General features: G+C 43.4%; 2 protein-coding genes across 2 annotated transcripts; one reads left to right on the top strand and one right to left on the bottom strand.

Annotated features, from left to right (window-relative positions):
• Window positions 1-32,946: 32,946 nt before the first annotated feature.
• LOC146822252 (olfactory receptor 2G3-like) lies at window positions 32,947-33,873 on the bottom strand. The gene has a single exon (XM_085609445.1). The coding sequence runs from the start codon at window positions 33,871-33,873 to the stop codon at window positions 32,947-32,949; it is 927 nt and encodes a 308-aa protein (XP_085465571.1).
• Window positions 33,874-55,419: 21,546 nt separating this feature from the next.
• Window positions 55,420-57,619, top strand: LOC146822251 (zinc finger BED domain-containing protein 5-like). Its single transcript, XM_085609991.1, has 2 exons — window positions 55,420-56,377; window positions 57,438-57,619. Exons 1-2 carry the CDS (start codon window positions 55,420-55,422, stop codon window positions 57,617-57,619), a joined length of 1,140 nt encoding a protein of 379 aa, XP_085466117.1.
• The last annotated feature ends 14,470 nt before the right edge of the window (window positions 57,620-72,089 follow it).

Genomic DNA, 72,089 nt, shown 5'->3' with positions numbered 1-72,089 from the left:
AACCAGGAACATAATCTGCCCTATAAAATAAGTATGAAAAGCAAAATAGGTCATTTAAATAGCACAATAGATTTGAGTTTCATTTTAAGTTTGACATTTAGACCTTTGAGTAGACAGTGTGGGAGAAATACCTTTTCCATACCGGAAGCAGAACACCCACTGTCTCTTCAGTTTCTCTCTGTCGAAGCAGGAGTTGTTCCTTGAGGCAGCTCCGGTGAGTGCAGCAGACACTGTCTTGGTGGAAGAAATCAAAGACTGTCAACTTCCCCATTTATAGCTCTGGTTCCCATGTCCCCGGCTCAGCTCCAGTATTTTGTAAGCAGTGGAGCCACACATGTAATTAAAGGGGTATAGGTGAACAAGGGTCTAAGAGGGTGATAAAAGCTACCAATAGGTACATACAGTGGGAAACATGCACTCATGAGTTACACCCAGGCTGCGATGTGCCCCGAGGCCCAACCAACCGCTTCTCTCGTATCATGCTATATACAGCGGGATGCGCTGTTCCCTCACCTGCAGGGTGGTGGCTGTGCTGGCAGACCATCCTAGCCACTATAGTTCTCCTTCTCAATATTCCTTGGAAGATGTTTTCTGGTAACCAATCCATCATGACGGCCTTCTCATTTTTCAAAGTCTTACTTTCCCAGTCCAATATGGCAGCCTTGTTTTCTGATGTAATTTCCTTTCCTGGGATTATTTAGGGAGTAGGATTTTTATCTTCCTTCTGTTTCCCCTGAAGATGTGTTTCCATGCTTCTGACAATCTTTTATCCTGTTGACATTTTAGTTTGCTGCTCCTGTTGTCCTTTGACTTTACCATTTATCTATTGGTGCTGTCTCTCTCATGTATCCGGATCCTTTTCCTGCTTGTGCCTCTGGTGGCCCAGTGTCCAGTTCCACTCTGTTGGATCCTTTGGTCCTTGCCTTTGCCATCAGGTAGCCACTCCATTAACTGAGGCGTTTTCCCTACCGTATGCCATTTGCAGCCTGTATGCATTTTTAAACTGCCATTTTGACCTGGAAAAATAAAAAAATTTCTAGGCCTAAACTTGCCTTTTAAATAAATATGATTTGCCTCTAACATAAGGTCTAAACAGGGCAAGGAAAGGGTGCAGTGTATTTCAAAATGTTGGATATGTACATGTCCTTGTAATGAAAAACTCCTACATTCATTTTTCACTACTGAAATCCCTACCGCTCCCATTGAATAACAGTGGGTTACTGTTGGACTTGGCCCTTTTTGCAGGGAAATCCGCAAACTTTTTGCCTTCCCCCTGTATTTTTCTGACCTGTTGTTGGCTGTTTTATGACTCTGGGCACTTTACCACTGCTGATCAGTGCTAAAGTGCATATGCTCTCTATTGTAAATTGATGTATGGATTATTGACTCCATGATTGGCTTAATTGATTTACTTGTCAGACCCTAGTACAGTGTACCATGTGTGCCCAGGGCTTGTAAATCAAATGCTGCTAGTGGGTTTGCAGCACTGGTTGTGCCACCCACAGAAGAAGCTTGTAAAGTGTGTCTCAGGCCTGTCATTGCAGAGCCTATGTGCAGTCCAGTACTGCCATGTCGACTTGGTAAATGCACCCACTTGCCAGTCCCCAAACCTTCCCTTTTAATCATATCAGGCACCCCTAAGGTAGGCCCAGGGGCAGGGTGCACTGTAAGTATAAGGTAGGACATGCCCTGGTGTGTGTGGTATGTCCTAATAGTGAATTACAGCCATTTTCGTTTTTCACTATTGCAAGGCTACCAGTCCCCATAGGCCAGAATGGGCAGTTTGATTATAACATCTTATAATCCTAACTGACCCAGGGAACATGGTAGAAATTCGAGTTTAGTATGCCTGAACTCAGAATGATAAATTACATTGTTTCGTAAAGTTGGTTTTAACATTCTGTGTTTGAAAATACCACTTTTAGAACATAGGTATTTTCTTACCTAACCATCTAGCCTGCCTCTGCTAGCTTGTGTATTGTGTGTCTGGTTTTGTGAGTGACAGGAGCTGGGAGATTCCAGGAGACAGGATGAGTCAGCACAGGGCTGAATAGACCTATCTGCATGTAGAGTGGTGGGAGGAGTAGCACCTGTGTCTGAATAGGGCTGTGTCTGCCTTCCACAATGCTGGTTCCACCTCCTGTGGTGAGTCTGATGTCCCTGGCCCACACTGTCAAAGGAAAGAAGGAGTCCTGTAAACAAAGGGCTCCAGGACTGCACAGAACTGGTTTGGACTAGGTACAGGCCCCACTGCCATCAGAGGCCAAAGGGTTTAGTAGTATAGATATGGGGACACAGACATTAGAACACTTCAGGAACAACAAGACAAACCTCTGCCAAGAGGAAGAAACAAGAAAGCTGTAGGAGTTGGACTGCCCCCCCTGCCAGTGTGCAGTGTTCCTGGGTTGGCCTACAGTGGTGTCTTCAGTGCCAAGGAGAGGAGAAGGAACTTTCAAAGAACTTTCATCATCTTGTAGAATATTACTCCAAGGGCTTGAACTTGTGCTTGCCTCCTGCTGAAGTCTCAGGGACAAAAGACTTCACCACCAGCTCCCCTCGGAATATCCTTGCTGGGAATTCTGTCTGCAGAACTCTGTGTGGCTGGGAGCTGGAAGCGCGACTCAACGAAGAAGAAGCGCGTCGCAGCTGTTGCCATCGCATCGCCAGAGAAGCGTGTTGCCGCCGCAGAGGTCGCCGCTGCATCACCAGAGAAGCGTGCCTTTGTCAAAGCTGTTACCTGACGCATCACTGGAGAAGCGTGTAGCTGCCGCATAGGTTGCCGTCGCATCACCGGAGACGCGTATCGCAGGGCCTGTAGCGGCTCCAAAGTTACAGACTTCGCCGCACGGCCACCAGGTGTGCATGCATCGTCTTCACGTTGTCGCATCAAGGGCGCCATCTTATTGCATCGCACCGGATTGTTGCATTGCATCGAGGCACCATCTTGTCGCATCGTAACCGGAACACAGTACGAGAATCAACGCATCACATCCTCTGTGGTAAGGACCAAGACGCATCCCCTATCCTGCGCAAACATTGAGGCGCGTCTCATCGTCTCCCCCGAAGTAAGGAACAGACGCATCTCCATCCCTCCGAACCTTTTGTTTGTTTATTGCCATTATAGAAGCACTGCTTTGAATCATACATTAAAAGTGCTGCAACACTATCACAGCTGCTAAAACAATTTAACAGAATTTTAATGCAAACTGAAAACCATATTGCATAACAACACAAACTCAAAAAGTGATCAAAAGTCTACCAGAGTGCAGATTGTGCAAGCAACCCTGCAGATGTGAGTGGGGCCAAGCATGCCACAGTCTTAGAAGCAGGAGCCAGAAGTAGTGATCACAGGAAGCAAAAACTTTACTTCACTGAAGAGCAGGTGAAAATCCTCATTGCTGAACTCAAAAAAATAAAGTACAAATTGAGTTCCAAAACTGCACAAGTAAAGGCTGTGTTTGGAATGACATCCTTTTGAAAATAAAGGCAGTGTTGCCTACCTAAAGATTTGTGAGTGAAATAGAAAATATTGACACAACATGAAGCACAGAACAAAATGGTAGCAAAGAAACAGCTGGCAACATATATAGGAACAGACATTCAAGAAGGGCGCCTAGCAACCTTGGAACTGCACACAAATTGCTGACATGAATGGAGGTCAGAGACAGTGCTGACATGGAGGGTGTACCCATACCAGGTAAGAAAAATTCGGTAAGTACACATAGATCTTAGCTACCTGGTTTCACACATATGAGGCCTGTCCAGTCTATTTTTGCATTCTGGTTCTTGTCTGCCAGTGCCTTTGTATTGCAATTGTAGGATGATAGCTCTGCTGGATAGTGAGGCAAAGGCATGTGCAAGCCTCCTTTTACAGGAATTACAAAACTATGTCAGCAAATAAAATATACTCTTGGTGTACTCATCGGGTTTTAGGGTCAGAGCCTCGACACTGGATATTGTTTGAGCTCTGACACACCTAGTTTACTGGGCTGCCCGCGTAAGACAGCGTCCTCTTTTTGCATGTTTCGTGGACTACACAGCAGCGTTTGACTGTGCCAACAGAAACTTATTTCGGTCAAAACTACAAAACTGGGGGATTCCAGGCACGGTGCTGAACCCCATTATCGCACTTTGCTCGACAACCCGGGTACATGTCAAACTCATGCAGAGCACTGCGACAAAAAAGGTATATATGGACCAAGAGCTCAAACAAAACTGTTTGTTGGCACCCTTGCTTTTTAATTTGCACATTGCAGATCTGGGAAACTTGCTCATCCCCAAAACTCGGGAAGACTAGATTTTGTTTTGAATGCAGTAAGCAAACGACATGGTCCTAATGGACCACAAAAGGATGGGACTGCAAAAAGCACTCGGTGCATTAGGAATTTACAATAATGCCAACGTGTTAGAGCCCAATAGAACAAATATTGACATTATTGGGAGCTTTGCCAATAAACTTGGAGATTGGGCAATTTGAAGATCAGCACCACCTCCAAGTAGAATTATCTGGGGGTTTGGTTTATGAGCAACAGTAAGCCCAACCAACATATCGCTTCCATAGAAGCAAACGCCAAGGATGTGACATGCACCATCTGCAAACTTAATGGAACAATAAGCAGTCCATCCACTGAGGAAATTTGAAAAGTAATAAAAGCCAAGCTACTCCCCTCAATTTACTACGAGCGACTAGTTCTTCCCGGAGCATTGGTAGATACCATGGAGAGTGCCCATTGCTGTGCTTTTAAGCAGATTTTTCAATTTCCTGCCCATACTCAGAATGCCTTGGTAAGCTGGAGTTCGGTTTAAATAAAAAATTGTATGAAAACTGAGCTTCTATCATCAGATACTTGCGCGGCTCCTCCTAATACAATGAAAGAAATCTGGAAAGAATCTTTCACAAAAGGCAAATATCCCTGGTTGGATTTCTTGTTGACTGCCTGCACCAAATGAAACCTCAATATGGCAAACTAGGGTATTTCTATCCATAAGACGGGAATACTAAAAACTGTGCGAAGTAAACAAGGAAGACTTTTATCTGGGCTAGAAGATTGGGGATTATTTGAAACCTCCGAAAGTAACATCCAGGTTATAATCAGCACCAACAGTTACAAATAATGCCAGTCTTATTTAACTTGTGCACTGAATAAATCAGTTTTAAAACAGATCCTGTTCATCAGACTTAGGGCTTTGCAAACAAAAAGCATAAATTTCCACTGGAAATCTGTTGCGACAGTTACCTCCTGCACACTGTGCCATTGACACAAGGAATCTCTGGCCCACCAAATCTGAGGTACGCATGCTGCACTTTATTAAAACCACTTTCTTAAAAGTATGGCACTCACACTTGTACAGAAGCAATGGAACTCCTTTTAATCTGGAAATCCCAATGGAACTGGCAAGGCGAGCACAACAACTCCAAAGGTTGCTAAGTAAAAGACAGCCCTTGGTTAATGCACTATAGACGAAGCCTAACTACAGTGATAAGGTAGAATATATACCCACGCTCTTAATGGTTCTATCTTTTCATTTTAAACTGTGTTATTATGAAACTAATAAAATGAAATGATACTTTGATGTTTTTAGTAATGCCAAGCAAGGTTCTGAAAGGATAAATGTGCGTGGCTTTTGTAACTATTTATATTAATTGAAACAAATACAATGTATTCATTTAGCATTTGTATTGCAATTGTTTCAATATTAATTAGTACAATTATGAGGGCGGAAACACATCACAGATTAAGATAGCTGCCTCTCTTTGAGTCTCCTGCCAGCCACAGTACAAACACGTCCAATCCCATTTGGTGACATCAGACGACAGAAGCAAGAACCGTGAGCCTTGATGCACACTAGTAGCCACTTTTGAAAACCCAAAGTCATCTTGCTACAGATATTTCGGGCCAGCAATTTGCACACTGGGATTACTACCCCTTTCATACTGGACTTCTCAATGGCACTGCGGTAAGGTACCTGATGGCCTGAATGATCTGCGGCAGCACATCCTTTCTGAATTCACATGCTGCTTGCTGCAATACAGCTCTGTTTCGCTGGTGCTCCTTAACTGAGGGGATTTGTCGTAGACAATTTGCAATGCTAGGAGTGCTGTCCCACCCAGATTTCTGATGACACCAACGGACACCACTGGCACAACCTCAGCAGCTCACAAAAGCACTAATTTCTCCTCAGACCTACAGTTCAACCCAGCTCTGCTGGCCACCTAGACCTCTCAGCCCTATACTCCCTGAATTTGCACCCTTGGATGCCATTCTACATTCCCAGCAGAAGAAAGTTTACCACACACCCATGGGAGCCGGGGCTTGGAGGCCACATAAGCAAGGAGACCCCTGCTCCTGTGGGGCACTCTATTCCTAGTGTATTGGTGCCTACCGGAGCATCTTTATGCCACAGGCATCCCAGATACTTATGCCCTATATGCTTCAACCCAGTCAACCGGGTGTCCATTGGCCTCGCCCTCTCATGGGGCCTATATCACTCAGTTTTTCTGTGCATTGAGGACCGTGCTTACCGATTGCCCTGGCCTGCCCCCAACTTACCCACGGCTCTTGTCTTCTAGGCCTCTAACAAAACACTCTCTAGGACCAGTAAAACTCAGCTTTTGCTTTGGTGCACCCCAGTTGCAGCAGAATCACAACCTAACTCCTTGGCTGGCATTGGGCTGGTTTGCCCTACATCATTCCCCAACGCGCTAGTACCTGGACTGGCATCTCATCTGCAGCCTTGTCCTTGCATCATCCATCCTTGGCGATGGTATATGGGGCAAAGGACCCATGTGCTCTCTGTGTGATATTGCGGGGTGAGTGGGACCCCTGTCCCTCTGGGATTCACTGGGTCATTGCACTTAATTCTTCCTGACACTCTGCCTGATGGGGGTGTTTCCTAGGACATCCCACTGTCCTGTGCTGTTACAGGTCAGTGGAGCCCACAACTGTGCTTATTCTCAATTCCTTGATGTCATCTTGATTGTTTACACCTCCCTCCCATGACTGCCACTGTTTCTGAGAAGCTATGGTGTTGGGCAAGTCCATCCGACAGTTGTTTTTCACCATGGTGATGGGGAGTGGCGAGAAATTTGCTGCCTCACAAGGTGGCCCCCTGGATGCCATCCTCACGGAGCTCACTTCTATTGGTACAAAAGGGGGTGGTGATGGACGGAGCATCAGAACCAATCAAACACTCACACCCAGTCAACAGATCTGGGTTTGATCCATCACCGTTCTTTAGCCCACTCTGCCACCCCAGTTCAGACATGGCCATATGCAAATCAGTCTGACCCTGTGCCTCATGGGAACAGTCCAGTCCGAACTGCCAAGCCATGCCTTCCCTGGACTGGAAACAAGCTTCCTAGGACCGGTTTCTGGCATTTCAGCCGTCTTCAGCCAGGCTTGCTTGAATCCAGTGACAAAGTGAGCAAGGGACTCAACGTCTGAGCATACCCTGCCAATTAATGGCGAACAAAGCGGTACAAAAGGGGGTGGTGATGGACGGAGCATCAGAACCAATCAAACACTCACACCCAGTCAACAAATCTGGGTTTGATCCATCACCGTTCTTTAGCCCACTCTGCCACCCCAGTTCAGACATGGCCATATGCAAATCAGTCTGACCCTGTGCCTCATGGGAACAGTCCAGCCCGAACTGCCAAGCCATGCCTTCCCTGGACCGGAAACAAGCTTCCTAGGACCGGTTTCTGGCAATGGTGATGGATCAAACCCAGATCTGTTGACTGGGTGTGAGTGTTTGATTGGTTCTGATGCTCCGTCCATCACCACCCCCTTTTGTACCACCTCTATTGGGGCAGGCCTGACTTCTATGGACTTGAAGATTACCAACCTCACCCAGGATATGAAGACTATCAAAGCAGACATTGGATTATTTTAGGTCCTTGTAGATGCCATTGATCAGGGCCTGACTTCTACTGAGGATAGACTGGATAATATGGACCAAAATAAGTTGACCTGGAAGACTGGTTGCATAGGGATCACATGCAATTCTGCGGTGTGTCATAGAAAATGGTAGGCGCTGATACTGCAACGCTCTGCCTCAAATTCATTTCTTGGATCACAAGCCTTTCTTTCACTAACCCACTTAAAATACAAAGGGCACATGGAATACGGGTTTGCTTGCCTCATGCTACCCCTTCTGACACCAACAGACCATGACCTGATAGTCTGTTTCCTACAACCACACTGGCCAGATACTATTGGAGGAATGCAAACATGGCCTTTATAAGCTGGATAGATGTAAGATCAGGAATGCTGCAGATATGTCTATCTGAAACTAATACCAAAAGAATGCATTTTTGTCTCCATTCCCACAACTAAAAAAATAGGACATTAAATATGGGATGTGGATTTCAAAGGAAGGGTGAGACCTTTTTGACCCTGCAGAACTGGATCTCTTCTTGAACTCTCTAACAACTTTCGATAAGGACATCTCTGACCCCTAGATGCAGCTGGATCCCAGACTGGCTAATGGCAACTGGGTTTCCACCAGATGGGGTCGCTCATTTGACCATCCACCATGGAATCATTCTGAAAGGTAAAGAGTGCTCTGCTCAGTAGAGAGAAACAGGCAGGTTGATCTAGGAGATAAACCACATTTAACTTTAAAGCCTAAAACTACCTCCGACATGGGTACAGGTGCACACCCTAGACCTGACTTCTCCTGTCTAGTCCTGGACAGTACCTTTGGGACAAATGAGTATTGATTTGTCTTAGGCAGTCTACCTTTCCCTTTTCATCATCTGCTGTCCTCTTCCTGACTTATTGTTGCACTGTTTAATGCTTCTTGTGTTCTCACGGTTCTCCATTGTTTTATTTTGACACAATTGCTTAATGCAGGATTGATACCAAAGTGTTCAGTGTGGGCTCGGTCTATGGCTCTACTGGCACAAAGGTATCAGTTTCTCCCCCCTCAATATACCCATTTCAAAACTCTACACCTCTCATATAATTGTGGGTTGTGTGAGAAAGTCATCCTCTTTGCCCAGATCACCCATTGTATTTTTTGGTAACGGGTAGTAACTGACTTTGACTGTGCCCTGGGCTCTGTTTACCAGAAAACACATGCGCTGACTGACAACAGTCAGCGTCCCTCTGGGCGCGCCGTAAGTGCTTCGCTAGGAGCGAATAAGGAAGTTGTTCGGAAAGAGTAAAGCCAAAAGGTTTATCTTCAATTCCACATTTTAATTCATGGATGTTCAGATCAGTTCATGTGATCGAGTGATGAAAACATTGCATTCATGAAATAACATCACTGTGTTAAATCTTCACTCAGGTGTTAAACTCTATCCCAATGCATTTCGGGCCCCTCTGGCCCTTCATCAGGGGAATCTATATTACAAAGAAAACAAGTTCAAATCAGTCATTTGCGGAAAAAATGAGGAATTAACCAAAAATCACAAAAGAAGAAAGGACTACGCCTATCAACAGGTAAGTTTACGCTCAACGAAACAAATATCTCAATGTTGGCTGAATGAAACAATGTCAATATACCCCTAAGGACAAAAAAGACTAAAGTAGTTACGGATAGACCCACTCACTAATGAAAAGTGAGAAGAAACAGATCACCCTCGTGCGTTTGCTATGGTGTAAAAAAAGTGGTGAAAACAAAGACAGCGCTAAAAGTGCCTAAACTCAGTTAAAAGACCCGTGAGGCGTGTGAAAACGCTTAATGCAAAATTCAGGGAGGTGCGCTAAACTGATGGGAAGAGAGTTGGTCAGCGAGTTAAAACATGGGGTTCTAATTAGTCAAGGTCAATACGATACGCTAAGGCGAACGTGCAGATTACTGTGAAAGCAAACGCTCTCTACCCGATATGTTCTGATGTTGCCGGTCAGTCTTGCATCGGGGTTTACAAAAGTGTGGTTGGGCGTGCTCTTAAAAAGCGAAACACCGGAAGTGACGTGAGCGGTAATGGGACGGCAAGTGTGTGTTGAAAGACATTGGTTGAACATGGGCGCCATCTTAAAAGGGAGGGAAAGATGACTAACAAATACGTGTATCAACTTTAAAAAAAGGTGCTCAGGATGAAACAAGGAAAAAACAAAAACAATAACAGCAGGTATTCACACAACAATGAGCAGACATTGATAACAGCAAGATAGTTCATAGTTTAAAGGTAGCAAGCGAATTCCAAGCGGTCATTAAGACCCTTCGGCTTCATGGATTCCAGTTTGTAAATCCAGTGTATCTCGCGTTGCAACAAGAAGGAGTTGTTGTCTCTACCTTCTTTTTTCAATACAGTTTCTAGGACCAAAAATTGAAGTTGAGCAATGCTGTGTTGATTTTCAAGAAAATGCATCGCTATGGTGGATTTGGGGTTGCTGGTGCGAATGTTACTCTTGTGTTCATGGATGCGGGTTTTTATCTTTCTTTCGGTTTTTCCCACATAAACAAGCCCGCACGGGCATTTCAGTAAGTATATTAGATTGGTGGTGTCACAGGTAGCATTGACTCGAAGCTTGATCGGCGTACCTCTCATGGGGTGCGAAATTTTTTGGCCCTTAATGATATTGTTACAATTACTGCAATTCATGCAGGGAACTGTACCTCGAAATGTTGTAATAGGAATTTCAGTTTTGGGTCGGATCAGTTCCTGTATGTTTTTATTCCTGGTATGTGCAAACATCGGTGGATTGCTGAAGATGCCATTGAAATCGGTTTCTAGGGCCAAGACTGGCCAGTGTCTCTTAATGGTTTGCTTGAATTTATGACTCATGGTTGAGAAGCGGGAAACCACTACCATGCGGTGATGCTCACTACGTGTGGTGGGTTGCAGCAAAGTTTCACGGGATGCACTAGCCACTTTGGTAACAGCATTTTGTAAAATGGCTTGAGGATAACCACGGGTGGCAAAACGTTGTATCATTGACTGAGTTTGTGTGTGAGACTCAAAAGGATCAGAAACAATTCTCTTCACTCTGAGCAGTTGGGAAAATGGTAGATGAACTTTTAAAGATGGTTGGTGAAAGCTTGTGTAGTGTAAAAGGTTATTGCGATCGGTTGATTTCCTGAAAACAGATGTGGTGATCTTTTCGTTCTGGATTCTCAACAGAACGTCCAGGTACGTGATGGAAGTTTTATCGACATTGAAGGTGAATTGAATACGATCATTGATCAGGTTCAAATTATCCAAAGCAGCCCCGAGAGATTCTCGGGGACCAAGCCATAAAACAAAAATGTCATCTATGTAACGCAAGAAAATGCGTGCATGTTTCTTCCATGTGTCTAAGCTCAAAATGAATTTGTTTTCAAATGCGTGCATAAAAAGGTTGGCATAGGTCGGCGCGGCGCAATTGCCCATCGATGTGCCAGATAGCTGCAAATAATAGGTGTCATTCCATCTAAAATAACTCTGATACAAGGTGAAAGAAAGGAGTTCCATCAAAAAAAGTTGAAAATCATGATCTAAATCAGATTGCACTAATGTTCCTTCAATGGCTTCAAGGCCCAAATTGTGGGGGATCGAGGTGTAAAGGGACTTCACATCGATCGTGCACAACCAGACTTCCTCTTCCTTGGGTAGTACAATTTGATTGATTTTGATCAAGAAGTCAGTTGTATCTTTGACATATGACTCCATCTGTTGAACGAAAGGTTGTAGATGAATGTCCAAAAATTTACCCACCGATTCATGTATACTGCCTCTTGTGGATACTATTGGTCGCATAGGTGGATGTCTAAGATCCTTATGAATTTTAGGTAGCATGTATAGCGTGGGCGTTCTGGGGTGTGAAGAGATCAGGAACTTTTTAGTTTTTTCATCAATGATGCCGTTCGTCACAGCTTTGTTTATTAACTCTTGTAGGAACGTTTGAAAAGTGGCAGTGGGATCCTGCTGCAAAACCATGTAAGTATCTTTGTCATTTACATGTGAGTTGACTTGAGCTTGATAGAAAGACATATCCATTATGACCAGGGCTCCGCCCTTGTCTGCTTTTTGACAAATGATGTCACGGTTGCCAGCCAGTTTGTCTAGTGTCGCTCTCTCCTTGTTGGTTAAATTTTGGAGTTTGGATCGTTTCTTAAAATTGAAAGATTGTATGTCCTTTTTAACCAAGTTCTCGAAGGAATCAAGTGTTTTATGTGAGATGGGTGCCTGGTAAGTACTCTTGATGCGGAGATGTTTCAAAAGGTGAGTTTCGTTGGACTTGGGAGTCTGTATCACGTTCTCAAAAAAGTGTCTCAATCGAAGGTTGCGCATAAGCTTAAATAGACTGATGTCCAATTCCAATCTATTAGTATGGAACGTAGGAACAAAAGAAGTCCCCTTTTGTAGTATGCGCGTTTCCATTTCTGTCATTCGATAATTGGAAATGTTAATAACAAGTCGCTCAGAATCTACGGTTTCTTCCCTTTGTTCCGTCGACTCGTCGAGGGTTGCGCCTTGGGACTGGGCATGGGTGGTACGTCTTTTGCCCCTCCTGGGTCTAGTTGGTCTTTTTGACCCACCTCTAAAAAAGGCACATTGGTGTCAGATTGAGTTGAGATGGTGCTTGCAGGTTGTATGGTACTCGCTGATTGCATGGTCGTAGTGGGTTGACCAATAGGACGTCGTTCACCATCTGAAGACGAGGTATCAGTCTCCGTGTTGGGGTTGAATGGTCTATTTTGGCGTCGTCTAGCGTAGACCTCGGCCCATGAGTACACTTCACCCATCTTGTAGTCCACGGTGTCACGTTTATATTTTCGAATTTTTCTTTCACTGATTTCCTCTGTATATTTGTCTAATTGTGTTTTGAGGTCCTCCAAGGTTTTACCCCAGTCTTCTGATGCAATCAGTTCCTGGAGTTCAGTCTTGGTTTGGGCGATGTCCTTGTTAAGCTCTTCCAGAACCCTTGACAGTTCCTCTATAATTAATAAGATGAGATCTAAAGAACACTTATTTAAAATGGCATACCAGCGTTCCACAAACTTTGGGCTGTTTCTACATAGGAGAGGTTTTAATGGTACTCGGAGACCCCTTGGGATCCGCTGTGCTCGATGATATTTAATCAATGTACTGGCATGGAGTCGTTGGTTGATCTCACGTTTGCTGAGATATAACAATTGGCGTAAGTTGTTTTCTTTGTTTCTTTTGTTGATCAATGGTGTACTGTCCTCATTGATGAGTGCATAAATCTTGGAGGCGTCGTCATCTGCGAAGGCAAATGTGTCGGCCCGTAGATCAGTTAGGCGTGCTATGTCATCATAAGCCATGTTGGGCGGATTGGTTGGGGAGGTCGTGCTACGAGCCGGTGGGTTGAAAAGGATGAATCATACAGTTTTTTTGGGATCGTGCACAGAGCGAAGGTTGAGCAGTTTGCAATGTTGTCAGGTGCCACAGAGGTATCACTCTCAAAACCCAAAGAGTGTAAGAAATCAGAAAACACATGCGCTGACTGACAACAGTCAGCGTCCCTCTGGGCGCGCCGTAAGTGCTTCGCTAGGAGCGAATAAGGAAGTTGTTCGGAAAGAGTAAAGCCAAAAGGTTTATCTTCAATTCCACATTTTAATTCATGGATGTTCAGATCAGTTCATGTGATCGAGTGATGAAAACATTGCATTCATGAAATAACATCACTGTGTTAAATCTTCACTCAGGTGTTAAACTCTCTTCACACCCCAGAACGCCCACGCTATACATGCTACCTAAAATTCATAAGGATCTTAGACATCCACCTATGCGACCAATAGTATCCACAAGAGGCAGTATACATGAATCGGTGGGTAAATTTTTGGACATTCATCTACAACCTTTCGTTCAACAGATGGAGTCATATGTCAAAGATACAACTGACTTCTTGATCAAAATCAATCAAATTGTACTACCCAAGGAAGAGGAAGTCTGGTTGTGCACGATCGATGTGAAGTCCCTTTACACCTCGATCCCCCACAATTTGGGCCTTGAAGCCATTGAAGGAACATTAGTGCAATCTGATTTAGATCATGATTTTCAACTTTTTTTGATGGAACTCCTTTCTTTCACCTTGTATCAGAGTTATTTTAGATGGAATGACACCTATTATTTGCAGCTATCTGGCACATCGATGGGCAATTGCGCCGCGCCGACCTATGCCAACCTTTTTATGCACGCATTTGAAAACAAATTCATTTTGAGCTTAGACACATGGAAGAAACATGCACGCATTTTCTTGCGTTACATAGATGACATTTTTGTTTTATGGCTTGGTCCCCGAGAATCTCTCGGGGCTGCTTTGGATAATTTGAACCTGATCAATGATCGTATTCAATTCACCTTCAATGTCGATAAAACTTCCATCACGTACCTGGACGTTCTGTTGAGAATCCAGAACGAAAAGATCACCACATCTGTTTTCAGGAAATCAACCGATCGCAATAACCTTTTACACTACACAAGCTTTCACCAACCATCTTTAAAAGTTCATCTACCATTTTCCCAACTGCTCAGAGTGAAGAGAATTGTTTCTGATCCTTTTGAGTCTCACACACAAACTCAGTCAATGATACAACGTTTTGCCACCCGTGGTTATCCTCAAGCCATTTTACAAAATGCTGTTACCAAAGTGGCTAGTGCATCCCGTGAAACTTTGCTGCAACCCACCACACGTAGTGAGCATCACCGCATGGTAGTGGTTTCCCGCTTCTCAACCATGAGTCATAAATTCAAGCAAACCATTAAGAGACACTGGCCAGTCTTGGCCCTAGAAACCGATTTCAATGGCATCTTCAGCAATCCACCGATGTTTGCACATACCAGGAATAAAAACATACAGGAACTGATCCGACCCAAAACTGAAATTCCTATTACAACATTTCGAGGTACAGTTCCCTGCATGAATTGCAGTAATTGTAACAATATCATTAAGGGCCAAAAAATTTCGCACCCCATGAGAGGTACGCCGATCAAGCTTCGAGTCAATGCTACCTGTGACACCACCAATCTAATATACTTACTGAAATGCCCGTGCGGGCTTGTTTATGTGGGAAAAACCGAAAGAAAGATAAAAACCCGCATCCATGAACACAAGAGTAACATTCGCACCAGCAACCCCAAATCCACCATAGCGATGCATTTTCTTGAAAATCAACACAGCATTGCTCAACTTCAATTTTTGGTCCTAGAAACTGTATTGAAAAAAGAAGGTAGAGACAACAACTCCTTCTTGTTGCAACGCGAGATACACTGGATTTACAAACTGGAATCCATGAAGCCGAAGGGTCTTAATGACCGCTTGGAATTCGCTTGCTACCTTTAAACTATGAACTATCTTGCTGTTATCAATGTCTGCTCATTGTTGTGTGAATACCTGCTGTTATTGTTTTTGTTTTTTCCTTGTTTCATCCTGAGCACCTTTTTTTAAAGTTGATACACGTATTTGTTAGTCATCTTTCCCTCCCTTTTAAGATGGCGCCCATGTTCAACCAATGTCTTTCAACACACACTTGCCGTCCCATTACCGCTCACTTCACTTCCGGTGTTTCGCTTTTTAAGAGCACGCCCAACCACACTTTTGTAAACCCCGATGCAAGACTGACCGGCAACATCAGAACATATCGGGTAGAGAGCGTTTGCTTTCACAGTAAGCTGCACGTTCGCCTTAGCGTATCGTATTGACCTTGACTAATTAGAACCCCATGTTTTAACTCGCTGACCAACTCTCTTCCCATCAGTTTAGCGCACCTCCCTGAATTTTGCATTAAGCGTTTTCACACGCCTCACGGGTCTTTTAACTGAGTTTAGGCACTTTTAGCGCTGTCTTTGTTTTCACCACTTTTTTTACACCATAGCAAACGCACGAGGGTGATCTGTTTCTTCTCACTTTTCATTAGTGAGTGGGTCTATCCGTAACTACTTTAGTCTTTTTTGTCCTTAGGGGTATATTGACATTGTTTCATTCAGCCAACATTGAGATATTTGTTTCGTTGAGCGTAAACTTACCTGTTGATAGGCGTAGTCCTTTCTTCTTTTGTGATTTTTGGTTAATTCCTCATTTTTTCCGCAAATGACTGATTTGAACTTGTTTTCTTTGTAATATAGATTCCCCTGATGAAGGGCCAGAGGGGCCCGAAATGCATTGGGATAGAGTTTAACACCTGAGTGAAGATTTAACACAGTGATGTTATTTCATGAATGCAATGTTTTCATCACTCGATCACATGAACTGATCTGAACATCCATGAATTAAAATGTGGAATTGAAGATAAACCTTTTGGCTTTACTCTTTCCGAACAACTTCCTTATTCGCTCCTAGCGAAGCACTTACGGCGCGCCCAGAGGGACGCTGACTGTTGTCAGTCAGCGCATGTGTTTTCTGATTTCTTACACTCTTTGGGTTTTGAGAGTGATACCTCTGTGGCACCTGACAACATTGCAAACTGCTCAACCTTCGGTCTGTGCACGATCCCAAAAAAACTGTATGATTCATCCTTTTCAACCCACCGGCTCGTAGCACGACCTCCCCAACCAATCCGCCCAACATGGCTTATGATGACATAGCACGCCTAACTGATCTACGGGCCGACACATTTGCCTTCGCAGATGACGACGCCTCCAAGATTTATGCACTCATCAATGAGGACAGTACACCATTGATCAACAAAAGAAACAAAGAAAACAACTTACGCCAATTGTTATATCTCAGCAAACGTGAGATCAACCAACGACTCCATGCCAGTACATTGATTAAATATCATCGAGCACAGCGGATCCCAAGGGGTCTCCGAGTACCATTAAAACCTCTCCTATGTAGAAACAGCCCAAAGTTTGTGGAACGCTGGTATGCCATTTTAAATAAGTGTTCTTTAGATCTCATCTTATTAATTATAGAGGAACTGTCAAGGGTTCTGGAAGAGCTTAACAAGGACATCGCCCAAACCAAGACTGAACTCCAGGAACTGATTGCATCAGAAGACTGGGGTAAAACCTTGGAGGACCTCAAAACACAATTAGACAAATATACAGAGGAAATCAGTGAAAGAAAAATTCGAAAATATAAACGTGACACCGTGGACTACAAGATGGGTGAAGTGTACTCATGGGCCGAGGTCTACGCTAGACGACGCCAAAATAGACCATTCAACCCCAACACGGAGACTGATACCTCGTCTTCAGATGGTGAACGACGTCCTATTGGTCAACCCACTACGACCATGCAATCAGCGAGTACCATACAACCTGCAAGCACCATCTCAACTCAATCTGACACCAATGTGCCTTTTTTAGAGGTGGGTCAAAAAGACCAACTAGACCCAGGAGGGGCAAAAGACGTACCACCCATGCCCAGTCCCAAGGCGCAACCCTCGACGAGTCGACGGAACAAAGGGAAGAAACCGTAGATTCTGAGCGACTTGTTATTAACATTTCCAATTATCGAATGACAGAAATGGAAACGCGCATACTACAAAAGGGGACTTCTTTTGTTCCTACGTTCCATACTAATAGATTGGAATTGGACATCAGTCTATTTAAGCTTATGCGCAACCTTCGATTGAGACACTTTTTTGAGAACGTGATACAGACTCCCAAGTCCAACGAAACTCACCTTTTGAAACATCTCCGCATCAAGAGTACTTACCAGGCACCCATCTCACATAAAACACTTGATTCCTTCGAGAACTTGGTTAAAAAGGACATACAATCTTTCAATTTTAAGAAACGATCCAAACTCCAAAATTTAACCAACAAGGAGAGAGCGACACTAGACAAACTGGCTGGCAACCGTGACATCATTTGTCAAAAAGCAGACAAGGGCGGAGCCCTGGTCATAATGGATATGTCTTTCTATCAAGCTCAAGTCAACTCACATGTAAATGACAAAGATACTTACATGGTTTTGCAGCAGGATCCCACTGCCACTTTTCAAACGTTCCTACAAGAGTTAATAAACAAAGCTGTGACGAACGGCATCATTGATGAAAAAACTAAAAAGTTCCTGATCTCTTCACACCCCAGAACGCCCACGCTATACATGCTACCTAAAATTCATAAGGATCTTAGACATCCACCTATGCGACCAATAGTATCCACAAGAGGCAGTATACATGAATCGGTGGGTAAATTTTTGGACATTCATCTACAACCTTTCGTTCAACAGATGGAGTCATATGTCAAAGATACAACTGACTTCTTGATCAAAATCAATCAAATTGTACTACCCAAGGAAGAGGAAGTCTGGTTGTGCACGATCGATGTGAAGTCCCTTTACACCTCGATCCCCCACAATTTGGGCCTTGAAGCCATTGAAGGAACATTAGTGCAATCTGATTTAGATCATGATTTTCAACTTTTTTTGATGGAACTCCTTTCTTTCACCTTGTATCAGAGTTATTTTAGATGGAATGACACCTATTATTTGCAGCTATCTGGCACATCGATGGGCAATTGCGCCGCGCCGACCTATGCCAACCTTTTTATGCACGCATTTGAAAACAAATTCATTTTGAGCTTAGACACATGGAAGAAACATGCACGCATTTTCTTGCGTTACATAGATGACATTTTTGTTTTATGGCTTGGTCCCCGAGAATCTCTCGGGGCTGCTTTGGATAATTTGAACCTGATCAATGATCGTATTCAATTCACCTTCAATGTCGATAAAACTTCCATCACGTACCTGGACGTTCTGTTGAGAATCCAGAACGAAAAGATCACCACATCTGTTTTCAGGAAATCAACCGATCGCAATAACCTTTTACACTACACAAGCTTTCACCAACCATCTTTAAAAGTTCATCTACCATTTTCCCAACTGCTCAGAGTGAAGAGAATTGTTTCTGATCCTTTTGAGTCTCACACACAAACTCAGTCAATGATACAACGTTTTGCCACCCGTGGTTATCCTCAAGCCATTTTACAAAATGCTGTTACCAAAGTGGCTAGTGCATCCCGTGAAACTTTGCTGCAACCCACCACACGTAGTGAGCATCACCGCATGGTAGTGGTTTCCCGCTTCTCAACCATGAGTCATAAATTCAAGCAAACCATTAAGAGACACTGGCCAGTCTTGGCCCTAGAAACCGATTTCAATGGCATCTTCAGCAATCCACCGATGTTTGCACATACCAGGAATAAAAACATACAGGAACTGATCCGACCCAAAACTGAAATTCCTATTACAACATTTCGAGGTACAGTTCCCTGCATGAATTGCAGTAATTGTAACAATATCATTAAGGGCCAAAAAATTTCGCACCCCATGAGAGGTACGCCGATCAAGCTTCGAGTCAATGCTACCTGTGACACCACCAATCTAATATACTTACTGAAATGCCCGTGCGGGCTTGTTTATGTGGGAAAAACCGAAAGAAAGATAAAAACCCGCATCCATGAACACAAGAGTAACATTCGCACCAGCAACCCCAAATCCACCATAGCGATGCATTTTCTTGAAAATCAACACAGCATTGCTCAACTTCAATTTTTGGTCCTAGAAACTGTATTGAAAAAAGAAGGTAGAGACAACAACTCCTTCTTGTTGCAACGCGAGATACACTGGATTTACAAACTGGAATCCATGAAGCCGAAGGGTCTTAATGACCGCTTGGAATTCGCTTGCTACCTTTAAACTATGAACTATCTTGCTGTTATCAATGTCTGCTCATTGTTGTGTGAATACCTGCTGTTATTGTTTTTGTTTTTTCCTTGTTTCATCCTGAGCACCTTTTTTTAAAGTTGATACACGTATTTGTTAGTCATCTTTCCCTCCCTTTTAAGATGGCGCCCATGTTCAACCAATGTCTTTCAACACACACTTGCCGTCCCATTACCGCTCACGTCACTTCCGGTGTTTCGCTTTTTAAGAGCACGCCCAACCACACTTTTGTAAACCCCGATGCAAGACTGACCGGCAACATCAGAACATATCGGGTAGAGAGCGTTTGCTTTCACAGTAAGCTGCACGTTCGCCTTAGCGTATCGTATTGACCTTGACTAATTAGAACCCCATGTTTTAACTCGCTGACCAACTCTCTTCCCATCAGTTTAGCGCACCTCCCTGAATTTTGCATTAAGCGTTTTCACACGCCTCACGGGTCTTTTAACTGAGTTTAGGCACTTTTAGCGCTGTCTTTGTTTTCACCACTTTTTTTACACCATAGCAAACGCACGAGGGTGATCTGTTTCTTCTCACTTTTCATTAGTGAGTGGGTCTATCCGTAACTACTTTAGTCTTTTTTGTCCTTAGGGGTATATTGACATTGTTTCATTCAGCCAACATTGAGATATTTGTTTCGTTGAGCGTAAACTTACCTGTTGATAGGCGTAGTCCTTTCTTCTTTTGTGATTTTTGGTTAATTCCTCATTTTTTCCGCAAATGACTGATTTGAACTTGTTTTCTTTGTAATATAGATTCCCCTGATGAAGGGCCAGAGGGGCCCGAAATGCATTGGGATAGAGTTTAACACCTGAGTGAAGATTTAACACAGTGATGTTATTTCATGAATGCAATGTTTTCATCACTCGATCACATGAACTGATCTGAACATCCATGAATTAAAATGTGGAATTGAAGATAAACCTTTTGGCTTTACTCTTTCCGAACAACTTCCTTATTCGCTCCTAGCGAAGCACTTACGGCGCGCCCAGAGGGACGCTGACTGTTGTCAGTCAGCGCATGTGTTTTCTGATTTCTTACACTCTTTGGGTTTTGAGAGTGATACCTCTGTGGCACCTGACAACATTGCAAACTGCTCAACCTTCGGTCTGTGCACGATCCCAAAAAAACTGTATGATTCATCCTCTGTTTACCAGACCCAGGACCAGTGCTCTGTGTATAAGAATAATATAAGTGGTACTGGCAGCCTTGCTGTTAGTCCCTAGTATTTAATAGGGCACATATTGCAGGTGGGTGAACCTTAAGTATATCAGCGATGGAGCCTACTCCGTCTCTGTTGCTTATATGCCCTTCCAACAGCCCGAAGGAGTACAGACTATTGAAGGTTCACATATAACACCAGCGGCAAGGTGGTATAAATATATATTGTTGTTCATCACTACCAGTTAAAACCTGACAGTAAGGGACATTTTTTAAAAATAATCCCCACACGAGACATTTTGCTTTTAAAAAACAAAGTCCCACTTTAGGACTTCAAACTCTGTAAGCCATTCAACACGTTAACAGGAACCACAATGGCAGCGATTTCTGTCAATATTAAGAGATTTCCATAGGGCTGGTGGACATGTATAAATAAGAGTATGAACACTCTGTTAGTTAACCTCTGTTACCCTACAGGGTTAAATACCATACTCTGCACTTTAAACCAAGCCCTAATGTGTGCTACATGGTAGGACATTCAGGACACTTTTATTTGTAAAAACTGCACCTTTCATCAATGCCACTGAGTTACAGGCTCTTTGCATGAATACATCAGATTTGAAAGCATATAATATTGATATGTCATGCAAGGCACAGCGGCGTTTAAACACTGATGGGCTTTTCGGTACCATAGCTGGTTGAGTCTAGTTAGTGCATTTAATTGCATTGGTATATCTCTTGGTGTTCCTGGGTGCATTGACTATAATGGTGACCACAAAATATAGCTGTGACTCTTAAATGTTATGTAACAATGGACATCCAAAGCCTGGACAAAGTGAATGTTTCTCTGGAAGAGTAGTGGATCAAACTATTGTTGTCTAGTTTCTAGTACCCCTCAGGACCTTAGCGTTTTGGATGACCTAAACTGAGGGCTTGGTGTGCAGACGGACTCTGGACACTCCAACAAGATGAGTCAGACATTAGACCAGCTATCTCTGGTGCCACTACCACCTCCCTGTATTCTACAGCGGTGTAGGTATTTTCTGGCAAGCCCTGAACATGAAAACCCTGATTCCTCAGGTATCGTGGAAAACAATACAGTATCTTTCGCTCAGTCACTCGTGCTTACTTTTCTAAGAATACACATTGAATAACAATGGTTTCAATAATTATTTATTGGTCAAGCATCAGTCTAATATGAAACATATTCACTGCGACTATCAAAAGACAGGAGGAGACAAATGTAATCGCTAGCACCACTATCATAAATAGCAGATACATTTCTACCATAGTGCAAATAAGATTAATAAAAACAGATTATATAAAACAATAGCATTGGCGTACTCCTACGATGCGTAGCCTACCTAAATGTACCTAGCCTAGATATCTAGGTGATGCATGTGTACCTAAGTGCTAGGATATATCCTAATGGAGCCAAGAAACCCCCGGGGAAGTGCTAACACTTCACCAGATGGTTTTGAATGAATGACCCCGCCTCTGCATCGAGGATGGCACCCCGCAAGGGATGTCACGTCTCTGCCTGTTGAAGGATCAGCCTGAGGAGTCTCGGTCCAGCCTGGAAGGAATTCTCCTCTGCTTTTTGTGGGGGAGTGAGGGTCTTTTATGCTAAAGTGGTCACTCCAGGGTTTATTCTAGAATCAATATGTTTTGAAAACATTCGCTAATCGTTTTCTAAACAAACATGATCATGCAGAGCTGGCTGTTGGCCATGGATGAAAACGGTGGTGACCCTTATGCAGAATAAATCTGCCGTGCCTGGGGACATGTTTATGTACATCAGGTACAGGGATTAAGATAGGGTACAGAGAGTCTGGTGTCGGAAAAACAGTAGTAAGCTGCTAGGTAAAAAAAGGTCACCTGTGTAAGATCATTATGTCGTGTGGATGGAACAAAATGTATGTAATTGGTATGTACATGATGGGGCTATCCTAAAGGACATGACACCCACTCCTCATCAAAAGGTCAACAAGGTCAGCTAGGTAATGATAGACATTGCTAAAAAAGGTATAAAATCATTTATATTAAAACATACTATAAAGTACTAAAAAAAGCCTCAAAAATGTCCATAAAAGCAAGGTCTATATAAAAGGCACTCTTCCCTAAAAAGCATTCATAAAAGGTCCTCTATTTGTTTGAATATATTGTCATTGTTTTTCTGAGCACCTTGAAAGCCACTATGTTCAGATAGAGCAGAGAAGAAAAAACAAAGTCTGTTCGACCTTCAATTTGGTACATGTTTAAAAATTGCCCAAACGGTTCCCAGCACACGAGAGGCCAGAATGTTTAAGAATCCTGCACTGAAGACTCAACATCACTTAACATGTCATCCACAGGAGGCAGTCCTTTTAGCATCTCCAGTATGATATCAAATGAGCAGAGGTGGTCATCACTGGTTTCTACGGCATCGGTTGGGGAAGAAGTAGATGCTTGTGTGCCTAAGACTGATGCATGCACATCCGTGGTGGAGCCGATCTCCATTCCAACAAGAGCTGAAGCATCCCATGAAGGCTCTCGGTATGCCATAATCAACATGGGAATACAACTGTGCACATGGGCCCTTAAAGGCAACAGGAGCATGTCTACGTTTGGCAGCGCAACCAATGGAAGCGCCAGACAGAGGTCCAACACGCGTCGTAATCCGTAAAAAAGGCAGTGGAATACTGGCAGAATGCAATCAAGCTAGGCCAGTCTGAAAGACAGGAACCAATGTTCACTCAGCTCCCGAAGCTGAGGTATACCCAGGAAGAACACCAATCGCTCACGACAACGTCGCTCCAGTAGTGTTCTCTTCATGCTTTGAGTGATGTTAGCATCCATTACAAAGCAATAGAATTAAAATCAGGATGCTTGCCACTGAAAGCAGGACCAAAGGAAGCCCTCCAAAAACGCTTCCAAGTACGGAGTGTGTGAATGATGGAATCACTCCGGAAATGGTTTTAAAGGTGGTTAACACACCTGATCCAATGCTCTTAAATAAGTGTACTATCCCCGTGTATCAGACATTTTAAAGATATGATGGACCATTTCTCTGAATGGAGCGGGAAGTTCTTACAGACCAAAGCCTGTATCTCTGCCGAGGACCTAGCAACCTGGAGATCAAAGATCTCTCGGGCTGAAGTTAAGGCCACATTTTGCTGAAACAGCATGGCTTTCAGTCTGCAGAGAGAATCAAACCCTATGTTGGAGACATTCAGTGAAAGCCACAGTGGTGCCCCCCTAACTGTGCAAGCCAGAGGAAACCATACTTGCCTACAACAAATAACCCTGAATTTTACAGTCACTAGATAATCTATTCCTGGCATCATTCCACAACAGCCATGGTCAATCAGCATTATGTAACTCCCATTGGAAAGTAACACAAAAACTGGATGAATTACAGCAGCTGGGAAACCCTTAATGTAACAGGACAAGTTCACTATTGACGCTTCACCCACTCTGTGATGAGACACTTCCTTACACACTAAAGACCCACTCAAGGCCTTTCGTAGTTCGAACCACTCAAGAATACTTCCTTGTCTTTGCTCCTGCACCTATATGTGTATGGCAACTCCCTGGTTTTTCATATGTACTCTTCGCCCAACGCTTCATACCTGTCTACTGGGTAATACTTCAGGCAGAACTGGATTAGTATGTTGTGATTGGCAGTGTGATATAGCCATGTATTAACCATTCCGTAGATGGTGACTCTGCTACAGTAAAAGGTAACTTCTCTAGTTTTTCAATGAGCAGCATGGTGTACTTCGTATCTATGCGTGCCAAGGTCAATTGTCTATCGGTCAGATTAGAAGCCAAAAACAAATTTGTGTCTGTAATGTATCGCCATGAAGCGTGGCCAGAACACAATGATTAAAGCATCCAGCTCAGAAGCATAATAACGCGTACCTGAGATTGCTCATATTGTAGAATAGACAAATCCTGTTCCATTATGTCGATAGCTGAGCACACAATGTTACCCAGTGAATAAATATGAGATGAGAGTGTGGTCATGCCGTTGTCTACTACAGCTAAGGCCTTTTCTAGGTTAATTCTATCGATTTCCTGAAGTCTCTCAGCAGATTCCTGTTGGGAGGCTTTCCAGACATCATTGTAGATGGTATATGGGAAGCATTTACTACGCGGTTTCTTGGGACCTAACAAGAAGTCCCTAAGATCCATGTTGTCTGACAGAAGGGACAAGTGTTGTTTCACCTGTGATAGTGTTGAGGTCCTTAGCCAATCCAGGCCCAACTTCCCAATACTATAATTCGTCACTACCCCTGGGTCATCTGTGTGTACATAGAGTGGGTTGGGCCTATGGATACTAAACCCTTCGGTGGTACCCTTGAATCTTGAATTACACATATTCGTGTCTACAGGCCAAACCAACAAACCCTTCCAATCAGTAGATGATGAATTGTACGCATTTGTACCATGCGTCTCTTTACTTGTTAGTGCGTTATTTTAGATACCCTTAATAGGTGTGAGGGAAGGGATGCTTGGTGTTTTCAGGTCTTTTAATTTCTGCAAACCGGTAACAGGTAGTCTGGTGCATTGTTCTGTTCAGGAAAATCATCTGTAACGGTAATGGGAAAGCTCTGAGTAAAGCCTCAGTTCCCTGAACCTGCCACTCTTTTGTCCCCAGATAGTTTTTATATCTATTGTGTCTCTCCAATAGTCGAAACCCTGTATAGACAGTTGGGAGATAAAAGGTGCTTTATCAGCTTGGTATAAGTCTGCACAATCTTCTTCATTGTTGCATTAGTCTGTGCAAGTTTGTAATAAAACTATTTTGGGTCTAATGTATTGAACCCTGAAAAGTATGCACATTTCTTTGTGAATGTGGTAGAACTACCCTTTGGTGGTGTCAGGCAATGTACTCATTGATGGTAAATGTTAGCAGTGCATGGTATACTTACTCTATGCAAAACATAATGGCTATAATGCTGGTAACAAAACATGGTATTGTAGTTAGTTGTATATAATTCATTGTAAGAAAATGCAGCACACTGTTCTTAATCTGAAAGAATGGTATTTACAGTTTCAATGACCCAATCATCAGAGAGTGTACTGGGGGTAATGAAATAATTTAAAGATTTTTTTTATTAACAAAGCTCAAGAGAATTGTAGACACAGTATGCATAGTCAAGGTTACACAATCAAGCAGACAACATTTTGCAAGAATGATACATTTACCGAAAGATAGGCGGTATACAACACCTTCTGCGTGGGTCAGTTCACATGTGGAATTTGTAAATGTTCAGTGGGACCATATACATCATATGAAACCATATCCCAATATATACCATCAGGAATTGGAATTGCTGTAATGTTCACCAAAGAAAAGTCCCTTTGTTCACGGTGTGATGACGTATGTGGCATCAGGAGCAAGTTTACAGATTGTACTGTAGAGCATTCTGGGAGATAATGTCAGCTCAGACACAGAAAAAGACAGTTACTGTGCCGATCCAAATTTACAGGTATACTACCCCTATTGCAAACCAAATATGTAACCGAGGTGACACTAAGTCAGTCTTTTTGAGCAAAAGATAGAATTGTAGAAGTTTCTCTTCCTTCGAAATGGGTGGCGTTTGATTAGGTTCACTTGGATCTGAAGAGAAATCATCAAAGTTGATGAAGTAGCCAGACACAGTTTGATCTATCTTTTGTAGCTACACAGGTTTTGTAGAACTGGCAGAACTGTTGTTTGAAGGCACAATAATATAGACATCTTTTTGGGCCGAATTGCAACTTGCATTGTTGTTTCTTCTTGATGTTTTTCAATTTCAACTGGAATGAGTTGTGCTCCATTATTCAATGCTCCTTCATTTTGTGTAGTGGAGTCTTGAAAGGTTATTAGTCTTTCCATCTGAACTTCCCGTATAGTAGCATGAGGAGATCTACGGCTACTCAGGACCCCATGCGACCTACTGTTGAGAATCGTCCACATGATGCGGTTTGATTAGATCAATGGAGACAAATCTTTTCTCTTTTTGCAGGCAAGAGGCGGAACACGTACTGTTTTTGTTCCCACAACTGCCAGGACAGGTACAGGTACAGGTGCTCTGTAAGCTGGCCCAAACCCTCTTCCATCCACGATCTTTTCCCTGACCAGGTCCCCAATCTGCGGGAACCAGGCAGGTCTTGCCAGAACTTGTTTCACTTCCCCTGTGGTGGTGCACTTGACTTGCAAGTTGCTTTGTGATGCCCAGAATTCATTGAGTTCCTGTAAAACAGCCAAACTGTCATTCAGTTCTAATGTTTTTGCATCCGCCACTGTTTTGGCATAATTGAGATCAGGGACCCATATTCTTGTCCATAACAGGATCTCATAAGAGGTACGACCTCCCAAGGATATTCTTTGCATATTATTGAGTGCCCTCTGGACTCCATATAGGTGACTGACCCAACTACCACCTGGACCTAATACAGTAGCAGTTAAGGATTGCTTTCGGTCCCGGTTTTTCCTATCACCGAATTTCCCTTGGGATGGTGGGGGGAGGAGTACCACAAGGCCATGTCCATACTTTCCATGGCTTCCTTGTAAGCCAGAGAGCTAAACACAGGGCCACAGTCAGAATGTAACATGGCAATTGTGTATGTCCCGATGAAGACTCGCAAATCCTTTATAACAGTTCGATCATCAGCCGACTGCTGGTTCCAAACCCATAGGAATCTATAGCATGAATCCACTGCCACCAAGATGTACTTGTAAGCCACGTCTGAATTTAAGGGGCCGCAGTGGTCTAAGTAGACAAATGCAAAAGGTCTGTCTGTAATCAGTAATGGTATTTGTGGTGGCCTGTGAATGGTGGAACCCTTCATCTGCTGGCCAATATCGCACTTCAGGACATAGTTCTTTGTTTGTTTTGTCAGCCCAGACCACCAGTAACACTGCTTCAATAATGAAATTGTTGCAGTGACTCCTGTGTGGGCTAAGCCCAGACTATTGTGTGCAGGTAGAATTAAACTTAATCTGCAATCTTTGTTTGGTATTACTCTATCCCCCACTCCTGGAATTTGAGCTTACGGTGTGTTGTGCACATCTAACTTGTAGGATTACTTGAGTGGAAAGCCTTTTGGCAGTACGGCAGAGCCGTTCTTTGTGGCATTAATAGCTACTAGTATATCTCTGTCTACTCTTGTGTGTGAACGAGTGCTTGAGGCAACAGCAGCAGTCTGCACTGTCGCCTTGGTGACTTCATCAGCCAGTGAATTCTCTTCAATGTGTATGCCAACAAGCTGATGACTCAAGATGTGAATTACTTGAGCCCGTGGCAGGCATTCTTTCAGCTTTGCCACTTGTTCCCATAACAATGTGTGTTTTATCGTACCGCCCTAGGTGTCTTTAAACCCATTCTGGCCCCAGTATTGAAGATATTCATTGTAATATTGCACACAGTAAAATGTATCGCACTCAATCAGTGTGGGGAATTCCCGATCCGTATACTGTAGTGCTAGTATCAGGGCTTTCAGTTCTGCCAGCTGGCATAGAAATATCATCTACATAGGTGTGAGAGGGATGGGCGGAAAAAGAATCTAGGTGGTCTTAGGCGTGGATCAATGATGGCGTAATTTATTAAGGTTCAACAAAAGGTAGGTAAATGATTATCAGGGTTGGTTGGTGGTCTTCTTTCTTCAGTCTTCCAGTTGGGTCTTTTCCCTCCAGGTGAGTAGTGGTAACGTCCCCCCGGTACCGTGAAAAAGAAGAGAGGGTATGCGGTAAGAATTCAGGTTCTTCAAAGGTCTTAACTAATGAAAGAGGGTAGACCGTCACCAAGGGAAAAAATAGAGAGTGGGACACCCTAGTGCACACACTGGATGGAAGTGCAAGGGTAAATCAGTATGAAGAAATCCTCTAATTAAATGATATACATGAGTCTTGGCTACCTTAATCTCGGGTATCCGCTTATATAATGGCTACTTCCGTAGAGCAGGGTCTCTTAACTCAAGAAAAAAAAACCCTCCCTCGGTATGCCTGGACCTGCCTTGCCCTGAGTCGGATGGAGGTGTGTCTCCTATGCTTTACACGCACTCCAGCATGTACTCTTGCCCGGGATTTAGCTTACCTTCAAGCCCCCCCCACTCCCGCATGCAATAGAGGCCAAACTTCCCCCCCTTCTCGTGCGGTATTTTAACAAATGAAAAAAAAACAACAATCCCTTCCTCCGCCGCCCTTCCTGCCCCTTTCCCCGGTTCACATACCGCGGAAGCCATAACTCTCCAGAGTTACGGCGGTGTGAAGTCGTCCTCTGGGAGTGTCCACCAGTCCTCCTTCCAGGTCTCTGGTTCCACGTCTTCTTCTTCCGCGCTGCTGGGGTTTTGTCCGCTGGTCCTCTGCTCCACTCCGTAACGCTCCTCTTCTCCGTCCACGGTCCTCTTCTCTTCCTCCTGCTTCCTGATCTCTCCTTCCTCGTCGTGTTCTGGCGTCTTCCTTTTAGGGGCTCGTCCCGCCTCTCGGGCCTCTCCCGATTGGTACTTCTGCTCTTCCCCCGCGGGCCATTCCTCTTCCTGTGTGTAAGAGGAGTCGGGGTTAGTTAACCCTTGAATACCTGAAGAAGTCAGATCGGCACGCTTTCGGTACTCTGGGATACCGAGGTCAGTGACCCCGATAGGGACGAAGGCGGGCTCCTCCTCACAATAGGACAATGCTTCTTCATTGCAAGTTTGTAATATCTCTGACACTCTTGCCGAGAGTAGCCCAGGGTTGTTCTTATAGCCTTGGGGCAAATGACAACATTGACGCTAAGGGCCGAGGGCAGAAAATCATGTCAAATATCTGCTTTCAGGAGCTATATTTTGGCAGAAGAATCCATTCGAGATATCTAGTGCTGTTTTGTATTTCTTCCGCACAATGTTATTCATTAATGTGGCACTATGTGTATTCTGAACTGCAAATGTTTTTGTACATGTGATTAAATGTCTTTAATATAAAACCAAACGATATGTGTTGTCAGGTTTCATGACAGGAAACAAAGGGTTGTTCATTGGCGAGGTGCAAGTTTCAATAACACCTCGGTATTCTAGTTGGTCTAAGTTTTCTTTGACCTGTTTCTTAGCCTCATTTTTAATAGGGTACTATATTTAATGGGATTTCATGGTGTTTTGACTCCACGTCCTACCCTACTTGGTTGCAGTATAATGCCAGAGCTAGCACTTGTGCCCAATCCTGCATGTATGAGTGTATTAAGGAAACAGGTATGAGGTCGGAAAAAGCAGGCAAAATGATGCTTTCCTCTTTTGGCAATCCTTTACAAATTCAGGCGACTAACATCTTTTCCTGCTAGCAGGATATCATATCCATATGCAAACGCAAGGACATAATGGACAGAGCGCTGAAACTTTTTAGACACTCACCCCCCAGTCACAGATCTGGGTTGAATCCAACATCGTTCTTTAGCTCACTTCACAACCTCAATTCAGACCCAGCTATAAGTAAATCAGTCTTTACCCTGTACCTCATGGGAACAGTTCAGCCCAAACTGCCAAGCCAGGTCTTCCCTGAAACTGAAACAAACATCCTATGGCCGGTTTCAAGGTATCTGGCTGCATCTGCCAGGCTAGCTTGAATCTAGTGGCTAAGTGAGCAAGAGACCCACATTTGGGCATACCCTGCCAACTTAGGGCGAACAAAGCAAACACAAGGAGATGATGGACGGAGCGCTGAAACTTTTCAGACACTGACCCCCAGTCACAGATCTGGGTTGAATCGAAAGAATTCAAAGAACAATGATGGATTCAACCCAGATCTGTAACTGGGGGTGAGTGCGTCAAAGGTTTGAATTGAGTCTTTGCTATAGGTTGCTCTGTTTGATAATATAATCTGAATTGCGATGTGTTTCCCTTTTTCCCTGTGGTCGATCTTCAGTCTTTTGTTCTGACCATCCTTCTCTCACCGGGTTTTTTGATGAACCCTGAAAGGAACGTGTATCAGTATCCTGATACCTGTCAAGTTCCCAATGTTATCACAATTCCTAAGGTTAAACCTCTTTTCAGAGGACTCCCATTTGGGAGACCCATCCCTTGATTGTGATGTGTTTCCTTTATTGGTATTTTTGGTTTGATTATTATCCCATTTCTGTTTAGAAGAAGTGGGTGCTTGATTTGAGTTCCCCTTTTCAGAACTACTCACCATCTGTGGTTTCCCTGGTTTGGCTCCCAAACTATCTCTACCTAGTGAAGCATAGGTTTCCTTGATAATTTTTGGGAATGCACGCTCCTGATTTGTAGGAGCTGTATCCCTTAGACTTTGGCGTATCGCCACAGCTGCTGATTCCCTTTTGATGTTGCTCAGCATAATTGCTAAGACTTGGTTGAAATTTCCCATCAGTTTCATCCCCCAGTCCAGGCCAGATCCTTCCCTGTACTCATTTTGTATCTGTTTAAATAATTCAGCAATAACTGATATGGTCGGGGTATTGTGTATTCTAGTGTAGACTGCAGCAAAGATTGTTCCCCATGTGGTACAATCCTCAAGTGAGGGAACCATTCCCATTGGCAAGCAAATTGTTAACATTCTGTGTTTTTCCTGTGGATCCATATGGGGAAATAGTGCTTTCAACTGTGTGATTTTTTTTAGCAATCCAGAATGGCACTTGATCCCTCTTTGATGGGAATGCACACATTATTGGTTTTAGTGTCTGTGAACTAATTATTGGTGTGTGTTGAGTCTGAACTGTACCATGTGGAGCACCTCTTGCAGGTTGTAATGTGAGTGTTCGCATGACAAACTGGACAAAGTGTCTGTATAGCCTGACTACTTCTCTGTAAAGTGCACTCACTTCTCCTAATGGGAGAGTGTCTATCTCAGGATGTGGAGTGTATGCTGCTAAGACCTGCCTTGTCGATCCTCTTATGCTGAGCGGACCGACTCTTACAACCGAAGTTGTGCGTTTGAGGGTGCCTTTAAACCAGGTTTTATGTTGCTGGTAAGTTAGCAGGACTTCAATGTCCTCGCATGGGATGTATTCTTCTGGTGGATCCTCATCAATGTATTTGTGGAATAAATGTGTCTGTGTATCTGCAGTAGAAATTCACCCAGGAATAGAATACTTCTGAATCGAACGCCATGTGCGCCTCAATCAAGAAAGTAACATGGCCACCTGTTGCAGGTATGCCATGTTATAACAATTTCAGAATTACTGCCTATCTGCAGTTTTCCATAATGTTAAGAGCATTAACAAATTTGTCCTTCCATGCTTCAACTGCTACTCGCAGTTTCAGTCATTTTGAAAGGAGAAGAAACTAAAGGTTTTAGAAGTAGGGTTTGCACAATATGGGAACCTTTAGTCCCTACAAGCTACCCCGTAATGTTTAGCTAATGCACAGGGTGTACCTGATCAGCTGAGGTGGATAATCCTTCCCACTTCAGACATCTCGGAAAAGTGTGAGTAGGGCTGTCTGAGAAAGCACGACAGAACAACTCTAATTTTACTGTTAATATAAGAACCAAACCAAAGTTGGCGGCGCCAGGAGGTGTAGTTCCTAGGACCCCCCAGGACCTGCGCATTTTGGATGACCTAAACTGAGAGCTTGGTGTGCAGATAGACTCTGGACACCCCCACAGGATGAGTCAGCCGTTAGACCAGCTAGCTCTACGGTGCTACTACCACACCCCTGTATTCTACAGCAGTGTAGGTATTTTCTGGCAACCCCTGAACATGAAAGCCCTGATTCCTCAGGTATCGTGGAAAACAATAGGGTATCTTTCGCTCAGTCACTCATGCTTACTTTTCTCAGAATACACATTGAATGACAATTGGAATGGTTTCAATAATCATTTATTGGTCAGGCGTCAGTCTAGTATGAAACCTACTCGCTGCGACAAACAAAATACAGGAGCAGACAAATGTAATCGCTAGCACCAATATCGTAAATAGTAGATACATTTCTACCATAGTGCAAATAAGATGAATAATATTGTGCACAAACTTACAAATGCACCAACCAAAAGGCATTTTCAGTAATGCTATTATTAAAATGATTTTCTTCAATAATTGCCACTATATACACTTATGTTCCATTCCAATTTTCAGATTCCTGGACAATACATGGTTGTCAGTGACTAACATTAACATTGACAAACATGACGCACCCTTGGCTATGATTCCACACTGGACTGACTTTATTTAAGGCTAGGCTTCAACATATTATACATGCGCCAATGTTGATTAACATTTTGTTTAAAACGTATGCTGCTTAAGACTTCACATATTTAGTGAAAACTGTGTCTGCTTGTAAGTTTCTGCAAAGCTATCTTCACATCTTTGTTTCTCAGACTGTAGATCATTGGGTTCAGCATTGGTGGTGTCACAGTATAAAACACAGCAATCATTTTACTCTGATTTTCAGGGTTTTTAGACACTCTTTTCATGTACATGGAGATGGCAGTGCTGTAGAATATGGTGACAACGATCAGATGAGAGGCGCATGTGGAGAAGGCTTTTAATCTGGCTTCGGAGGAGCGGATTCTCACAATTGTGATAATGATTCGGGTGTAGGAGATGGCAGTGAAGAGGCTCGGTATCAAAAGTACTAAGATTGCAGCAGCGAAAATGACCATCTCTGAGGCAAAGATGTCCACACACGCCATCTTCAGAAGAGTTGGAATCTCACAAAGAAAATGGTTGATAATTTTAGCCCCACATAACGGTAACTTTAGTGTAAAAACTGTTTCCAAGAGTGACATCACACTGCCGCCTAACCAGCAGCAGGATGCCAGTGTGATGCAAACAGGCCTGCTCATGATGAGTAAGTAACGCAAGGGAAACACTATGGCTACATAACGATCAAATGCCATGACTGCTAGAAGGAAGCACTCTGTAATCCCCAGGAGCAGTGATATGTACAGCTGAGCAGCACAACCGCTGAAGCTGATAGTCCTCCTAGCAAGGAGCTGGGCCAACAGGTAAGGAACAATTGATGATGAGAAGCAAACGTCCAACATGGAAAGATTCCCCAGGAAGAAGTACATGGGAGTATGAAGATGAGGACTACGTGTCCAGACTGTAATCAGGGCGGCGTTTCCAATGAGTGTGAGCATATACATCACTAAAAATAACACAAAGAGAATAATCTTCACACCAGGATTCTCAGTGAGGCCCAGCAGCAAGAACTCTGCATTCAAACTTCCATTTTTCATCTTTATTATATTGACTTTGATCTAAGCTGAAAGAAAGAAGCATGGTAAATACATTTTGAATAAAGCTAGCATGCTAGTAGTCGACACAATGCACACTTCCACCTCAATTGCTTAAACAAAGACTGTTATGTCATCACCACCAATCAATCTGAAATTGCGATCCATGCTCTTGTCTTAAACAGACTTGATTTCTTAATGTAATTTTGGTGGATGAATGTGCCTCTCTTTCATCTGGGCAAAAACATTTAATCTCATTACTCCTATGCTCTGGCTACTTATCCCAACAAAAATTCAGTTCCAGTTATGCATCGCTCCATGGCTCCTGAAATTGCTCGCCATCTCTGGAGGCTTCCAAGGCTTGAGAAGAAAAGACACCTTTCTGTTCAAAGTTCTAAAGAATAAGAAGGGCAAATCCAGCAAGCAATCTTTCTTTGGAGCACATATTTTGGCATGTAACTCCTCCCCAGTGTCATTGAAGACACTGACACTTCTCTTAACTTGAGACTTGCCTATTTAAAATGTCCCGGATGCTCTGATTCTTGCTAGTATCTATTAGTTTGTACCCTAATCAATCAGATGTTTTGGTCCACCTGCCTCTTGTCTAACCTTCTCTGTTGAATACTAGTATGCTCACTTTAAATGTTCCTCATCCAAGTCCTTCCCTATGAAGAAACCCTTACTTCCATTGGTAATGAGGACCTTATAGATGTTAGTCTTGGTTGTACTTCTTAAATAAATAGCCTGAAATAAAACGTGTTAATCAGTAATGCAGGGGTTGTCCAGTAACCTGCGAACATGTACTGCACAAAATGAGAGTATTTGAAAGGCATATCCATTTCCACTTCCACACTTCTCTGCCACTCCCTTACTGAAAAGACTGTTGATGGATCGCTGGCAACATAGAGAATCTTTTTAGTCAAAGAGTATAATATAGACTTTTTTTAAGTTGTTTTGAGATGTACCTTATGCTTGTAAAAACATTTAATTTATGCATGCATTAGTTACTAGTGATACCAAAAGCCTGCATTCTCCAAATATCTCATGCAGAAGTATAAACTTGATGTGAAGAACTTACACAAAATATTATTTTTCAGCAGTGTGCAGTCATGTAGAAAAATTAGTGAGGTTAAGTTATTAGTCCAGATGATTGCATCAGTGCTTGTGAGGGCTTTGAAAGAGTCTAATCCCATCGCTAATCCCATCGCTGTTTGACAATCTTCATGAAATCACCTAGAATCTTAGGGGCACATGCATCAAAAAATGATTTTGCGATTCCTTAATAGCGATTATTAAGAAATCGCTATTACAGAATCGTAAACGTGAATGCATCAAAAAATGTGCTATAATTTAGCAAATCTGTAAAAATTGCTATTTTCAATAGCGAGTTCGCTTTTACCGAATAGGTAGTAGCGAATTCGCTATTACATATTCGCTAATAGTGATTTACCCATATTGCTGCATTGGGATGATATCACAACCAGGAAGTGAATCAGTGAATACACACACCTGTTCACAGAGAAAGTCAGACGAGGAGGCAGACTGGTGGAGCTCAGCAGGAAGAAGCTGTCTTTGGAGCAAAGCAGTGAGAAAACAACAGCATGGCCACAGAAAATGGGAAAAAGAAAGGAGAAGGCAGGAAGAGAAAGCTCAAATTTAGTGAGAAAGGACTTGGAATCCTCATTAACGAAGTGGTGTTGAACCATGAAAAGCTTTTTTCTAAACTCTTCCTGCAGGTTGCAGAGTCAGTCAAAAGAAAAATTTGGCTGGCAATCCATGCTTAGGTTAATGCTGTGGGGTTAACACAGCGTGCAATCTCAGACCTGCGGAAAAGATGGTATGGCCTGCACAGCCGAGCTAAAGAGATGGTGGCTGAAAGGCTAGCAGCTGGAGGGGGACCATCTTCCAAACATGCAAACACACCACTGGAGGACATGTTGGAATTCACACTGCAGCCAGAGGCAGTCGTCAGGATAACACAGATTGACACCTCTGAACAGGCGGGTACCTCCCAAGGTAAGACCACTGCTAAAAATATTTCAATGTTAAATGTAACTAAAATAGCCCCAAATGCATACCCTGCATAGTGTAGCACATCTGACTCCAGTCCACTTTTTACTTGCAACACCCAAATGCATTGTGAGGGTAGTATACAGACAAATGTAAGGGCAAGGCAAGGAGGGACCAAAACAGCTTTAGTGCCGCAGAGTACAGCAAGGAAGTGACTAAAATAGACTTTGTCCATAACAGAAGTACATTTATTGGACATTTGCATGTACTATGTCACAAACATGTGCAAAAGAAATATCTGAACTTGCACTGTTTAAAATCACAGATGCAGCAGCGCAGGAGAGTGACGTGGCTGACGTCCACGAGTCAGAGGGACCAGTGGAACAGTCTGAGGAGAGACCAGAAGTGCCAGCATCCTCACCCATACCTGTTCCCATTTGACGCGGGCAAATAGTCCCACCACTGCCTGCTTTGTACAGTGATAAAGAGAGTCACACAGGAACTCCCACACAGCAGGTTGGCAACACACCACCAACACCAACAGAGGTACCAATGCAGCTCAGGTCCATCCATTTCCGCAGGCGAAGGCCCAGGGCAATCCTGACATCTGCAGATGGCAATGGGGCAGCTGCCTGGAGTGGGCTGGAGGGCAAGATGCTGAGGGTCCAGCGCCTGCAATGAAGGAACATGAGGATTATGCAGGGCCAACTGGGGACAATGGCAACACACATGGAGGACATACATGACTGCCTGAGAGAGCTCACCATTGCTGTAGTTGAAGGGCACAGTGCAAACACGGAAAACCTAGCCAGTGTTGCAACAGCTATGCACGAGTTGCGCAGGGTCATCCAGGGTGAGCATGCCTCTCATGGTAGGAGCATCACAATTTGATAGGTTGCCTGAACAGTTACACCAGGGCAATCAATAGGCTGAGAACAATTACAGCTCAGCTTTCCAGGTGTGCTGTCAGAATGCAGGTCGAGATGAGCCACTGCTGCGGTGATGTGGCCAGGGGCCACATCCAGGTAACTAATGCAGTGAAACAACTCCAGACTGCTGCAGCTGGTGGCAGCAACGTACTTGCAAGGGGGGATATAGTGAGGAGGCCTCCAGCCTCAGTGTCCTACTGTCACCTGTCACAAATCCCAGGAGGCGCAGTACCAGGAGCAACACTGGCACGGAAGGCTCAAATAGGGATGTGGCTGAGCCCACTAAGAGGAATGTAAGGCCGGAAAAGTAGTGACCTGGACAGGTATTTAATCTGGTGGGGTAACCAGCAGATTGTGCATTGTTCATACTGACGTGTAAGTGCCAAGGCAAAGTCATTTAATTGTCTGTTTTCACACTACACTTTTCTGCAACTGGTATGTGTGTTTTAACACAACCACGAAATTGGTACAATAAACCGTTGAGCACCTACTGTGTTGTCTCATGATTACCCACCTTAGAAATAATGTGTGATTTCTGCACTTCTCCGCCTCCCCTCTGCTGCATTTGGACCGCATTCCACTTGTGGTTGTTGTCTTGGCTGGATGTCTACCTCTGGCTCACTTTCAGAGTCTTCTAGGGGAATGCCTCTATTAGTTGCAATGTTGTGTACCATGACACATGTGGAGACTATTTTGCAGCAAGTCTCCGGTCTATACTGTAATGCACCCCCAGTTTTGTGGAGGCAGCGAAACCGAGATTTCAGTAACCCAAATGTCCTCTCAATCACGTAGTGTGTAGAGATGTGTGCCTCATTGTATCGCAGCTCACTTGGTGTAGTAGGATTTAAATATGGAGTATTGACGAATAAGCGTACTGCGTATGTGCTATCACCTACAGGATGTAAAACAGCAAATACATTAGTCACCGCAATGTGTCACCATGGTAGACAGGTGTGCAAGTCAGTATTACATCTGTTTACCAAGCAAATACCCTCCTCAGAATTCACCCGCAAGTAGACGTCTGTGTATGCCACTATGTCTGAAGATATATGAGTCATCTGCACTGCCAGGGTAACTAGCCACAATGTCAGTGATTATGTTTTTAGAATAGCAGATAACTTGAATGTTCAATGAATGGTAAGATTTCCGGTTTCGGTAAATATACTCATTCCCTGAGGGGGGACAAATGGCTACATGCATCCCATCAATGCAACCTATGACATGTGGAAAATGGGCAACATGATAAAAATCTAATTTAGTTTGCAGCAATTCCTGTGGTGTTGTGGGGGGTGTATCCTCTGCCACATGGCATCAAGTAATGCATTAGAAAATCTGCAAAGGGCACTTTGGGAGACACCTCCGGCAGCGGCAATTACTCCCTGGAATCTCCCTGAAGCTAGGAGGTGCAGAGAACAGAGGACCTGCACATGACTGGGGATGGCATGTGTCCTGCGAGTCAGACGCTGCAGTATTGGATCCAATTCAGCTATGAGCTCATATATTGTGTCAGCATTCAGCCTATATTTATCATAAATCTCTTCCTCCGTCTGCCCTAGCAAAGTAACTCACAGTCTGAATATGCGCTCCTGTATCCTCCCTCTTCTCCATGCTGCTACTCTTAGCCTCAACCTTCTCGCCATGATATAGAGCGCTGCCATTGGGAAACATTCTGATGCCTTCTGGGACTGTTTAAGTCGTTTGCTGATGATTTGCACCTGATTTTTTCAATTCGAAATTGTTACCACCTGATGTAATTTCTTCTTATTTAAGAAAAGCAATATGTGATTTTTTGTGAATTTGCAATTAACGATTTTTTAATGCATAGGTTTTGTGATTCTCTAATTACCTGTTACAGAATTGCTAATACAGATTCAGTATTTTGGTAGTCGCATTTTTTTGCGATTTATTTTTTGTGATTCAGCTATTTGGTTAATGCATTGCAGCGTTGTTTATTGGTTGCTCCTTATTTTTAAAACTACTTTCACTGCTGCTATTTGCACAACGAACATTACTGATATTATCTGTCACAGTTATTACCTGTTTTCACGCGGCGCTCCTCTATCCGGTAAGAGCTGTGTTCAATGCTCTGGGGGTTGGAGGGTCCTGTGCACCACTTCCGCTCCCTGCACTTTAGACGTACGGGGCAGCGTTCTAGTTGCTGTTTCCGTCACCGGATAAAGTTGCATAAAAGCGCCTGATAACATGACCGCGCAGCAGGCTGACTAGTAACCCACAACACTTATGAGAGGCAGAGTTGTTTATTGATTGCTCCTTATTTTTAAAACTACTTTCACTGCTGCTATTTGCACAACGAACATTACTGCTTTTATCTGTCACCGTTTTTACCTGTTTTCACCCAGAGCTCCTCTACCCGGTAAGAGCTGTGTTCAATGCTCTGGGGGTTGGAGGGTCCCTTCCGCTTCCTGCACTTTAGACGCACGGGGCAATGGTCTAGTTGCTGTTCCCGGCAACGGATAAAGTTGCATAAAATGCCTGATGACATGACCGTGCAGCGGACGCACCTCACGGGCGTGCCGCTGGTGCGCAATGGCGTGCCTAAGGCAAGCCCGTCTGCACCCATCCACGCCCGAACAGACCCAGGAGCCAGGACCCATGCATTTTTCCCGCCAGGTCACTATTGCTACTCAAGTGCGCAGCTCCATAAGTATCGCAGCTCACTGTGAAAAATCAACAAAAAAGTGCCCACGTTGCCCATTCACACTCTCCCCCCGAACCATTACCCCCTCTTTATCTATTGGCTCCTATAAAATCTTTCTACTAAACTGCAGATCCCTGCCCAAACATACTACCGAAATCTCGATGCTGCTACAAGACTATGCCCCAGAGGTCTTATTCCTAATACAAACCTGGCTCAACTCCAGTTCTGAGTCTGACATTGTGCAAACACTCCCCAGGGGTACCTGATACAGAGGGTGTGCAGAACAATAGGCAAGGGCAGGGGGATTGCAAACCTCTATGAAGACTACCTCACCTGTCGCCTACTTGGGAATCCACTCCTAGACTGTGAGAACATGCATTTCTTGATAGAATTCACCCCACTCCTCTCGATCACATGTATCCTGATCTATCGGCCCCCAGGAGCGGCAGGTACCTTCTGCAAAGCTCTGCTAGAAACAGCCATACACCTAGCAAGTACGGCAGCAAATTTTACTCTCCTTGGGGATTGTAACTTGCACTTTGATGATTTGGGAACAGCCACAGCACACAAATTTGCGCGAGACCTCGCGACTTTTCAACTGTCTCAAAATGTTTCACGAGCTACCCATGTCCAAGGACACTGCCTCGATCCTGTGTTTTCCAATTTGGAGAACCTTACAGGAAATGACCCCATCCCCATTTCATGGTCCGACCACTTCCTCATCCCCCTTTCATGGTGCCCTCGGGTCTCCACTCCCCATGCCTAACCTTCACTGACGCTTAACCGGCCCTGGTCCAAGCTCCCTCTTGACAAGTGGGCCCAAGAGCTGTAAAAGACCAGGCTTAAGCCAGATCCCAGTCCAGTTGCAGCTAACAATGACTTTTGCAGCTGGATAGAGAACTCTCTGAATGTGGTCCTCCCTAAAACTATGATACAAAAAAAAGAAAGGCCCTTATAAATCACCCTGCTACTCCTCGGAATTACGTACTTTAAAACAGTGTTTCAAGGCACAAGAAAGAAGCTGGAGGAAAGACTACTCACCTAGCAAGAAGCTTGAATATAGAAGAGCTGTTGGCAAGAATGGAGCAGAAATTAAAAAGGCACAGGCTTCCTTCTTCGAGGAAAAAATCCTGCTGGCCGCCAACTCCCCCAGAGAGATCATCCTTATCATAAAAAAACTCCTCAAAAGCCGGTTCCACCTGTTGCCCTAGATACTTCCGGTCAACGATGCAATAAACAGGCAGAGTTTTTTCACAATAAAATCAAAAATATCCTCAAATTGCTGCCCCAGATTGACGACGAATATGAACTCGCAATTGAGCACGTAGGTCAAGGTCCTCCTCTTTCCAGACACTCGTTTTAGTCTATTCCTCCTCTCCCCCAGGAAACTCTTCTGACCTTGATTTCCTCGGTGAAAAGTGGCTCGCCTAGGGATCCCGCACCTATGAAAGTCCTAAAAAAGGTAGCACCCACAATTGCCCGTACCATCGTGGACTTAATTAATGCCTCACTAACCACAGGAGTAGTCCCACCAAACTGGAAAGGGGCAATGGTAAAGACACTTCTGAAGAAACCTAATCAGCGGATCTAGGCAATACCGCCCCATCTCCCTTCTTCCTGGGATTGCCAAAATCACGGAAAAATATGTCAACCATACTCTCTCAAACTTTCTGGAGTCCCGTAGTTTGCTACACCCCTCAAGACAGGATTTCGCCCACGACAAAGTGTGGAAACTGCTCTGCTAGCGGTGGTAGAAGAAAGCAGAAAGATCCTGGACTCGGGAGGGTCAGCAGCCATCATACTCCTTGACCTGAGTGCAGCATTTGATACGGTGAACCATCACGTCCTGATTCACCGCCTTAGTAACATAGGAGTAGCCGCAACTGCACTGCAATGGCTGCGCTCTTTCCTGGAGGGACGTTTTTTCCAGATATTTGAAGGAGACATGAGTTCCAAACCCTTGCCTCTGTTGTGTGGTGTCCCACAGGGCTCATCGCTTAGCCCAACCCTTTTTAATGTATATATGGCCCCTCTGGTGGCAATCGTGGCATCCATATGGTGGCTTACGCCAATGACACACAACTGGTCATGGCGCTCAACCAAACAACGCAGCAGCCGAAGGCCCTTAACGCATGCCTAACTGAAGTCTCTAAGTGGATGGGGGTGTCTCACCTTATGCTTAATGGGGAAAAGACCGAGATCATGATCCTGGGGAACCCCTCAAATGTGACACTAGGGACCATGTGGCCAGCATGCATGGGCCCAGTCCCCAAGACAGAAATAAAGAGTCTAGGCATCTGGCTAGACCAGAACCTGACATTTAAGGCGCAAGCAAGGAAGACGGTCGCCACCTGCTTTGGTCTGCTTAGGATTGCTAGAAAAGTGCTTTCTCTCCTTCCTCCCCAATCCAAGAACATCCTAGTCCAATCGCTGATACTCTCAATGATAGACTATGGAAATGCACTATACTTGGGAGCCCCGATCGCAGTAATCACTAAACTGCAAACGGTCCAAAACTGCGCGACCAGACTACTGTTGGGAATGCCAAAGCGCCTTTCAGCTAAACCCACTCTTCGCTCCCTTCACAGGCTGCCAGTGAAAAACAGAGTCAGCTTTAAGGCCCCCTGTATCGCCCACAAGTCCCTGCAGGGGAACGGGCCACCATTAATCTCGACCATGATCTGCCCCTACAAAACGAGTAGGAAACTCAGCTCCGACGAACTTCACTTAATTGAAGCCCCACGAATTAAGAGGGCCAGAAGCAGTGGCCAACTTTTTTCCCTCAATGCAGCCAAACTTTGGAACGAACTGCCGCTTCATCTCCGCAGGGAACCCAGCCACATTTTTGTCCGAAAACAACTGAAAACACTTCTGTTCCCCTAAGTCTCTTCGTCTCTGATCACTAGTCATGCCCGGCGCTGGGAGGCCTCCGCGTAGCCAAGTGCTATTCAAGTGTCCTTTTCATTTCATTTCAATAGGCTATTTTGCAAACACAAACAACCTTTTTTTGCGATTCGCATCATTTGCGATCCCAAAATAGCTTGATGCATGTGACCCTAAGCCCTTATACAAAATTTCCACAACTCAATTTCAAGAGATAACAATTGTTCAACAAACATAGAAGCCAAACCACCCACTGTCTCTATAGCTCTCTCACTCTCGCAGCCACACGCTCAGACACACACACATGCACAGACACACACATGAGACACACATATATGTACATATGTGTTGTAGACTATTCTCTGATATACTGATGGCCTATAGCATCAATTTGATTCCAAGTGTACAACTAACAACATGTTTTCAACGAAATCTCACTCACAAGGTTAAGATGAGAGCAAACATACTTATGCAGACATACTTCACCATTCACTACCACTGTCCTCTTGTGTAACCTCAGGTCTAACTGAAGGTTGTAAGAAACCCCCACCCTGATGGCCCCTCCTATGGATCACCCAAAACATACATACAAACACACCAACATTTTGGTAATTATTTTACTATATAACATTTTTCACTAATCTATATACCATATAATTACCTATCTTTATTTTGATCTAACTGACTGTGGATCACTGCCAGAACCCACTCAACAACTGTGGCATGAGGCCAGATAGTTGTTGGATGTTTTGGTATGTGTAACATGATTGCATGTCAAAATATAATCTACAGAAATTTTGTACAACAAGAATATTGTTGCAAAAATATTCACAACCAAAATATTTTGGAGGCTAGTTTAATTGGTAAGTATAGATTTTCTATACTCCTAAAAATATATAAATGTGTTGTCAGAGTACATATATGTAAATATTAGTATATTATGCTAAAACATACTTATGTATAGTTGCCTTTTTGATATTTTGGTGGTTGACACTTTTGATACGATATTTTTATGGCAACATATTTAAAACTCAGTATTGTGTACTTTACAAAGTAACACCATCTGACATATCCCATATAGTCAGATTATTCATTGACTTTAATAAGTGGGTTATCTGGGGAGGCATCACTGTGTTGCAAATAAATTAAAAGTCGTAAATTCAAAAGTTAGACTGCACCAATATGTTTTATAAGAGTCAATATGCAGGATCGGGCTGTTTGAGTACCAAGGGCAAATAAAGTAAACCTGAGCAAGGCAAAACTATAAGGGTTTACTCAGAATTATGAACCATTGCAGACCATACAGAAAGCAAAAAGGTAGTTAATTAGTCAGTTAAAATCAGCTTCAACATAATTCACAAAAGGCAAGTAAAATGTCCACCTATAAGGTCAATATAGGGCCTTGTTTAAAAGAAGCAAGCATCCACAAACTATCTAAATACAAAGTCAGTAAAAAGTTCAACATGAAGTCTACCTCTGGAGAATAGGCAAAAATCAAATCCCAAATAACACACTTTTTATAGGATCTGAAAAGCAGCAATCCACCTTCTCAGTATTGTGGCACCATAAGGGTTACATTGATAACGTTACATGACATAAAGCAATCACCATTGCAGAAATTATTTCACATAAACAGGCTACCCTGGAGACCACTCACATTTATAATAACTAATAATGCCCTTCACCCTGCTTACAAGTTAAATGACATTGCATGCTTGAATAAATAAGCAAACGGTTGAGGTTGCAGGCAGCAACAGCCTTGATGTTAAGACCCTGGTCTCTAATATTCTTGACAACACAGGAGCAGAACGGTGCCTATTTCCCAATGCCCTTCTCAGAACTCCCCTGCTAGGTGTTGTAATCCTTTGCAGGTAAGTACTAAGGGGGGAAAGGGGATTAGGACAGAGAAGAGACAGCTCCGAGGTATTCTGCCTGTTCTGCCTCGTCTTTTTCTTTCTTCTTTCAGCGCTGTAAAGAAATATACCTCCCCAAAAACACTTCTCAATTTAAATTGACTGTATCTTTTAAATAAGAATTTCTTGTCTTACCAGAATAACCTTGGAGCTAAGCTTCTCTTCTATTCTTCTTTACTTATGTTGAATACTTTAGTGAGAAGATATTTACTCGACTCTCTTTCTTGCAGGATAAGACTGGACGTCTTATATGCGTGGCTTTTGACACAGAGAAACATGAGGTAAGTTAACATTATACCTTGGGAATTGGGTTAAGGGAATTTTACTTGTGTACTATTATTCACTGAGCGTTCGAGTTTTTGTCAAATCTTGAGTAATTGTGGACTCTTATATTTTGACTTGAAGCCCTAGATATTGTAACTATTAAATGAGGAAAGCTAGAACTGATATGCCTGGTTCTCTGCTATCTAACTGCAGGCTGGAGGTTACTTCTATCTCCTTTAATTACTTCAACTCTTCGGTTTAAGTGTAACACTGCGTGAGGGAATATACACGCCCGCATTACCTAAACTCATTAATGCCAAACGACTTTTCTTGAAACTGAAGGCGCTGAACTCGAGAATTACGAGTTTCTGAGAGAGCGCTCCAGTTCTCCTATCAAGTTTAAATTCGGCGAGAGGAACCTTTCACACCCGCATTAACCAAAAAACTAAATTGAGTCTGAACACTAATTTTAACTGACATGGGCAACTCAACTAATTCTGTCTCTGAGCATGCGCGCGCTTGAACACTAACCTGACACTTTGCTGGGAACAGGAACCGCCGTAACTAATCGCGAGAGCCGAGGCGAAACTACCCTAACTGACTAACACAATGCAAACCCAAGGTAAGCTGTTGCTCCGGTGAAATCTGCGGTGAAGTGCACCATAGAACGTTGGTGCACGCTTTCCCTGGACCTGAAGATTCTTAAAAGAAACTAGGCTGCTTTACAAAGGGCGCTCTGGCGGCCATGTTAGTAGACGAGCGCCGCCAGCATGCTCGCCAACTAGGGGCACAGCCGATTTCCAAGCTAAGCTGGTGCAGTTGAGGGGCATAGATAGTGGCCACAGCGGGGTTTAGAGAAGGAAACCTCCCTTGAGCCCTGACACTTGATTATTGTAACATTCAATAACATATTTTGCATAGCTGCCTACGAACAAAAAGTTGGGTACAGTAAAAGAAGTGGCACCAGAAAACAAATCCCATTTTCACAATTTTCTTGTAAATAAAAAGAACACAAGCAGGCCTTTTCAATGTGAAGAATAAAATAGCACATCTGTACAGGTAATCAGAGGCCCTGTTATGTGAACTCTAGTCTTGGTAATGCTAACTTAATCCCATTTAAATATACATCATTCTAATTAATAAATCTGCTCTACCACTGACAATTTTTTAGATCATCACAAAGTGCACTACGCTACTCCACAATAAATCATCAGTCACTTTTAGTTTCTTTATACTTTTTTTCCTCAAGGCTCTTAGTTTAGTCTATATTTAGTGTTATCAAGTTTCATTTATTCTCCCTCCCTCTTTCTAGTCATTGCCTTTTTTTGCAATCACATTTCTTTTTGTGTGTTAAACAGATAACTTTAAAACATGTTAGTAGAAGAAATAGACCAATTAGGCTAAGAATAATAACAAAATCAGAGGTTAATATTTCTCCCACCACCCACATCACTAAACAATTCACCAGTTGTTGGAAATCCATTTCCAATCATACTGAACAATGAGACATTCATTTCCCTTGCATCGGTCTCTCCCAAATCTTTGTTTTCATGCAGAACTTTAGGTATGTAATTATTATATACATTAATTAGCATAATATTATCTGGCATAAATATGGAACATTGTTGAACCTTCATTACATGAAATACGCCACCTACTATAGCAAGCAAAATCACAAACTCCATATAGTTTATAATCACCTTTAAATAAATGGGAATGATCTCATAATTAATCTTAGTTAATGTAATGTAATGTAATATAGTCTTTTAAAGCGCACTGTTACCCAATCGGGTATCCTGGCACTGAGGTTACATTAGTTCCCCTATTTGCACATATTACTATGAAGAGGACTGATCTGAATTACACCCTTAATGAACTTGCAGTATTACTAGCCAGGCAATCAACTAGTGTAGACAGCTTTCTTATCATTCAAAGCCACACCAATAAGAGAAATCAACACACCAAATATATCCAAAAACACTTCTCTAAACCCATGTTTCACTCTTCAAAGACGAATTTCACCTCACCTACATGATACACTCTTGTGAAGACTAACACTACCAGGCAACTATAGGCCGATAAGCCTTATTGATTCCATTAAAAAAATTGTTGCTAGACTAGTGTTGGGCAGAATCAAGTCCTGGATTGATGATATGAACATCTTGTCCCCATTACAAGCAGGGTTCCGCTCACACACCAGTACCGTAGATCAAGTCTTTCGATTTATGCTTATCTATTGGAGGGTTGTTATTATTGGAGGGGGTACAATCTGCGCAGCGTTCATAGATCTCAAATCTGCTTTTGATTTGGTCCCTCGAACCAAAATGTGGAGTGCATTTGTGGACATGGGAATGCCATCGGAAATATTGGCTATCTTAGTCAAGTTACACAATTGTAATTATGCACAGGTTCGTTGGGGTATGCAGGGGAATGTCACAGACCGGTTCCCAGTTTTAAAGGGGGTAAGACAAGGGTGCGTGCTGGCCCCCACCCTGTTTTCTTTATTTATCAACAGGGCATTTCAGTATTTTTCTACTTACCACACGGATGCCCCTACCCTGGCTGGTATGAAGATACCCCTACTCATGTTTGCGGATGATACTTTGATATTGTCAAAAACCCAAATAGGTCTACAATCTGCCCTATCACGCTTTGAGGTATTTTGCCATGACAATGAGCTAGAGGTTAATGCGGAAAAAACCAAGTTTATGGTCCTCCACAAACATAAAGTAATTAAAGGGAAAGTTTTTATGAATAATGACCTCCTTGAGCAGACAGAAGTTTTCACATATCTGGGGATTACTCTAGGCCGGAGACTAAATTGGAAGCCTCAGGTAGATATGTTGGCCCTTAAACACGCCCAATTAGCAGGTGCCCTTATCAAAGAACAGAGATTATCACAGACAAAGCCCATTGCCCCTGCCCTAAAGATTTATAATTAAAAAATCAGCTCCTCGGCATTGTATGGTGCTGAGTTATGGGGCTTTGAGGATTTGTCATCCCTTACGGTTGCACAAAACAAATTTATGAGATCTTTAATAGCCCTTCCGCAATCAACGCCATTATTGCCCTTATATCTGGATTTGGGTTGCCAAGCAATCGAGGACATAGCGCGATTTCGGCTGGTAGCTTTTTGGCGAAGGCTTTGGACTACCCCTGAGTTGTCCTTGTATGCTAATGCACTGCACGAAGTAAGGGGGGCAGACCGTTCACGTAGAATTACATGGCTATATAAGTTAAAAACCATCCTGATTGATATGGGGATGAGTAGCCTGTGGAAAGATCCTGCCCATAATCCATTTCCACCTAAAAAAGTGTATAAAGCAGCATACTGGAATATGGTTAAGATCAAGCGCTTTTCATCCACAATAAGGTCTACTATGTCTAGGCGTTTTTTGGAACTTAAACATGAGACCGAACTTATTGGGAGGTGATCAGTAAACCCCATGATAGGAAGCGGTATCATCAATTTAGGTTGGGTTCCCTCCCGTTAAAAGAATTTAAAAAATGCTGGGACTCAAGGTTGGATGATAAATGCTCTACATGCCCAGCACGGACTGAAACAATAGCCCATATAATGTTTGTATGCCCTGATTACAAGCATCCTAGGATAAAATGGCTCAAACCTGTTTGCCTCAATATGGGCACTAGATCAAGCATGGAGGCATTAAGGATTTTGAAAACTAATACTCAGGATTCAATCGTAATTGCAGTTTTCCAAATTTCTGAGCTGGATGTGGGTTATCCGTGCTAAAAATATGAGGGGCCATAACTCTAGTCAGGTTTTATATTAATAATTATACAAAGAGTTTGGGCATGGGACCAGCATAGTAGTATTATGTTTGCTTTGACACACACTTCTGTGTCTGACAGTGTGTTACTTAGTGTGTAAAATATTTTGATATACGATTTTTGGTGGTCTTATGGCCACCATTGCTTTTATGTATATATGTATACATAAATATATATGTCTATGTATGTGTATATATGTATGTACTATTGTATATTTTTATATTTTTTAATTATCATGTGTTTTATATACTGAGGGCCCTTTACTTCTAAATGTTGGTCGTTGACTTTTATATTCTTTTAAATCATTGACATTTAACCCCTTCGCTGCGGCGCGAATTCCGCCGCAGCGCTGGGGGGGTTTGGGGGGTTTGCGGCGCCGCTATGCTCATGACGGAACCACGCCGTCATGAGTCACGGGCGAGCTGTGCTCATGACGGCGTGGTTCCGTCATGACTCCACCCACTTGCGCTAATCGCCCGCACAGGCGGGGAATTAGCGCCGCGTGGGCGGAGTGGCCGCCAACGGCCGCAGCATGACGGAACCACTCCGTCATGAGCACACGGCGCCCGTGGATCATGATGGAGTGGTTCCGTCAAGGGCATGCAAGGGGTTAATATGACCTGTTTTAAAAAAAAGTTTTTGTAACTTTTCATCTTTTATGATTGATACAATCGAAATAAAGACTTATGACTGACTGACTAACACAAACAGCAGTAACCTACCCAGTTACTAGGAATATGTTTTACAACAGGCACAAGCAATGCCTCTACATATAGGGTCATTAGTCAACATATAATCTCTAGCAAGTATATATTTATAACTGCACTTACCTGTTCTAATCATCTCTAAGGTTTCCTACTCATTATGTGTCATATGCATGACACAAATAACTAATTTGTTCACTTATCAAGGATGTATCATTGCATTTCGAAAACTTTCCTCAAATTCTTCCTGTGATTAAATCTTTTTCAAATGTGAGCATTTTAACTCTTCTTTACTCTTCTTTCATTAAATACTCTAATAAAGTCACACTTCACAAGATTCATCTTACACACTTTCTTCTCATCATATTGGTTAGATTATTGATATAGAATAATGATTTTATTTTTGTGATATTAGAAGCCAAATTCATAAGTTTAAGCAACTTGTTAGAATGCAAATCATAACCCACTTCATATTCCACTAATAGATACTGTCGCAATAGAATTGACAAATAACCTCTACAGGTTATGCCATAGTAGGCAAGTCTGTACAAATATGACCGTTTGTAACATTCATAATTTTCTGACATTCTGTAAACAGACTAACATAGGTATTTTTCCTAAAATTCCCATAAGAAACATTTCTATGATCAAATCCACTATCTTCTCTAACATTACTATGATGGAAAATAGTTTTATCTTCAGAAAGATATCTGACAGAAGTGTATAGACTCACTAAAACACCAATTAAGACTAATATGACGAGACTCCTAAAACATATTTTTAAAGCTAAGCAATCATTTTGCTTGTTAGTAACTATCGTCTTTCTATAAACGAAACAAAAACACTATACACTATATTAGAAAAATCATGTTTAGTACTGGAGAACAAAGTGTTAAAAATTGTGTCTCTGGTTGGCAGAGGTACGCACCCCATACAAGCAAGAACTTCAATCCTAGTCATGGCAAGTCAGATACAGACTAAAATATAACCTGTGCTCACCCTCTGGAAGCACGACACAGAGCAGTCAGGCTAAACATAGGAGGCAATGTGTAAAGTATTCGTATAATACTACGTACAGTAACAAAATGAAAACAACTCAAAAGATTCCACACCAGGTTAGAAAAACAGACAATAATTGTATAATTAAATCAACACCAAAACACATTAAATAAGTAGAAGTTGCAATGTGAATTTCTGAAGAATAAAAGTGTCCTTAGCACTTAGAAGCAATGGGGTATATCTGGTTTCGCAGGACAAGGCCAAAGTCAAATGTTCAGGCCGACTGTGATGGAGCATAGGCCGGATACAGGAGTCATGCAGGCTCACTGAACAAAGTACCTTGATCCTGGTCTTAACAGTGAGATGTGGGGCGCAGCCTAGCGATGCATTGGTGTTGATACAGCAGTGGATGTAATGTGTTCATTTTCTTCACACAGTGATGGTGATGCATAAGTTCTGAAGATAAAGTGACGAAACAGAGATGCGTTGGTTCTGAATACAATGTGCTGGGTTTCTCTGCACAGTTGAGGGGATGCGTCGACCTTACCACACTGCTGTGGCAGTTATGCACGGATCCGGAGGTGAAGCACTGGTTCAGAGTGCGATGTGTCAGGTCAACTCCCACAAGAGGAGCAATGTGTCAGTTCTGATTCATGCAAGGAGAGGATACAGCAATGGGGGGCATGGCCAGCAATTGCAGATGTGTTCTGAGACTGCTCCGCCACTAATCCCCGTAATCCGACACAGTTCTCCTGGGGTGCCGCGACACTGCCGAGAGAGTTACAGACGAGAGTCGGGCCCTGGCTGGGTGCAGCCTTGAGCTTGTGGCGTTGTTGGCACCATGAAGTGGCCACAGAACTGGAGGGGGGAGTAGGAGCACATTGCTCCCATAGAGGCAGAAAGAAGTGAAGTTCAGGACCACTTGTTGCGCCCCCGATAGGGATTGGAGTGGGTGGCGATGCATTCGAAGAGATGACTGGGATCCCGGGAGTGGCCTGGACTCGGGCCTGCCCTGGACCAGCTGCAGAGGTGGCGGGAGCATGGCCTAATTTAAAGTAAGGCGAGGAGTGGAGGAGGCTGAGACCTGTGCCGTCCACCCACTGTCAATGGTGGCGGTGGCACGCTGCCTCAAGAAAAAGTATTTCTGTCCACTCATTTCAATGCCGGGAATCACTTGCGGCCTGATCGGACTGAAGGCCGTAGCAGCGGGATGAGGAGGAGTGCTTTTTGGAGAGCTGTGGGATAAAGCAAAGTATCTATGGATGAGCTCAGGAGGGTATGTCTGAGCGGATTGCAGTGGGGTCTGGCACGGACACTGGCAAATCAACGGCAGAGTCTAGAGCTACTTGTGAGGCCTGCCTCTAATCACAGTGGCGGCACAGAGGTACGACCTGAAGGAGTAGCATATATTTGAGTCTCTGAGCACTTATGCTAAAGGCAGATTGCGGGCACGACTGGGACTCATGACAGGAGCGGTAATCGTGCAAACGTGTGGAGGGGGAAACACACTGGTGAGCGAGGGGGACCCATCGTAGGACGGTGACTTAGTCGGAGAAGGCTGGTTGATCACTGAAGGCACTGTGTAAATTTGGGGCACGATTTGATCCTCATACAACACACGCTCATACTCATAGGGAGGAAGGTAAACACAGGGGACTGCAGGTGCAAGCAAGTAAAGGTAGGCCATCGCTGATGGCCACTGCTGTGTGGGATAATTAATGTGCCATGAGCCTGTTCTGGGAGTGAGATGGATGACCACGATCCTGGTGTGCTAGATGGGGAGGTGACTACTGGTTCGCTGCTGAAGGAGGGGAACACTGGGCCACGGACAATGGCTGCTGGACTGAGGTCATAAGGAAGTTATGTGGTAGGTCCAGAATATACTCGCTGACCACCCCAGTGGGGAATTGGGAGTGGGCTCCTCACACTGTCGCCGCTGGGCGAGTTGTGCGGTCTTGCTTGGTGCCTGGCCCTGCCTTGCTGGAGATTTGATGCAACTGGAGTATACTGGATGTCCTTGCTGGACAGATGGGCCGCACCAAGGGAGCTGGATCAAGGGCCTCCTCGCAGCATACTGGTCCAGTAGACATGACATGGACCAAACACAATCGCTAATGGAGCAGGACCCCCAAAGGATCGACTGGACGCCATCCTGGCTGCCATACAGCGTTCTAGTGAGTCGGTGGAATCCAAAATTGACAACGTTGCGCTAGACCATACACTACTCCACGCGGACCATTGGAAAATGAAGGACTGGGTATTACGGAACTGAAGCCTGCCACTGAGTTTCTGGAAAAACAGCAAAATGCGCATCAGGCCAGAATACGACAACTGGAGGAACAAGTGGAAGATGCAGAGGGCCATTCCAGGAGGAATTATGTTCACCTAATTGGGCTGCCAGATGGGGCAGAGGGTCAGGATGCTGTGGCCTTTATTAAACACTATATTCTGAAGAACAAGGGGACCCCAGTAGTCTGACCAAGAGTAATCTATGTCAGTGTTTTTCAACCACTGTTCCGCGGCACACTAGTGAGCCGCGAGATGTTGCCTGGTGTGCCGTGGGAAAACGTGGGAAAAATGGAAACATTCGAAAGATTTAAAAAAAAAAAAAAAAATTCCCCCACTAGGCCGGGCGGCGGGCGCCGGACTGTATCCTGGGTATGGGGGGGTGGGGTTTTTGATTGGCGCTCCTCGGATGTCCGGGCTGTGATTGGTCCAGACTCCACCCTGGACCTATCACAGAACAGTATCTTCCGACTTCCTTCCCGCCCGAGCGCAGTGTGCGCAGCAGCGGAGAGAAGAAGACGTCGCGTCACCAGGAGGACCGGAGCAGGAGGAGATGGACGGAGACCAGGACTCGGCGGGAGTTGGCACTGAGAGACCGCATCCGGATCCAGACCAGGCCGCAGGTATTTAATGCTTAATTTCCTCCTATCCAGAGTATTCTTATAATGCTTTCTACTTGACCTGACTAATACCAGGTCTCTGGGTCTATTGTAGAGCCATTTTTAAAGCTCATAGAGAGCGCTTAACGGTAGATGTGCTTTATGTCTGCATTTGGAGGGATCCTGTCACGGATTTTTTAAATTGGTAGTACTTGGTAGCATCACAAAAAGTAATTGGATTTTCAGAGGCCGCTCCTAAACAGCTAAACAAGTCAACATTGATGGCTAAACTAGTCTGAGTTAGTCTCTCCAACAATGGTGTAGCCTCCATCCTGACTTTCAGACCTCAGACTATAAGAGCGTTGTCTGCACAGCAGTAGCCTCGCAGCTCCTTTGGCAACACCCAGGTTTTAATATTACCCAACACAGTGGTACTCATTCACTGGTCATGGAGGAAGGATCGGATGAGCAGGCGCTGGGATACAAACCCATGGATGCATGTTGCACTGAGTTCTCAGCGGGACTAAGCTGTCTTTAGCAGCCAACAGAAGGGCAGTGGGAAGGGTTCTTGGTGGTAAAGCTTGGAAGATGTGTTACGAGTTACACAGTTTCATCCTTTGTGACTTCTCAACCTACCCCTTGTCACTTTCACTCAACTGAAACAGATATGTGAGAAAATGTTCAACTATCTGTGTGGTACGTGTATTGGCAGAGCAAATCAGCTTCCAGGAATTATTCAATTTTAGGAGTTTGCACAGCAAGAAATGTCGGCAATATGCTGAGTTTAAATTAATTAAGCCATCGTTATGTATTTATTACTCGAAGTTGTATTTTTTATTCGTGCACAAGACTAGAGCCCGGCGCAACCATTCCTACTTCACAAATGTTGATTCGTCCTAACAGCGTGCACGCGCCTCCTTAAGTGAATCTCAATTTATTTCAATAAGCTCCGGCATGCCGTATAAAGATCAATAGCTCTCCTCCTTTCCATGGAGTTGTTAAATTGCAGCTGTAACATTACCCTTCCTTCTCGTCTAATAATTGATTGTCTTTTCACAATACTAAGGAGATCCATAATAATCAATGAGGCTGCGCTCTGTTTTTTTTTTATTTAGTCGATGTTTTCTCCTAATTGGCTACCAGGGTGGATTGGCTGAGCCTGGTGTGTTTACCAAAAAAAACCCACAATATGACGTTACAGTCCTTGTAAACTATTTTACCACGTGCAATGGTTATTGATTTTATAATGAAATCTCAAGGAACCCCCTCAAAACATCCTCATAATTCTCCACAACACTAGCAGAAGAAGTAAACCGATTGTTATAATAACTTATTACCACTAAGTGGAAACTGGATTGGAGGGGATCTAAGATCTCAACGAACACATGAGACATATTTAGCATTCTTGCACGGTGCCACTCTGTTCAATTCCCCTTCCCCCATCACAATCTGAATCTTGTATGTAAATCCACTGATCCTTACGTGTCACTGCCCTGGGAGGTGCGCTGAATGGCAGCGGGTTTGATTTAGTGCAGGCAACATTCCAAAGCCGTTGTGCTTTGAAGGGTCGTTTTCAGGTGCAGTTGCTACGTCGAGCAAGGTTAAAGCTAAAGTATGAGGGGTTCAGCGCATGTCCTTGAGTGAGTTCCAGATGTGCTTCTGTGATGTGGTCCATGGTTTTCACTCCTGTGGAATAGATTTTGGTGTGATCATAAGCTTGCATGTATCAAGGAAAGCTATTGCGCACCTAGTCTGTGGGTAGAGAGCAGTTTTGAGTGATGCTTGAGGCAAGATGTATTTACAAAAGTGTCTGTTTAATAAAAATTTACATGGTCACCCAATATCTGTTGCAGAAATTAGCTATCTTTGGAGAATTCCGCATGGGTTGTAGCAGCACTAACCTTTGTCTCCAGACTAGAGAGACGAGCAAGCGTTATACTAGTACTGTGTGGTTCATATCAGTCTTTGATACACAATGAGTACTAATGAATTGGGCAGACGTAACGTTTGTAGTTAAAGCACGTGCTAACCTTAAAATTGGCATCAAGGGCTCTCTGAGTCTGAGAAACCATCCAGTCACAATTTGCTCCTTATAGATACAAATCTTAAATTTCTTTTATAGGTAACTTGCAGGTGCAGCGTCCTTGTGTATGCCTAGTACTGAGTGACAGTGAGATACTGCAGTGATGGACACGTTTTTGAAAAGGAAACAACTGGGCTCTGAACAAAATTTGGAGCCGGATGAGAGCCCAAGTATGAGTGGGGATCAAAAGAAAGCAAAGATGGTTAGCTCAAGCAAATTCTCTGGCACAAGGCAATATAGCGAAAGCTATATTTCATTTGGATTTACTGTCACCGGAGATGCAAACAAACCAACTCCACTGTGCGTGGTGTGTGGTGAAAAGCTAGCTAACAGTGCTATGGTCCCAAACGAAACACCCTTCGCTTCAAAACAAGAATGCGGACTATTTTGTTCGCTTGCGTGAAAACACGGAGAAACAGGCAACTTTCATGAGAAAAACCACAAAGGTAAATGAAAGAGCTCTTAAAGCTAGCTATCAAGTTGCTGAACTTATAGCCAAGTCAAAAAAGTCGCACACTGTGGCAGAGACATTAATACTTCCCGCCTGCAAAGCTATTGTAGAGGAGATGCTCGGACCTGAAGCAGCTAAGGAAATAGCCAAAGTCCCTCTCTCAGACAACACAATTTCCAGACGTATTAATGACATGTCTGCAGACATCGAAAGTGTGGTTTTGGAAAAGATCCGTATCAGTGAGAAATTTGCATTGCAACTTGACGAGTCTACTGATATCAGTGGACATGCTCAACTCTTGGCCAATGTGCGTTTTGTTGATGGTGATGCAATTAGAGAAAACTTATTTTTTTGCAAGGCATTGCCAGAAAAAACAACAGGAGAAGACATTTTTCGGGTCACATCAGAATACCTTGAACAAGGAGGACTTAAGTGGGAAAACTGCACAAGGGTCTGCACTGATGGAGCTGCAGCCATGGTCGGGCGCACCAAAGGCTTTGTAAGCAGAGTGAAGGAAAGAAATCCAGATGTGATTGTTGCGCATTGTTTTTTACACCGTGAGGCTCTCGTAGCCAAGACTTTACCAGCAGACCTAGTTCATGTGTTGGATGTTGTTGTGCGCATGGTAAACTTTCTAAAGTCACGTCCCCTGAAAAGTCGCATATTTGCAGCTTTGTGTGAGGAGATGGGAGCGAAGCATAAAACCTTGCTGTTTCATACGGAGGTCTGGTGGTTGTCACGTGGCAAGGTCTTGGTTCGTGTGTATGAGCTGCGGGAGGAACTTAAAGTGTTTCTGACAAATGAGAGGTCAGATTACGCAAAGCTGCTTGCAAGTGATGAGTGGTGTGCAAGGCTGGCATACCTGGCAGATATATTTCATCATCTGAATGAACTGAACACACGAATGCAAGGTCGAAATGAAAACCTGCTTACAAGTACAGATAAAATAAATGGATTCCGTTCAAAGGTGCAACTCTGGCATCAACACGTGGAAAGTGGCAATCTTGAAATGTTCACACTCACCAAGCAATGGCAAGGTGTTCACACTGCTGCACTGTGTGAGATAATAGTTAAACATTTAAAAACTCTCGAGGAGAAGTTGTCATTTTATTTCTCTTCAGTCTCCACTTAATGCCTTGACTGGGTTAGGGACCCTTATAGCTCAGCATCAGTTGGTGGAAAGGACATGACTTTACAGGAGCAGGAGGAACTAACTGAACTGAGGCAAAATCGTGGTTTCAAGCTAAGATTTGCTGATCTACCTTTGGATAGTTTTTGGTTGGATACTGCCAAGGAGTTCCCCCTTCTGGCAAACAAAGCTATTTTGACATTGCTCCCATTTAACACTACATATCTGTGTGAGATGAGCTTTTCAAGCATGATTGCTATAAAAACTAAATACAGAGAGAGACTGAGAGCTGTTGACGAAGAGCTACGTGTGTGTCTTTCTTCGATTCCAGCCAGAATATCAGCTTTTTATTCAGCCAAACAGGCCCAGGTTGCGCACTGATCAAATAAGTATTTTATAATTTTTCATATTTCTGTTTACTTCTTACTATTTCATAATAAAGTAATTATAAAATACTTTCTTTGTGTTTTATTTGATTCCTATTCGAGAGAATTACTTTATATATAGTCAATATAGGCACAGAGTTAAATTTTTTAACATTTTCTAATGGTGGTGTGCCTCGTGATTTTTTTCGTGAAACAAGTGTGCCTTTGCCCAAAAAAGGTTGAAAAACACTGATCTATGTATTAGGAAGGAACAAGGGTATACTAGAGGCCGTTAAGGTCCTCGGGTAGCCTGGGCTGCAGGTATTTATTTAAGCGTTTAGTCAGGTTAGGTGACTAAACGCTTAATTAAATAACTGTAGCCCAGGCTACCTGAGGACCTAGGTGGCCGCTAGTATAACATTGTTCCTTTATAATACTTTACTAAACACTGGCTTAGGGACATACTGCCCTCCTCTGCACTTTCTTCCTTTTTCACTATAGAACGAGTGCATCCCATCCCGGGCCATAGACGTGTGCCAGGTAATGGGGCGCATCCACTTATATTCAAACTGCTGAATTTCAAGGACCGAGATATGATCATGCGGGAGACCAGGAAGATTCCGGAGAACACATTTGAGAACGCGAAGGTCCTCTTTTTCCCAGACTACACAATAAGGGTTTAGCGCCAAAGAGGATCCTTTTTCCATTTTAAACAGAAACTCAGACAATTAGACATTGTATTTTTGTTGTTCCACCCGGCAAGGCTCTGTGTGGTCTCTGAAAGAAAGTCGAGGTTCTTTTTTCACGCCCCAAGACACGTGAGACTGGTTAGAAGTTACGGGTTGGTTCTCGGGGCCCAGACCTACTGGCATCCCAGGCGGCAGGAATAAGAAGACAGACGGAATGAGTCGCCATAGAAGGTCCAGGCAACAGAACCCGGTCCTGTCGGTGGCACCTGACCTTGAGCTGATCAGACAGGAACAACATGCGGTGGACCGAGTAGTGGAGAGAACTGCGTAATTACTGGGGATCTTATGGTGCCATGTCCTGTATGGCCCCACACCCCTTCATCCCTTTCTTTCTAAGGGGAACCAGTTAATTACACCGACGGTTTGCTGTTTGTCAGGGTTTAGGCAGTACGTCAACTTTCCTTGGGGACCACTCTAATGGTGTTCTTTTGTTTCCAGATAGGCTTATTCACCTTTCTTCTAGTTGTTGCAGCAGGTTTCTTGGAAGGACTGGGCAGTGATATTATGTTTTGTGATTCTACACATGCAACTTTACCCATCGGCCAGGCCACATCCCGCATTCGATTAAAGCATTGTTATGACTGACCACACTATACTTACTTGGAATGTGAGGGGTCTCTGCACACCATCTTGCAGACATGCGGTCTATTCTTACCTTAAGCGACATAACGTACGCATTGTCCTATTATAGGAGACACACTTAAACAAAGTTGAAACAGCCAGGCTGCAAAGAAAATGGAGGGGAATAGTGTACGCCACTGACTATTCTGTGTTTGCAAGTGGAGCCATGATCTGGATCCACCTAGGCACACCCTTTGCGGCAGAAGCAGTCCTTGTTGACAAGGATGGCAGATATGTATTTTTGAAAGGCCGATTAGATGGGCGCTTTGTACTAATGGGTAGTGTGTACGACCCTAATACTGACCATGGGCATTTTCTTAGTTTGCTTTCTCCAGTGCTGGCGAAATGGTCCGATATTCCGTGGCTGATCGGAGGGCATTTTAATAATGTTCTGGACACGAGTCTGGACAGATCCATTCCCCTCCTGAGGTGTATGACTACGTCAACCAATTCTGCGGTGCTGGGAACTTAGGTGCGGGGATGGGATCTAGTTAACATTTGGAGACATCGTAATCCTGAAGGGAGAATATACTCATTTTACTTGGCGCCTCACAACTTGCATGTACTACAGTATAGGTTTCTGTGTTCACCCCCTCTAATTCCCTACATGAAGGACTATATTACACTGACCTGCTATACCCACGTGGAGATTGCAACCAGCGATGTTAGAAGATCCTTTTTTCTGGGACTCCATAGAGGAGGCCATCAATGAATATTTCACTCTTAAGTCGGGGTCTGCTTGTCCACTATGGTGGAGTGGGATGCCATGAAAACCACAATACGGGGGAAGGGTCTGGGATTGGGTAGTGGCTTGAGGAAGCAAATAGAATCAGAATTACTCGAATTAGAAAGGTATCTATTTGCATTAAAATCCCTAGTAGCGACAGAGGCTCTAGATTCGGCCCAGCTTTTAGAAGCGTGTAAAAAGCACACAGAACTCCTTGAGCGCCAAAGGTGCTTGAATTTTGTGGTGCATTCAGCGGTGGAGCACACTAAAGCTGATACATCTGGGCCTTTGCTAGCTTGGTTGATCAAACAGGATAAAGTCACGGGACCCATCTCTATGCTCCAGTCGCCGCAAGGCGGACTTAAGTACACGCAGCATGAAATCCATAGTGAACTGAACACACACTTTACAAAACTATATAAATTGGCTTTGGACGTCACCGAGTCAGCAATACACTCTTTTTTTATATGGCCTTACCTTTCCCACCCTCACTGCTGAACATCCTAGGGAATCGGATACTCCGCTCGCATTGGAGGAACAAAGAGGTACAATGTGAGCCCTGCCAACTGGTAAGGTCTCTGGACCAGACGGCTTCCCCCACGAATTTTATGAGACATACTCAGATTTTTTAAGCCCCCACCTCCTGAAGGTATGCACTGAAGCCTTAGAGGGCGCTTCTCTCCCAGCCTCCCCGACAGAAGCGACGTTGATCACACGTCTGAAACGAGATAGAGACCCAACGCATACAAGTGCCTACTAACCATTGGCACTGCTAAATGGAGACTATAAGGTGCTGCCAGGCATTTTATCAGGTTGATTGGCGCTTCCCATCCTGCACCTGGTTCACCAAGGCCAAAATGGTTTTGTCCTGGCCCGTAACAGCACTCTAAATATCCGTAGGCATTTCAGGGTAATGCACAGCACAACAGCGGTTTGACCAGCAGCGGGCTTTCTGGTCTTGGACCTGGAAAAAACCTTTAACACGGTGGATTGGCTTATATGTTTTCTGTGTTGCAGCGATTCAGGTTTGGGCCATACTTCCTGAGCCTCATCTAACTATTGTATGGAACATCTTCGGTGCAAGTTCTTTTACGAACTTCATTCTCTGGGCCCCTACAGATCCATAGAGGGACTAGGCAGGGGTGTCCTCCTTCCCCATTAATGTTTTTGCCTAGTCATAGAGCCTCTGGCTATAGCACTGCGTACGTCAGAAGAATATTGGGGCATACCATTAGGCAAGGAAACACATGCCATATCACTTTACGTGGATGACATTCTGCTTTATATTAGGGACCTGCAGGCGATACCCCTGATCACTCTAGACATACTTAGACAGTTTGCTTCAGTGTCCGGCCTGGGTGTGAATTGGGACAGTCATGGTTGTTCCCTTTCCCTCCTCATGTGGACGCTCCTCAATTAGTAGTGGGTGGTGCACTGGTGGCTTAGCAACCGGTTATGTTCCAGTGTTTGGGGGGCTGGATTTACCACACTGACTGGGATCTCCTGGATGGGAATCTATCCAGAGCGATTGTTGCCTTACGTTCCCAACTAGAATTCTGGAAAATGCTCAACCTCTCTGTTTCAGGTAGGGTGGCACTTAATAAAATGGTGATGCTGCCCAGATTGTTATAATATTTTGCTAACCTCCCCTTATACCTACCAGCGTCATGATGAGAGATCTCATATGGAACCATACGCGCTGTAGGGTGGCGTTAGCTAAATTATACTTACCTTGCGCGTGGGGTGGATTAGCCCTACCCAACTTGGAGCATTACTACCTGGCGTCCCAAATACAATGGGTTGCAAAATGGCAGGGTTGCAGTGGCAGGAACATGTTTTCAACTAACAAAATCCCTCAAAAAGTTTTTTGATTGACTTCCGTGCATCGGCAAGAAAGGCAGTCGCAGTGGCCTTAATCTCCTTGAGACTCGACTATTGTAACAGCCTTTATGCAGGAATCAATAAGTCAGTCATAAACAAATTACAGATGGCCCAAAATGCTGCCGCACAGCTAGTATTGAAATGGCAAAGGAGCTCTTCAGCTGCCCTGAAAGTGCTACACTGGCTGCCCATGCATAAAAGATCTTTTTAAGATCCTTGTAATTACTTACAGAGCTTTCAACTCCTCAGGCCCCCACTATCTTTAAGCAAGGTATGTTCACTATGCAACGCACTGCACTGTTATATCTTCAACTGCAAATCTTTTGAAGCCTCCTAGTTTTAGATGTATCACAAAGGGTGGGAAATCTAATGCGGTGCTAGGGTCTTGAGCCTGGAACATGCTCCATAACTGTCTTTGTTCTGTTCAATCCGAGACCATCTTCAGGAAAGCCGTGAAAACCTGGATCTCTTCCGGCCCTAATGCAGATAACTTATCTAAGTCCCTCCGTTAGGTTGTATGTGTTCTATTAAGGTTCCACATAGTGCCATGATGCTCTTCAGAGTAAAATCTGTACTCTACAGATATTTTATAACATAGCATAACATAGCCCTCCATTTTAGGAAACAGGAGGCAAGCCAACAAGCCCTTGAAGATCACTCTAGGTTCAAGGCAGAGTTCAGCTCTCCGTCAGCAGTGTTGGAGAGCAGCAGACAGCAGGCCAGCAGAGCAGAGAAGTCTTTCTTCCAGAACAGCAGTCCAGCAGAGTGACAGTCCTCATAGCAGCACAGCAGTCCTTCTGAGGTTCTTTACAGGTTCAGAAGTGAGTGTCTCATTCGGAGGGGTCACAGACCCACTTCTTATACCCAGTTTTGCTGTTGAAATGGGGTGAATTTAAATAGGTTCTGTGAAGTGCACAGAAGTCCTTTCTTCCCTGGCTTGGCTCCAGACTATCTTTAGGGGGAAATCAAAACTTTGCTTGGGGAGGGGCGGTCAGGGCTCCTCCCTCGCATTCTGCCCCGAATGAGCCAACAGGATCCAGATGGGCACTCAGATACTCCTAACCTTCCTATGTATGCGGCTATATAGTGGGAACGCACACAGTCAAGCTGTCACCTACCCCAGATGTGTATTTGAGAAAGTCTGCAATCACAGAGAGTTTAGACAGCTGAGAAATGCCAACTTTCTAAAAGTTTTACCTAGTAAGAGTGCCTACAAGGGATTTTATTTCGATAGAGTGAAACAATATTTAAAAATATCATTTATGAGTGCCCAAACGTGGGGCCTAAAACATATGAATTTTATAAATCAATTTGTTAAATCAGGAGTAAATAAATCAAAAATAAGTAAACCCAGTATTCTTTTTTTGTAGAGATTTATAATCCAATAAATTAAATTAAAGAATAAAAACAGTTTTTACATATACAGAAGTGACAGAGATTAATAATCATTAAAATGAAAATATCTGCTAGTCACTTATGTAAACAACCCATTTCTAAAACTTATTTACAGAAATAATTTTTTTAACATTCAGTAAAAAGTGTCTGTACAAAAATATAACTTTTATTGATGAAAATGGATTAAGCTGGTCGACATTTTGGTCTTGTCCTGTGATACATCTAAAAGACCATTTTCAGGACAGAAAGATTCTTATGGAGAATGAGCACTCCTCTGTAAAAGGTATGATCACAGAAATTGTGTTTGTCAGCTTAAGACATAATAAAAGAGATATACACCCAGAAAAAGTGAAGACAAAGATGATTTATTATCGTGAATATTAAATGATCCTTTAGCATACAATCTAGCTTGTCTATTATAAGATTAAAGGTTAGGGAGATTGATAGATTAGCTCACATCAACCTATGGTGAAATAAGATATTCAAACAAATTTACTAGAAAATATATCAATTTCAGACTTTAAAGTAATTAGTTTAATGGAGGTGGTGAAATCTAAAGATCTAACTAATAATCTATTTATGCCCCAAAAAAAATCAAAATTGTCCAAATCAAAATATCACTTTAAGAAAGATTGGTATATACTTGAATTTATTGGGTAGGAACATTATATAATTGCCCTTTATAACATAAATAGACTTGAAATATAAACAAAAAGTTGTCATCTCTAAATAACAATGAGTTACAGGCGACGTGAAAAGAAACAGTCTATTCCAAAAACTGGAGGAATTTAACGGGTTGCATCAGGCAGAGAATAGTCAACACTTCGTTCATGTATCTACTTGTTGGAGAAAAAATGTATAACCACTCACTTGTGCCACCAACTTGCTGTAAGTAATCAGCATAACTTGAGTCGAAGCCGTAAGGAAAGTGTCTACAGAGTGTAGTACTGCCGTCTAATTTGACGTGTTTATCGTGGCACTTGAAAGAAGAAACCGGAGGCACAATGAGTGAACAAATTACATTGTGCACGTGATATGTATCATGAAAAATATTCAAGAGATCTTACTTGTTTTATATGAAAGGCACCATCTTAGTTCAGCATCCTGGCAGAGTGAACCAAATCAGCTATTCTGCAGAATGCAAAGGAAGCATATCCAGATCAGCGAAGTCTAAACAAATAGAACAAAGATGGAGGCCGTCTTAAAGTGGCTCACTAGAGTGTTAATGAATACCTCTATTATCAGTCAATGTGAATTGGCTATGTAGAGTTTAGTTGGTTAGAAGTAAGAAATACAATTATACATGCATATTGTTAAAGGAATTTATTACTGGTTTGTCAAGACAGGAAAAAGAGACGAGAAATCCTGCTCTAGCTTTGCTCAGGAAATACATCAAAATGAATATAGTTTAGATAATGATGTATCTATCGTTTATATATGCACATTGGAATCAAAGTTTTCAATTTTACATTTACATACATCAAAAACATTTAGTGTTCAGATAGCAAATCCATGTTGGTAAACTAATCAAAATTATGGAATTGACAGTGAGCACAATTGAAAACTACTATACATATGTGTAAAAGTACAACAGCACAGTTTTATACATAAATTGGAGGATCATCAATGTTAAAAATGGCTGCAGACAGACAAGTATTAACGCCTGACGCCTCTAGCAAAAATCTGATGCTGTTAACATCTAGGCTGTAAGATGCTTATAGCAGGGAAACTAGTGTTTGCCATTCAACAGCTAGATTAATGGCTTTTGTCAAGTTATCAGTTTTGCAAATCCAGTCATTCTCCTTTAATCGTTAGGACATGATCAATATTTAACATTCTTTTAGAGGGTCTGACAACATTTATGACCCACCAGGACATATCTTTTGCTTAATGTTTATGACTGATGTAATGCTTGCCTATAGGGGAGTATTCTACTTTATATCATATTTGCAATTGATGTTATAGTATCCGTTTCTTGATCTGTTGAGTGGTTTTGCCTATGTAATGAAGTCCGCAAGGGCATTACATACTTCATTGCTTGTATTACACTTTGAAAATTGTTTAAGTGTAAATTGTTGGCCATTGTTGGTGAAGGTTTAAGTGGTATGTTGAGTTTTCTAATGTATTTCTACGATTTTTATATCTAGTACTCGCATTTGCAGAGTGGAAGAGAAACAGGTCTGCGCCTTTAAACCAACTCTCAAGAATTGAGCTGTGTAGACGTTACAGGAGGAATTAACATGGTTTCTTGAAAGGTAGGCCAACAATTGCTTTAACTATATATATATATATATTGCACGTTATAGTTAGGAATTAGTATTCAAAAAACCTTAGAAATTCACTGAAAAAACCATAGGTTTCAGGGGCGTTATAGTTAGCTGGACTTTTCACTCGTGGGGGGTATTACGTAGTGCATAGTTGCATGAATGAGTGACTCACTGTTTGTATGTGTTGAAGACAGCATGTGTGCAGGACTGTATGGGTGGATGAGTGTGTGTATGGGTGTGTTAGTGAGTGAATGACTGTCTCAATAGTGTCTTTATGAGTAACTACATATGTTTTAAACTAGTATATGTGACTATTGGTGTATATAAGTGAGTATATGTGAGAGTGAGAGATTGAAAGAGTTCCTGTATGAATAAGTATGTGTTTCTATAAGTGATTGTTTAAAAGACTAAGTATGTGTAAGTTTCCGTAGAAGTAAGTGTGGTGGAGTGTGTATAACTGTATATGCAAGTAAATGTATGTTTGATTCTTTATTAGCATGAGTGACTATGTGTGTGAGTAACTCTATGGATGAGTGGCATTGCGTAACAGGATGTATAGGTGTATGAGTACATATGATGAGTGAGTACATGTATGAGTGACTGTATAGGACTGTTGGTGAATGAGTGGATGTGTATGTGGATCTTAGAATTACTGAAGAGGTTGTTGTAACTGGTATTGGTATGTCCATTGTTTTGAAAATTGTAGTCTCTATTTTTGAATGTGTGTATCAAAGATTATATTAGGGTGAGAGGAGGTCTGCCACTCTATCACAAGGTTGATGTCATCAGTGATGTCATCAGTGATGTCATTTGAGATGTCATCAGTGATGTCATGAGTGATGTCACTGACCATGTCATGAGTGATGTAATATGTGACGTCATCAGCAGTGCATTGCGGGCGCGCGAGTTATAGTTAGCTGAACTAACTATAACAGGGGAATTTCAATGGTTTTGTACAAGTGAAAAGTCCAGCTAACTATAACACCCCTGAAACCTATGGTTTTTTCAGTGAATTTCTAAGGTTTTTTAAATGCTAATTCCTAACTATAACGTGCCTGAAACCTATGGTTTTTTCTGTGAATTTCAAAGGTTTTTTAAATGCTAATTTCTAACTATGCCTACAGAGATAGGACATGTGAAGAAAGAAGAAAAAATGCACAGAAAGAAAAAAAGAAGTGCAGAAAGAAGCAACAGAAGTCCTCAAAGACGAAGAAAAGTGCAGGAAGAAGGGTAACGTGCAGAAAGAACAAAAAGAAGAGCAGAAAGAAGCCTTGTTGCAAAATCATCCTGTACCCTCAACTTTTTCAGACGGATACTGGTGGTAACTGAGTCTGACTAACCAGTCCTAGAGCCAGTGCTATGTTAAAAGACACTGAGAATACAGTGAAAACACCTACATACACTAGGGAACATTATGCGTTGGGGTCCCCCTGTGATTAGCATGACCTCCTCTGTAAGCCCCTAGTATATAATAGGGCAGGGGGATTAAAACTACCTCTTAAAACAGGCCACAGGGCGTTTTTGCACATGTTAACTCAGGCCTCGTCCCCTCCCTTCACCACTGTGTAAACACGCCCTGTGTCCGTGTTTAGTTGGGAGATTAAGTTCATTTGAATCCTGAGGGTCCCTAGGGTCCAACTAGCCCACTAGGTACCTCCAGTAAGTGCCACAGAGCTGCGTTGCAGAGAGGTGTAAAAAGTGGCACGGCCTGGACCACCTCTCTGCAATGCAGCTCAGTGGCGCTTACTGGAAGCACTTGGTGGGCTAGTTAGCCCCCAGGGGCCCTCAGTATTGAAGGGAAATTATATCCCCAATTTAAAACGTGCCATAGTGCGTGTTTGCACACGTCACCTCAGGCCCCGTCCCCTCCCTTCACCACTGTGTAAACGCGCCCTGTGGCTGTTCTAAGTTGAGAGATTAAGTCCCCTTGAATCCTAAGGGTCCCTAGGGTCAAACTAGACCACTAGGTACCTCCAGTAAGCGCCACAGAGCTGCGTTGCAGAGAGGTGTAAAAAGGGGCTTGGCCTCAGAACACCTGCTTGCAGCGCAGCTCCCTGGCGCATACTGGAGATGCCTGTTGGGCTAGTTGGCCCTCAGGGACCCTCAGTATTGAAGAGGAATTAATTCCCCAACTTACAACTCGCCAGGGGGCGCGTTTGCAGAGTGCTGCAAGGAGGGGGCGTCCGGCACGATGCCAGTCTTTTATTTATTTTAATTTTTTAAGAAGGGGGGCTGTGTGGTTCCCCTTCTTATTCTAATTTATTGGCCCTGATGACCCCATCCCCCAGGGCCTGTCTCCTAATTATATTTTTTTTACCCCAATCCCCAGGGCCGGCCACTGTTTTTTATTATTTTTAAAAAATATATATTTATAGACACACCTAGGACATGCTGGAAAAAAACGTACGTACCTATCACCATGACGATTTGCGTGATATGCATTAAAAGGCGACTATGCATACAATGAATCCACGTGGAATGTATTTACACCACTAGTGAAGCTCTGACATGTCTGATGCCCTACCGTGCCTAATCCCGGTAGACACCCTTGTCGTTTATTTATACAAACATGGGTAGCTATTGACTGGCACATTTAATACACATGCACACCAAGCCATTCAAAGGGGATTCGACAAAAATTAGACCAAAACTATGCAAGAAACCCCCCTCACGATTAATAAAACACACATCCACTGCCGGATGTGTAATACTTTTTATTTTACTCTCTGGAAAGGGGACGAACATCACTTGAGAGTCACAGCGCGCTCCTGGCAGAGCCCAATGCTGTGTTACACCCACCATTGCCTGCTGAGTGCCACACACCTCTGTTTTGTATTCCACTCGCTAGTGCATATGCTATGACACTCTCTAGCCCATGTGCACTGTAACACCACCCCGTGAATATGTCATGCCACACTTGTCTTCGCACGGGTTATATTGACCCATCTAACGGGCCTTCCTCGATGCCTATGTTATAACGCACAGTGCTATGCCATACATATTACACTCTGGGATCCATATCTTTGTCACAGTGCATATGTATTTACACCACTAGTGAAGCTCTGACATGTCTGATGCCCTACCGTGCCTAATCCCGGTAGACACCCTTGTCGTTTATTTATACAAACATGGGTAGCTATTGACGGGCACAATTAATACACACGCACACCAAGCCATTCAAGGGGGAATCAACAAAAATGTGTCCAAACTATGCAAGAAACCCCCCTCATGGTTAATAAAACACACATCCACCGCCGGATGTGTAATACTTTTTATTTTACTCTCTGGAAAGGAGACGAACCTCACTTGATAATCACAGCATGCTCCTGGCTGAGCCCAATGCTGTGTTACACCCACCAGTGCCCTCCGAGTGCCACACACCTCTGTGTTGTATTCCACCAGCTAGTGCGTATGCTATGACACTCTCTAGCCCATGTACACTGTAACACCACCCCGTGAATATGTCATGCCACACTTGCCTTCGCACAGGTTATATTGCCCCATCTAACGTGCCTTCCTCGATGCCTAGGTTTTAACGCACAGCGCTATGCCATACATATTACAATCTGGGATCCATATCTTTGTCACAGTGCATATGCAACGTTACACTCCCCAGCACATATTTTATATTACAACTTTGGAGACTAGTTAGGTTACACAACACTGCCCTGTGCATATTACACTCCAAGGCGCATATCGCATAGCACGCGCTAGTGCCTGTGCTATCTCGCGCTCTCCAATGAATCTGTCATTGCGCACAATGTATTGCATATTATATTTCACGCCCGGTTCATCTTATATCACACTTTTTGGTGCATAGTTTATACCATACACTATATCTAGTTTTCATTTTCAATAGTGCTCTCAGGACTATGTTCTATATAACACTGTGTTCACCTACCCTTTTCACGGGCATTACATTTTGCGATAGGGGGTGGAGGGTCAGGGGGTGTTTCTGCCAAGTGAGCCTGGAGTCACAGTCACAAACGTCCTCTTCTTCCTGAATAAAAGTGAGATTATGCTGCATACTTGTTCATATTTTAAGTAGTTCGCACAGACACATGTTTTAAAAACAATAAAGTTCCTAATACCCGCCTTCTCTGAACAGTTAGCTTGCTGCCCCATCCCCCTCCTCCCTATCCTCTGTTGTGTGAATCGATGGACTAGCCTCCTCCCTCCTGCCATGCATGGTCTGATGTGCTGCCACTGCCCTCAATTTAGTATGATGTACCAGTCCACTCCTCCTGCCCTCCATTGCCCAATTCTATGTCCCATCATTGACCTCCTGCTTAAACTCTGTGCTTAGCTTGCTGCCCCTATTCTCCTTCCCCCTGCCCCCCGATGTCTTTGTGCATGCCCCTGCTCCATCCTTTTTGCCCACCATGTTCCATGGACCTGCCACTCCTATCTACTCTGAGTGTTCTGTTGAGCTGCCACTCCCCTCCCACCTGCCTAGCATTGTCAGATGACTGTAACCTGTCCCTGGCACCTCCACCCTGCCTGTCCACATGCCATGCCCCTATCATCTTCCTCCTGTCCACATGGTCCATTGTACTGCCACACCCTTCTGCCCTCCCTGGTCTGTTGTGCTGCAACTGCTCCTCCTGCCTGCCCCGTGCGGTCTGTTGTGAGGCCCCTTCCCCTGAACTTTCTTGTCTGTGCACAGGTCCTGACCCTCCCCTCTATCCTCCATCGTCCTTTGTGCATGCCCCTGCGCCCTCCTTCTTGCCCATCATAGCCATTGTGCTGCCACTAACCCTCCCACTTGCCATGCATGGTCTTCTGTGCTGCCATGGCCCCTCCCACCTTCCCTGTGTGGTCAGTTAGCTGCCCCTGACCCCCTCCGACCTTCCCTCCATGGTCTGTGTGTATGCCATCACAGTCTCACTGTTGCTCTTCATGGTGTGTCTTGCTTCTAGTGCCCATCCTGCCTGACCTCCATGGCTATCTTGCTGCTCCTGCCCTGCCCCCTTGCCCCCAGCCCTCTGTTTACATGTGCAGACCCCTACTCCCTCCCTCCTGGCTTGTCTGTTCCATTGTAATGCCCCTGATCCGTACCTCCTGCCCTTTATGGTCTGTTATGCTGCAGCTTTCTCTCCTGTCTGTCCATTATGGTCAGCTAGCTACCATTGCCTCTTGCCCCACTGTTCTCTGTTGTCCATGTGCATGGTCCTGTCCCCTCCCTCTTGCTTTCTATGGATTGTTGTGCTGCACTCCCGTCCCGCATGCCCTGTGTGGTGTATTGTGCTGCTGCAAACCCTGATGCCTGCCCTGCAGGGTCAGTTTGGTGCACCTCTCCATGTCCCTCCTGTCCTCTGTTATCCAAGTCCATGTCCCTACCCCATTTCCTTCCATGATCCAATGTACCATACTTGCGAACATTTTGAACTTGGTAAGAGGGAGATTTTGAATAAAACTGGGGTATTGATTTTCCCCTTTGAGTTACATTGAAAAAGAGGAGATTGTAGACAGGAGACAGATCAAATAAAGCCCATTTGAGCTTAAAAACATTGGACGTTTCCTGGCTGAATCGGGTCTGTTGGCATGTATGTTTGTACTACCATTGCCTCTTCCTTCTGCCCACAATGGTCTATTACATTGCCACAGCCTCTCTTGCAAGTCCTGTATTGTTGGTTTGTTGCCCCTGCCTCCCTTTCCACTGCCCTCCATAGTCTGTTGTGCTGCCACGGCCCTTCCTGCCTGCTCAGTGTGGTTAAATTGTTGCCTTTGCACCCTCCTACCTGCCTTCAATTTTCAGAGTCCGTGCCCCTGGCCTCTGCCTCTCAACAGTATCCTAATGAACAACTAGATTGCTAACATTCTATATTTATTACAAAAGTGTGGAACGCCTGACGTCATCTTGATGTAATCAAAACTGTAATACCTAGAGTATTTCCTTTAGATATTACATATATGAGAGGGTCTTATTGGCATCAAAATTATAAAAGACTAAAATAAGGACATATTTTCTGAGTTTTCAAATAGCGACAAAGCACTTTTAAATTATTTGTTATCTTTATGTTTTTTTATCCAGTTGACCACTTGATTAAATGTTGCACTTAGGGGAGAGGATGTGGTGTTACTTCCAGAACTGCAGACTTTGCAACTGGGGACCAGGTTGGAGTTTCTGCTTCAGCTCGACATTCTGTGATTCTGGTCAAATTGCTGGAGCAGAGTTTTCTGTTGAAAATTTATTGAGTTTTAAGCTCCAGTTTTGTCTATATGTTATGTTTAAAATTACTGATTTATAATTACTAATTATTAGTTTTGTTAAGAGTTTGACTAATCAACATTACTAATGAGAGAAAATTACACGCGGGAATGCATATATGTTGCTTTATTAATACGTGAATTAAATTGGTGAGCAAATTAATGAAATAAGTGTCGCAAAAGTGCTATTTTGTTATTTGATTAAGCGCAAACGCTTTTAAAATAATGTGTGCTAATGCTTCTTTGTGTTGCAGACGGCTAGGTAATTACATACACATAAGGGTATTGGTGGGGATTAACACTGTATAATCATTATGATGTGGTAACGTTGTTTTGTGTTTCTTTTAATTAAGATGGTCTGTTTTGGCCTAAACAAAGATGGCTGCTATTTACAGCCTGCGCTCGAGTGATTGAATTTTGACGAGAGGCCTTGCTGAACATGGTTGAAAGTCACCTGACCACAGCCTCTGCCTGAATTTAAAAATTTCCGTGAGGACAGCAGCTCTGGGCATGATTCCAATTGTCCTTGGAGAAGAATAAAGCCACAATGAACAATGATAAATCTGCAGTGGCTCTACTATGGTACCGAGGAAGAGCATTCATAAAAGTATCGCTTGCAAACTCGAGTTTCCTTCTTCCGTGTTTTTATTTTTGTGATTTTCCTGAGCGGAGGTTTTTCTAAATGTTACCAAGTGACATCATTTCCTGCTCGCTCTGCTCAGCGGCTCAACGGATATTCAGAATTTGTTTGTAACTCTTATTTCGTTATTTTTGTTATAAATATACTAGACTAGAGAGGGTCCGTGTTCCTTGCGGTCATTGCATTCGGGATTTTGAGGCCACTTCTTCCTGAACCTATGCTGAGGACGGCAGCTCGAGAGACTTTACTGAGAGACCTGTCCTGACCCATTTAGCTAGAATAGGTAACTATGAGAATAATGATTTGCTATTGATTAACTTTCATTTGAACTAATTTAGATAAACAACCATTTGTTTGAATTCCAGTGTTGGGTGGTTATTTCTTTGTCATTTATTGAGTTTCAAATGTATTTCCTATGTTTAAAATCATGACTCAGGACAATTTCTTTATGGTCGCATTGACCTCGCTTTAGATGCAGATTGGTTTAGGTTTCTCTCATATATTCAGTGTGGATAGAGTAATAGAATGAATGTTAGTGTGATGGGCCCTAGCGTATGATGAATGTATGTGCGTATGACTGTGGATTTACTCTGTCCGTGGAAGTAGGGAGATTTTATATGCGCCGATCTGCAGCAGTTTCCTGGTAGCAGTACGATGGTTATA

This window comes from Triturus cristatus, chromosome 6, assembly GCF_964204655.1.
Source record: "Triturus cristatus chromosome 6, aTriCri1.1, whole genome shotgun sequence".
Taxonomy (NCBI): domain Eukaryota; kingdom Metazoa; phylum Chordata; class Amphibia; order Caudata; family Salamandridae; genus Triturus; species Triturus cristatus.
This window is presented reverse-complemented; position numbering and strand designations above follow the sequence as displayed.

Excerpts from the sequence above, each read along its gene's own strand:
- LOC146822252 (XM_085609445.1), bottom strand. The coding sequence starts at position 33,873 with ATGAAAAATGGAAGTTTGAATGCAGAGTTCTTGCTGCTGGGCCTCACT.
- LOC146822251 (XM_085609991.1), top strand. The coding sequence starts at position 55,420 with ATGAGAAAAACCACAAAGGTAAATGAAAGAGCTCTTAAAGCTAGCTAT. Across the intron at positions 56,378-57,437 it reads AAATGAAAACCTGCTTACAA|AACGAGTGCATCCCATCCCG; the intron begins GTACAGATAAAA and ends TTTTCACTATAG.